The 60,948-nt window shown below is 47.9% G+C and overlaps 4 protein-coding genes across 10 annotated transcripts in view; 3 read left to right on the top strand and 1 right to left on the bottom strand.

Annotated features, from left to right (window-relative positions):
- The window catches only part of LOC121599724, a 131,053-nt gene extending 114,876 nt beyond the window's left edge, over nucleotides 1–16,177 (bottom strand). For 2 of the 7 annotated variants that reach the window (XM_041928292.1, XM_041927797.1), the window contains exons 1-2: nucleotides 16,013–16,177; nucleotides 12,685–14,168 (exon numbers count right to left, since the gene is read on the bottom strand). In XM_041928292.1, coding sequence (XP_041784226.1) covers nucleotides 12,685–14,104 — 1,420 coding nt within the window. In that variant the 5' untranslated portion in view covers nucleotides 14,105–14,168; nucleotides 16,013–16,177. The other 5 variants (XM_041927950.1, XM_041927870.1, XM_041928115.1 and 2 more) reach the window with 5 other exon arrangements.
- Nucleotides 16,178–38,910: 22,733 nt separating this feature from the next.
- LOC121593558 (CKLF-like MARVEL transmembrane domain-containing protein 4) lies at nucleotides 38,911–47,475 on the top strand. The gene is made up of 4 exons (XM_041916028.1): nucleotides 38,911–39,813; nucleotides 46,642–46,809; nucleotides 46,895–47,008; nucleotides 47,073–47,475. The coding sequence occupies exons 1-4, from the start codon at nucleotides 39,640–39,642 to the stop codon at nucleotides 47,151–47,153; spliced, it is 537 nt and encodes a 178-aa protein (XP_041771962.1). The 5' UTR covers nucleotides 38,911–39,639; the 3' UTR covers nucleotides 47,154–47,475.
- Nucleotides 47,476–51,251: 3,776 nt separating this feature from the next.
- On the top strand, nucleotides 51,252–52,285 carry LOC121590730. Its single transcript, XM_041910655.1, has 2 exons — nucleotides 51,252–51,599; nucleotides 51,670–52,285. Exons 1-2 carry the CDS (start codon nucleotides 51,411–51,413, stop codon nucleotides 52,048–52,050), a joined length of 570 nt encoding a protein of 189 aa, XP_041766589.1. The 5' UTR covers nucleotides 51,252–51,410; the 3' UTR covers nucleotides 52,051–52,285.
- A 2,841-nt stretch (nucleotides 52,286–55,126) lies between these two features.
- LOC121594897 lies at nucleotides 55,127–60,663 on the top strand. Its single transcript, XM_041918712.1, has 4 exons — nucleotides 55,127–55,364; nucleotides 58,828–59,002; nucleotides 59,107–59,415; nucleotides 59,521–60,663. The coding sequence occupies exons 2-4, from the start codon at nucleotides 58,886–58,888 to the stop codon at nucleotides 59,593–59,595; spliced, it is 501 nt and encodes a 166-aa protein (XP_041774646.1). The 5' UTR covers nucleotides 55,127–55,364; nucleotides 58,828–58,885; the 3' UTR covers nucleotides 59,596–60,663.
- Nucleotides 60,664–60,948: the final 285 nt, after the last annotated feature.

Consider the following 60,948-nt stretch of genomic DNA (forward strand, 5'->3'; position numbering starts at 1 on the left):
CACACACACGCACGCACGTGTCGGAGACGGTGGCCGAGGGCAAATTAAGTTGCGATATTTACGGCGACGTAACCGTCGGGTTTTAGGCTTCGTCATACAAAAATATGTGTACACACACTTTTGTAACCCCCCCCCCCCCCTCCTCCCCTCTAAAACGCGAGACGAAACATTGGCTTACTAGATTATGGTGCGCTGGGAAAATTATCCTCGAGCAGTGGGAAGGACGGAGCGAACGGAACCCGGAGGGAAAAGCGTTTTTTTTTTACGGTAGAGAAACTATGGAAACTATTGCCCCCCTCCCGCCGAGCAAGGAGGAACATTGGGACCACACACAAAAAAGGGGGAGAGGAGGAGGGTACCAGGAACGGGTAAGAAGTCATCCGCGCTAGAAAACAGAAGAAAACGAAACCAAAGGGAAACATTCATGATGATGATGATGGTTATTAGCAAACTTTATTTTTTGACCAGTCCATTACAACCGTTTTTTTTTTTGTTTTTTTGCTACGCTTGAGTTAGTGACACCGACCGACGCGAGGAGGGGGAGTGTAAGAAGGATCGAAACAGTTGCTCGTACACACGGACGGATAGTGGGACTCCTTTTCGGGCCCGTCCGCTGTAGTTTGAGGGGGCCAGATTGGGGCTAGGCTTAAGCGTTGCACTATTTTCCCTGCTTTGTGCAGGTTTGTTAGGGGGTGTGTGTGTGAGTGGAGGAACCAATTCTCTATTTTCTTGCTATCTACCAAAAAAAAAAAAATAAAAAAATAAAACACACACACTAAATTGACCGACAAAGCTTCGACAGGCTTATCGTTGCATCGATAGTCGCTTCTGCCTACTGACACGAGCTGTCTGTTGATCCTGTGTGTGTGTGTGTTCCCCAATGATTGGACCCGCCTGATAAGGACACCCTCTTCGGACCCCACAGCATGATCTGCCCGCTACCCTCACTGCGTATTTGGGGGTGAATTTAATTAAATTTAACGTAATTCAATGTTGACTCTTTGCACTCCTTTTAACTAACTCTCTGCTTCAGCTTCCCATCGCTTGTGCGTCAGCGATAAAACTGTCGATTGAGGTCCTTTTTGAGGGCTCCAAAAAATAACAAAATTTGACGCGAGAATTTTAAGAGTTTGTAGAAAATACAAACTTCCCCCAACAAAAAAAGGAAGCAAAAAATAGAAAACTCACACCAGAATTGTTGGTTTTGATTGCTGAAGTGGTTGATTTGTGTTGCGATTGATTTTTCACCCACACACACACACACATATATATTACACAAAAAACTCACAAACACACACACACACTGTTAAACTGAGAGAGCGATAGGCTTCGTAGCGCTGCTCCCTCCGCCTAAGGGTTGTCGTAGTGGATGGAGGTGCGGTAGCGGCGCGTGTAGTACTTGAGCGTGCGGCGGCCCCGGTACGGTGGCTCGACCGTGTTGGCCAGCTCGGACGACAGCGGCGGCTCCTCGGGCGGCTCCGGCGCCTCCTCCGGCGCCCGCTTGGCCGCCTGTCCAGCTTCCTTGCCCGGTTCGTCGCTTGTCGGCGGGCTGAGCGTGCGCCGCCCGGTCGGCGGCTTGCCGTGGCTGCTGCCGCTGCTGGTGGCCGCTGCCCGCTGCGTGTACAGCACCTGCTCGACCACGCTCGACATGGTGCGGAGGTGGCGCCGGCCGGGCGGATCGCGTCTCAGCACCACCGGCTCTTCCGCTGGCGGCGGCGGCGTCGGCTGCTCCTGCTGCTGGCCAGTGTTCTCCATCAGGTAGCGGCGTCGGAGTGCGTCCCCGGTGATCGGCACCAGCGAGCGGCGCAACCGTGCGAGAAAGTCGTGCTCGGCGCTGCTGCTTGCCCGCGGCGTCCCGCACGGCACGGAGATGGAGCGTCCGAGCGGATAGTTGCTGGCAGCGGCGGTGTTGATAGGGGCCGGACTTTGCGTCTCACCGTCCGCACCGGATGACCAGGGCGAAAGGGTGGAGAGCGTGCTGCCCGAGGACGATGCTGATGTGCTGCTGCTGCTGCTGCTGCTGCTGTTCGGTTGGACCGCGCACTGGCGTGTGCTGGTGGCCGCGGATGCTGCTGCAGTCGATGCACTCGCGCCGATCGCTGGCACGTCAATGGTGATCGCGGATGCATCGTGCGAATCTGGCCGCCGGGCGAGTGACGCGCGGAAGCGTTCGAGCGCAAGCGTGTCCGGCCCAGCGCCGTCCGCGGAAAAGCGGCGGCTGCCGGGGCGGTGCGGGACGGTGGTGGTGGCACGCTCGCAGGACGGTGCTGCTGCTGCCGCTGGAGGGAACAAAACAGCGGCGACGAGCCAAACCAAACGGGCGGGGTGGGGTGGGGGGGGGGGTGGTGAAGGGGGAACGGGTTGGTGCAAGACAGAGAAGCAGATGGTTGTTCGGCAGGAACGGGATGGAAAGAAAAAAGAGAGAGAGAGAGAGAGAGAGAGAGAAAGAAAGAGAGAGTGTGGATTCGAATCAAATAAAAAGGGACTGGTTTTGTTCACGACAACACAACGCGTGCACACACACTCACCTTGACACAAACACAAAGGATGTGGGAGAGTTGGAGTGTTTATACAAAAATTTTGAAAAACAGGAAGGGGGATGGAAAAGCTGGGAGTGCTGGGGAGGAGGGGGGGGGGGGAGGTGAACACTTTGCGATGAAGAGACTATTTTTCTAGCGGAATGCTGCACACACACACACCCACACATTGGGTGAAAAGCGACGGGAAAAGCGATGGGCGGCAGGATGAAGGAGCAATCAAAACGCTGAGCGTTCTAATAATTATAACAAATTGCTCACTCAAATACACACACACACACTGGTTAAGATTAGAAGGGGGTGGGGTGGAGGGAGTGGGGTGGAGGGGGTGTCTGCGGCTGGGAGCGACACAGCGACATTTGCATGCACACGTCGATGCGTTTCGAGCATTTCCTGCTTTTATTCGCTTGTCTAAAATTGCTGTTTTTGTGAGCAAAGCGGCGTACCATATACAATGGAGCACAGTGCAAAGGAAAAAAATTGTTTATAGTATTACATTTTTTTTCATTTTACAAATTCGTTAAACACACGGGTTTAGACATTTTGAAGTATCTTGTTTTTTTTTTTCAATGTTTTTTTTACTTAATAAAATACTTCCTTGTTTGGAGTTATCCAGCTCTTAGAATTTTCATATCTTAAAGCGAGGATTTAATTCATTCCTGTTGATTGTCTAATGAATAGGATTTGCTAGAGTTACGTTACGATGTAATTAGAAAATTGTAGATCCCAATGGGAATCGTATCACGTTTCTGTCCTGTAAGAGCCCGTACGGCTACTCTTTTTCCATTGATATTTCGTTCCCCGCATTTAAAAGCTGAATGCTAGAGATCTTTAAAATTTCAATGCAACAAAAATACAGTGATGGTCAAATAAGTAAGCTCGCCAAAATAGCATGCTAAAGGAAAAATGCTTTCTAAATTAAATATTGTACTCCTAGCTGTTATTGTTTCGTTATTTTTTTTCAACGTATTTGCACAACTTCAGCTGAATAAAATACTCAAAAGGATATTAAACATGTTAAAAAAAAATCTCGAAAATCTTTTCTATACCGGCTGCCTCTGGCCAACACTAAGATGTGGTTACGATGCTTAGAGCAAGTTACACTAACACTCCAGAAATTCTGTCCGACAAAATACTGAATACAATCTCGTCTTTGTCTCATAATTATTTAACATACACTGTATTCGACTGGTTATTTTTTCAATCCTGGAACATATTGTATCAGGAGTTTTTTTTTTCTCCATGTAATAAACTGCCTGTAGTGCAATAAACTGTAATAATAAACTGTAATAAACTGTCCTCGATCAATCAAGTTCTATGCGCATTCCAATTTGTACTGTGGTGTGTAACATTTATAGCTAAACAAAATAATTAACTCCGAAAATGGTTAGAAGCGTTAGAATCATATATGAAATTCTCAGTAATTCATATCATAATGCAACAGGATCTATCAGCGGTAGATGTAGTAGTATGGGACAATTTAACTCAAACAGTTGGCAGGTCAAGAGACTATTCGAGACACACATTAATATAGACAAGGCGAAGCTCTATTAATAATACAAACATTGATTTCCATACACAAGTTATTAAAATAAATTAATTAAAATGTTAAACATTAGAATCAGTACATTTAGCTTTTAGTAAAAACAGCTTTATTTACATGACCCAGCACCCTTAGTGTCTTCTTGGCGTAACAGTCATCTTCTAGGTGCTTCAAGTCATCTGAACTTCTCCCCTTAGCCGCTAAAGACATTACCCTATAGTGTCGTCATGCATTCAAATCCAATTGTGAAGCGTTCTCGCTTTACAATTCAAATTAGAATTTCTCCAAACACGAATAATGCAACCGGTAAACAGCGCGAAAAACATTTTGCACACCGCCACCAAAACGAGCGGCTGCCCGGGACGGGTGAAATCTTCCCACCGAGGAAGAAATGTGCGATCAAACATCCGGGCCCTTTTTCCCCGCCGTAAGAGCTATCATTAAATTCTGCCACACAAATCAAACGAAAACAATTTAGAGAAGCGCTCCTTTGCACCACCACCGCAGAAGTGTAAGCATGTGAGTTAAGATGTCTCTGCCGTCCTCGCGCTCCAGACACCGACCGCTCGGTGCCAGCGATGTAGCGAATGAATGAAAGGTTAACCTCCACCCCCCCCCCCCCCCCCATCCTCCAGTTGCTGCTTCTCTCGGCGGTACACAAATTAGCACCTACTTGCGAAAAAGATGCACCCACCCTGCCCGCACCCCCTGCTTGCAGCTCGCGCGCGCGCTAGCCCGATCGGGGATGATGCATTTCCGCGCACCCAAGCACCACCAACCATTGATGTATGTGCAGCTGGGCGGGGGTGAGGGGGTTGAGGGCAATAAAAGATATCGTTTGTACGGATTCGGTTTTGTGCGAAAAGACAACGGCGGCCATCATTGAGACCGGGTGGTGGTGTAGCGGCCCGCCCTAAGCTGTTTGCGCAGCAAGATTATGATCCGAGTGCTAATGCATTTTTGTTTTACTTTTCGTCTACAGCACTGTGTGTGTGTGTGTGTGTGTGTGTGTGTGTGTGTGTGTGTGTGTGTTTGCTAAACAACTTACTTTTAGCCCTGAGAGCCCCTTTGGTGCTTTGGAGAGTGTGTTTGTTGATTTGGAGAGATTTGGATTAAAATCGTTGACTTTTTGTACCGAAGCTGCCGCACACAGCAGGGCAAGCGTTGCCGACAAAGAATGCGAGCACGTGCTGGACTCCGTTGCTTCGTTCGCTGCAAACAGTCACCCAAATATTTGGCCACATTTTCGTGCCCTGCTCCAGCAGAGCAGCAGACTGGAAAGGAAACATCAACACAGCGGTACGACTGAGCAGATCGCGAGCCGACAGAGATCGAACAGAACGGACCTGGCGGAACATATTGAACTGTTTCGTATAGAATTTAACTGTACAGAGCTGGCTAGCCAACTTTACAGCAAACATTTCAACCGCGAACAAAAAAAAAAAACACATTTAAAAAAATTTCAACTCATAACAACTTGGGCTACGCGTTCAAGTTTTATAATTTTATTTTGCTTGGAAATATATCAATATTAAACTGGCAAGAGAGTAACCCTGTAATGGAAAATAACCTCAGAATAAAAGTAAATATTTGTTCATGGCGTACTGTTCAACGAATAACAACTCATTGCAGCAACCAACGATGTAACTGGTTACCCATAACTGGTTATTTATATCCAATTAGTTTTTACTAGTAACTCGTTACTAGTTATAGGTAACTCGTTACATTTGCTAATTATATGTTCCCTTTAAATTCACTTCGATCCAACAACCATTTACCTCGAATTAGTTGTGGATTTATTATATTATTTATCTTCCACTCTTTTGCATTCATCCCAATATGACAACCAGTTCCTAGTAACTAGTTACGTTCACTACTAACTCTTACAGGAATCTAGTAAGTTTGTCTAGGTACTCTCAAAAATTCGATGTACTCTCAATACATTTAATTTCTTCAATTCCCAGCTTTACTGTAGTGCTGCCAAACTTAAGTAGCTTTTTTTCAACTCTCTCTCTCTCGCTCTATCTCTGCGAAGGCTGCTGTCAGTTCACCATATACTAACCATCACCATCCATCAAATGTAGTGGTTTATAACGCGCTCTTCGTTAGCGCCGTATTGCCGTAACGCTAATGAATTTGTCACCAGATTCCAGGTAACGCCCCGCTGTGCCCTTCCTTGCGTTGGAGGTCTCGCTCACTCATTAAGCAAGCGCTTTTTTTGTCGAGTGCAAATCGAGGATATACAAAAAATGGCTCAAAATGGCAACAACATTGCGCCTGTGGATCGATTTCGGGACGACATTCTCGCGAGTGCTGTTCAACGCACACACTCCGCTCGCACGTGTTTGAAGTGGTGTAAGTTTTAAATCGCATCACAGCCCCCTCCCAGAACGCACAAAAAAGGGAAAAAGAAGGAGAGAGAGAGAGAGAAAGCCAACGAACGAATCATTATAATTGCTCGCACAAACACGCGGCGACAATTAAATAAAACGCAAAATAAGTGACAATCGACAGAATGCAGTAAAAAGTAATAAAACACCCAGCAGCACGGACGGATCCCTTCTCCTCCTCCCTCTCTGTCGGGTGTCATGCTACAAAAAAAAATACGCAAACCATCCCACACCCGTTCAGATGTGACGCGCTGCGTATGTGTGTATGTGTGTCAGATAGTGGATGATGATGAATTGGTCATATCAAAAGGTGTTTGCTGGTACGCAGTGTTGTTGGTTGTGTGCGCATGTTGCTCCTCGGTGCAGGGTTTTTCCGGCGTGCGGTACCGACCGTATCGAATTTCGTTCCCCCGCACACACTCAGCCACGCCGGGCGGGCGCAAGAGACGAAGGCAATTTTGAAATTAGCTATTTCAATTGCTGCCCGTCATCGTCGTCGTCCCACAACGTCCTCTCGCCACCGGATTGGACGACGCCAGACATTGGAGGCGGAACGAGTAAACTAGTGGTGGAAACTCGGAATCGGAACCACCCGTTTCCGATCCCGTGTTCGGAATCAATGCCGGAACCGATTGCGAAGCAGATCAAGGGGATGATTCCAGATCCGATTCCGGAGCTGATTCGGAGTCAGATAACGGAACTGTTTTTAGATCCAATTCCGTAGCAGATTCCGGATCCAATTTCTTAGCAGATTACGGAACTGATTCCGGATCCGATTCCGGAGCCAATTTCGGAGCCGATTTCGCTGATAATTCCGGAGCTGACCTCGATCCTGGAATCACCTCTTACATTGGACCCGGAATTGGTTCCAGAATCAGAAACAGTATTAGCTCCAGAACTGTAATTGGCTCCAATATAAGTTGTGTAAGGCATAAATTTTTGACTGTAAGTCAATCGCTTTGTTAACAAAATTTTACGTAATTTCTGAAACTGTGTGTTCTGTAATGATTGAAATTAAGTTAAGAAGTGAATAATTTTATTGACAGAATTTAAAATACAACAATTGTTTTGCCAATTTTGGGAGTTTTAATGGAGTGAATAAAATTTGCCTGTATTTTTAACTGTAAACAAAAGCTTTAGAATTTTTAAAATTTCATCATTTTTTCTCAAGAAACAATCAATATACACAGCTTTTGTGTTTTTTATGAGATGTGGAATAAAAACTGTTAAAAATCTGCTTTAATGCCTTGTAAAACTGTCATGATTCCTACAAGAGTAAAAAATTGATGACGTACAGACAAAAATAGGTGCGTTAGAGGCAAAAATTGAGGCGCACTGCCAAAAAATGGTGCCTTCGAGTGAAAATTTGGTGGCAACGACTGTAAATTTGAATTGTTTGCGGCTATCAATACAATCGTAGCATAGACGCACAGAACCCAAATACCTATTCTCGTGAAGATGCCGAAACTGACTCCAATTCCGAAACCAATTCCGGAGTCGATTCCGGAGCTAATTCCTACTTATCCAGAAACGATTCCAACAAATTACGGAGCTAGCTGGAATCGATTGTGAGGAAAATTAAATGTTTCCCATCACTAGAGCAAACGAGCTTGTGCAACGGGAGACCCACCCGCTAGGGGGACTACGCGTGTGTCAGTGCGCGGTGCGGTTTGATTATAACACTGAATTCGGTGGTTAGCTTGTATGATACGGTGTTTGTACCGTGTCACCGTCAACGATCCGGTCAAGGTTACAGTCGGCTACCGGTGGAAGAGGGTACGAGCGGCCTCCCATTGCATGTGAATATTATTTTACATGTGTTGGGAAATTGGAAAAAAAAAACATAAAGCACACAACGAGGGAGCGGAATAGGTGCAATAGATGACAGCGACGGTGCGAGTTTGTAATTACTATTCACCGGGTTGCTGTGGAACCACAATAATCGGTTTCCTTTTATACTGGGAAACAAGCACTCATTTTCACGAGTAATCGATCGGTGCTGGATGCTTTTGTGCACAGCAAATGGCAAATATCTAACATCGCAACCGGCAATGCGGGGTGTATGTGCGGTGTACCCTCAACGCCGGCATCAATTCGCGTGCACCACAGTAATCAGAATGCTTAAAATGTATTAATATCGGCCATGCAATCCCGATCGCGCTTTGATGTTGCGATTGTGTTGTAAAAAAAAATTATTGAATTGAACAGTAAGTAGGGTACCGTTTCAAAAGCAACACTATGATATTTTTCGAATTATGAATTATGATTTTATTAGTTCAACGCTGTGGTGTTGAAATACCGGGTAGCAGTGATACTACAGGTTGGCTATTGACAGAAGCTTTCAGCTGTAAATTAATAAAAAGTCCTGAACAGGACATTATTAGCCTGTGCACGATCCAACATTTTTTAATTTTACCGAATAAATATAAATTCGATTGCATGAATTCGACAAAGCCTTTCAATAATCAGTTACTATTTATTTTGTGAGTGTTTTGGCCCATTCATTTACTACAGTTAGAGCAAGTACCGTTTGATATGATATTACACAATGTAAAGACATTTTTTACGAATTTTTGTGTTCCATTCGTCATTTTCCTGCTTTAACGTGTCACAGTCGCCATTCATCGTCAAAACGGTCAAAAAATTCCATACCGACAGCAATAAAGCATAAGAAAAAAACAAGCACAAGACGAAACCTGTCGCAACGATTGCCCCAGTGACTCGGAACTGCAAGTGACGATCGATCCACTCACAGTGCGGCACGGGACACGTGAGACCGGACGCTGACAGGCAGGGCAATGTAATTGATATTTAAATTACATGTCATTTTTTACGGAGCGCCACCGCCAACGCTCCATTAGCACATCTGCTCGGTTTTTTTTGTGTCTTTGTTCGCTTTCTCTCTCTCTCTCTCTCTCTCTCTCTCTCTCTATCCCTCTATACGCTGCTTGGTCATATTTGTACGCCGCCCTCACAATTGAGTAGAGTGATTATTATTCGACAAATCGATTAAAATGTCAATCGCATCGATAAGGGGGAGTATTATTTTTTTTTACACCACAATGACCGAACCCACAAAGACGATAAAAGTCATCCCCCCCCCCCCTGGGAGGGAGTGACCTTCCCCGGTCATGAATCGATTTGCAGAAAGGATAACAACAGATGCAAACGCAACTACCAACAACCATTTCATCAACTCCCATAGCTACCTCACTGTGCTGCTGCTGCTGCTGTTGCGACCGTTGACAGCGGCTCGGAGAACAGGTTGATCGTGCAGAGGATGTGTTTGCTAGATGCTTGTTTGTCTGTTTGATGGTCGGCCCGAGCGCCCCTTTCTTTCAGCCGGCTCCCAGGTGTGCGGGTGTGTGTGCGCGTGTGGTTGGGCGCTTGCGATTAAAACGATACCCCGATTGTCACACACCTTTGCGCGAGGATTGCGGCCGGGCGGGGGGCTAGACGGGTTCAGCAATTAACGCTTCTTCATTAGCGATGCCACCACAGAACGGATGAGTAACGCACACCCACACAACTCACACAACACAAACACTGTCTCTGTGTGAGAACAAACAAAACAAACTGGGCACGGTGCGGTGATGATGATCGCACACAGAGATCAGCTTCTGTGCGAGAGCCACGATCGGGCCGATATGACTAATTGCACGCGTGCAGAAGACCCGCAGGGTTTCTTTCGCCAACTTTTGCTTCCTTCGGGAGGGGGGGGGGATTTTTTTTTCTCCAAAATTACAAATTATTCACGTGCATCGATGCACTCACACAAACACACACACACACACGAAATGGCACATGCACAATTTATTTTAAATACACACTCACAACACCACCTTCCCGTTTCACAGGACGCACGGCGGTTTCGTGCGTGCTACACGCCTGTCACGGCGCGTCGAACCCCCAGCCGGAAAGGCCCTCCTCTCCCTCCCTTCCCTTGGGCCCTGCTCGGGCTGTCCAGGAGAAAGCGCGTAACGAGGCGGCGCAGTTACCGCGGGCGCCGTAGTACAACCGAGATGCCGAGCCGGTAACGCTGGAAAGCAAACTGACAGCAGTCGGCCGGCCTGCCGATGACGAGAGCCCAACCACCACACACACACACACAAGAGCAGTGAGCGCGCGCGAAGGGCAGCCGAAGTTTGCACCACCTGCGCTTGGCTGTGTGTGTGTTTGCGTTTATATGTGTGTGTGTTTGCAACGACGACGAGGCTTGCGAGGCACTGGCCTGGCCGTTCGCTGGAGCGAGATGGGACGATGGGGCCCCGTAACCCAGCGGTCGGCAAACAGTTGAGGGGTAAATGGGCCACACTTTTGTAAATGATAGAGAGCCTGTGGGCGGGCTCGTCCGCCGGTAGCTCCTCGATAGTGGGCCTGTGAATTTTGCACTCAAATTAGTACATAGTATCAACCAAAAATACAAAACAAAAAACATAAACACAAAAACAATGATGTCAATCAATACTATTGGTGGTATTGTTGTGTTTCTGTAATAATATCATCCAAGCAAGGTTAAAGGTTGGTCATTCCTAGTATTAAAACTAATTCTTACAGCATTACGGTAGTTAGATCTCCGATTACTGCTGGTCACAACATTGTTTTTTCAAACGAAAAATTGATCTGTCAGGAGCATACATTGAAAAAGCAAAATGATCGTATCTATGGAGCATGTCTGGATGTAACAGCATTTCACTGCCTCATGATATACATACAAGCAGTCACACGATATCAAATATTCGCATTTACGCACCAACTCATAAACAGCGTACATTTATGCACATTTAGTATAGGAGATCTTTAGCCTCATACAACGACCCTGGCTAGATTAGTTTTAACACGTAGAATTACATGGTAAGGATATAGATATAGAACATACTCTATATTTTACCAGATCCATACATATTAAATGTAATAAATAAACAAATAAATAAATTTTCGTCTCCTGAGTTGGTTTGGGGAGCTTCTACGGACAACAGGAAAATTGCCATTGTTTTCCATTATTAAAAGCCATGTGAATCCTTGCGCGAAAAGACTTTGAAAAGACTTTGTTTTTTACTTTCAACAGGATTCAGCTCCAGCCCGTAAGGCTTCAATCGTTCAGGCATGGGGAGAATTTGCCTTTCTGAATGGCCTGCGTTACAAGTCAAAAAAGTGTCCCAAGCTCCTGAGACGAACTCCTGAAACCCCCTGTAATAATTTAGTCCGTCTTACGATCATCAAAGGTATAGTTAAGATTTTTTTTCATTCAGAAAGAACGGCTTCGGTCGTTTTGCTTTAATATTCAATAATTTTTATGCGAATAGTTCCCATCCGTTCTTCAACTTCAGTCAACTTCATTTTCCAGGCCAGCTTTAAGGTTGGGTCGGGCCAGACATTGCCGACCGCTGCTCTAACCCATCGCTCAGGTGACACACTCGCAGCCACCTTCGCACACAGCTAGAATTTGGCTCCGCATTAGATCATATTCGGACGTTTAGATGCGTTTGGCACTGTACGACCACGAGCCTGCCTACTCTGTGTGTATGTGTCCGTGTGTGTGTGTTGTGCGCCGGCGCGTGTCCCCCTTTTGCAACGACGAGCGAGCGAGCCCAACGAACGATGGAATCAAAACAAAACGGCTCGACAAAACACCGACTGCCATCGAGCGAGTTGCTTCCCTTTAACGCGACCAGAAAGCGTTATTCCGGCTGCACCCATGTCTTCCAAGAGAGAGGGAGGGAGAGAGCGATAGAGAGGAGGGGAAAAAGGAATGGCCCGTATGGTGTCCGCACCTGTTTCCAAAACCGCACCGATATGGCACCCCGCGGAGGGGCGACAGAGTGTGGTGGAATAACTAGGGTACTAAGCACTAACGGCACGACACGTAACGGGAGCCCGGTAACGCTTGGGTGATCAAGCGTAACGCACAACAGAGCGGCAGTGGCAGTAGGGAGCGAATTCCAATTTCTCACCACACCACTGCCGTGCTCCGCCGCACCACTGCGCGATAGAACTCGGTATCAACTACCTTCCGCAGTACGCGCCTCTGCGCGTTACACCATCTGTTCTACACGTTTTTAATTACTTTCCCTGTATCTCCCACCTCAGCAAGCATTATTACAGCACCTCGAGCACATCATTAGTCACCGAGCCATCCAGTGGTGAGTGTGTGTGTGTTTGTATGTACAAGTACGTCACTATGGTAGGCCTACCCTGAGACGACGACACTTACCGTTACTGATCGTTGCATGCGGTCCGACGTCTGGATCGCGATGGCGCGTCCTACCGCGGCGTTTCTGCGAGCCGGATCGGGACGAGCTGCCGGTCCGATGCTGTCCACGTAGCCGCGTGCCACGGTACCCCCGATCCTGCTCCCCGTCCGAGGTGGACGAGCTGGAGGCGGACCGGAGGCGATGCGGTGAGGTAACGCTACCACCCACACTAACGCTTCGCCTCGAGCGACGCCTCGGCCGGCGGGTTATCGAGCCGTTCTGGTGCTCCGTGCTCAGCCCGTTCATAACCTCCCGCACCAGCACGTCCTCCGGTGCGTCCTCGATGCGTATGCTGGGACCGAGGTCCCCGCATGCCAGCTCCTCCGTCTGCAGATCGTGCGAAAGCATCACCCGGGACAGCAAACCGTCGATGCGGCTTATCTCCCGTTCGTACCGGTTGCGGTCCAGCTCTGTTCCGCCTGGCACTGGTCGCGGCCGGTCCGTCTGCTCGTCCAGCTCCACCAGCTCCGGGGGCGATGGCACTCGCTCCCCGCCTGCCTCTCGCTGCCGACGCCGCAGGCTGCGCTGCGTGTGGAAGCTTTCCTCGCGCACCATCAGCGTGCCGATGTTGCTCCGCACCAGCTTGTAGATTTTGGGCCGAGGCGGCACTTTGCTTGCAGTCTCGGCTGGGCAGTCGTCCGCCGGCAGCTCCTCGATCGTGACGCCCTCTTCCTGCCCGGGCGATCCCGCATCGCTGGCAGGCTCGAGCAGCAGCTGCGGGACGGCGGGCAGTACATCTTCCTCCTCGGTCGAGCTGCGGCCGTAGAACTCGCTGATGCGCTCCAGAATCGAGCTGGAGCGGCTGGCGAGCGAGCGGCGAGAGCGCCGCCGTACGATCGGCGGCGCCTCCGGTGTCACTACGATGGCGTTGGCCGATTTGCTCTTCTGCAGCGAGCCGCGGGCCGACTCGTCCACCTGCGCACCCTGCAGCAGTCGGTACTGCGAGCCGCTGGTGGTGAGCTTATGGCCCAGGCCCTTGTTCTGCAGCTGGCTGAAGATGTCGGCCAGCGAATCGCCCGTGGTGGTGAGCTTCTCCCGCACCAGGGACGTGCGGGAGCGCCGGTAGCGACTCGGCGAGCTGCCACCGCTTTTCGGCGCCGTGTCCGAGCAGCCGGAGCGGATGACACAGTCGGGCCGATCGACTTCCACCATCAGCTCGCCGCTAGCGCCGTCGAACAGCTGTATCTTGGGGAAGGTAATGTTGGGCGACGAGCTGGACGTCGTCAGCTCCCAGTTCCAGCTTTTGGGCTTCTTCAGCGCCAGCCGGAGCAGATTGTCAGCGGTCAGCAGGTTGCTGTTGTGGTCGTGATTGCTGTTGTTGTTGTTCACATCGCACGCACCATCACCGTTGGCCGCGCCGTGCCGGTAGGAGGACATCATTTCGGCAGGTTCAGTTTCGGCAGGTAACACTCACAAAACACGCGTAGCCTCGCAGGGCGCATCGCTGTCGATACAAAGGTAAAACATGCACCATTGAAGTTGAAGACAGCTCTCTCAACTCAAAGAAAACCCAAACTGCATCGTGTGTGCGTCACCAAACAGCGGGCACAGCAACAATAAACACAAAACCGCGCGCCCGCCACACTCGATATGCCTCCCCGATTGTAGGTCGTTATACTGTTGCGGCCTCCGCGCAGCCGGTTCGCAATGCACACCCAGCTGGTCGCGCACGGGCCGCCGACCCGCTTGCCAAACGCCCGGCCAAAAATAGCCTGACCGGCTTTGCGTGGTCGTTGGGAGGTGGTCGTCACGCGGAAAGCGAGAGTGACGTACGGCGGCCCCTACAGCTCCGACAGCGGGCGTCATCGTTCGCCGACGTGTGCGGGTGCTCGTCTACATGTCCGGTGGCGGTGGTAGTGATCGTAAAAGATTCCACAACTCTCTGCAAGTGCATCGAGGTGAAAGGAATTGATACATCAAAGGCATTCGACGACCACGTGTTATGCGTGTCTACAAATGAGGGAGATGGCAAGGTCGAGGGTATACCCGGAGAGCGTTATTGATTGTTTATTTCGCACGCGAGAGGCGATCTTTCTTGTTGGAGCTTCACTTCATCTTCCGAGATCCGAAGGCCTGTGGACATCCTACGCTCCTCTGACAGACTTCAAAGCGTTATTGTTTGTGCTCTAAACGTCCGACACACGCCATCAATCGATCGAGCGAGATCTGCCACTCCGGCAGACGTCAGCAAGGCGGCGTTACCGACACCGGCAGGCGCATGTATATATATAACGCTGTCAGATAAACATCTAGAAGCTTGGAGTGTTTTGTTTGTTTGTTTAGGTAAACAATAGCGGAAGGCCAACCCGGGGAGGAGAGCTGAGAAAGGTGGCACAAACTCACCCTGACATCGCTGTAACACGCATATCTTCTCATATCTTAAAAAAACACAACAACAAATCGAAGAAGAGAAGAAAAAAAACCCCAGAGCGACTCTGAATATCTGACATCTTCCGAAGGTCATTCATATTTCAGAGCGCATCCTCGGTGGACCATCACCTTGGCGCGCGAAGGGTGCCACCATCTGTCACCTGGATGCGGGAGTGGGAGGGGAGGGAGGAAGATAGAGAGGCGGGGAGGTGTATGGGACTAAAAATAAACTACTAAATTATTATTTTAAAACCACCGTCTATCCGCGTTTGGGGGAGCCGGCGAGACGCGTACATGCTTTATGAACTGTCGTCATTGCCGTCAGGTAGCTCCTAGCGGGACAGTCTTGCCAGTCTTGGTGGCATAATTCACCGGGGGAGAGCAGTTTTTTTTTGGCTGATTTTATTTTTTTTGTTTCAAGGATTTTGTACCGTGCAAATCCGTTAGCAACAGTGCGCCAACTTCCTACCGTTCGCGCCACATTTCATTCATCCTGAGGCTGCAGCGCGGAAGAAGCCAGCGTGCAAAAAGCAGCTTGGTATTTGATGGTCGATTTTGCGGGTAGCGAGATGCGGCGGGAACGGAGGCAACTATTTTTACCCCAAAACAAACGGATTAAAAACGGAACGACCCACTGGGAGGCATATCGTGTTGGAGGCATTGCACGAGGTCTCGCGGCATGTCTTGAGGAAAGCCGGCAGCTGGCGGTCTGATTCACTGTGTTGCAGAGTTGATTGCTGCCATGGGGCGTGGACGATCGCATCGCAAAACCACCGAAGACTGCCGAAGACTGCCCACCCAACGAAAGATGGAGTTCGGAATGATGACAGCTGTAACGCATCAGGCGCAAGATGCTCCCCGCGTCTTAAAGAGTCACACGCGCACCGCCAGAACGAATTCGTTTTCACCACGACTCACGGGATTGCACTGGTAAAGCACGCGGCAGCAAATCGACGCGCGGAACTGCCCAACCCAATCCCGGACGCGCGGACGGAACGGTTGTCCCACCGGTCACCGTACGCGGCACGTTCGATTTTACGACTGAGCTCCGATACGTGCGGGGACCGTGTGCTCGAAAAAATTGTCCAACTCGGGGCACGGCGTGCGGCAGCGGTAGAGGAGCAGGGGGAAGCGTCCGACAGGGACAGGCTGTTCCGAGCTGCGCAAAGGCAGGCGCGCGCGTACGAACGCGCGCGCGCTCGCCTTTATGACGTGTGCGAACCGCGGATACCGCACAGATACAGCAATAAACCGTCACGCACAACATTGTAGTCGACCAGTATGGATCGAATAAATAAACGGCGTGCATTCCTGTGCGCAACCACCTACCGAGAGAGCGAGAGAGAAGGGAGAGAGAGAGAGAGAGAGAGAGAGAGAGAGAGAGAGAGAGAGAGAGAAATGTGCAGAATCCAGAGCAGTAGCGGGGATCAAGCAGAAGCGAAGGACAAGGTGATGCCACAGCACGCACACGCACCACCACCATGCTCAACCATCCTTGACGGTCAATGTGAAGTGCACATGGGAAGGGAAGGTGTTGGGCATGCATCACGCATTGCACGGCTGCATGTTTATGCAGGTCGGAATTCGGTGGGTGTATAGGGACACAAACCTGTCGGGTCTGTTTTCGCACCCAGCCTACGCCTATCTCGCAGGACTGGGAGGATGCCACTGCAAAATGCGTGCGCTGACGTCGGCGTGTGAAGAATTGGCACTGGGGGCGCAACTTGAAGTGTTGCAATGATCTCGCCAAAATAAACAACGCTACGAAGATGCAGGTTTTGGACATGTCTGGAGTTCTTGGAGGCACAGAGTTATTGCATTAGCCGATGGTGCAAGAATCGTATCTTGAAGTATTGAAATAACCTATCCAGCAAATAGCTGACGAACAATGTAACATCTCGAACATTATGGACATTATGCAGAAGCAAACTACATTGCATTGGAGACAATTTTGGAGCGAATAACTGGAGCTCTTTGAGGCGATGAATTTTACACACAAGTCGGTAAGGAAAGACACATCGTGTAGTGTGGAATTGATCGCGCCAAAACCAAAACCAACTTCTCTGCACAATTGCAACATCTGTGATAGTTTATGCGATTTTGAAGCGAATGTCTGGAGCTCTTTAAGGTCCCAAAACATTTACGCATTAGGGTAACATGGACGATTCTGTATCAAATGTCTGGAGCTCTTCGAGGCGTCAAATTAACATATTAGACAAGAATTGACTTACGAGTAACATCTTCAAGATTCGAAAGAATCGATAGAAAACAACCAACATTAAAAAAGTAATATAGGGTAGGGTAGTTAAGGCGATTCTTAAATATCTGGAGTAATTTGGAATGTTTCAATGAGTGTTACAAGATAAACAGCTCGACAAGAATGCATCATCTAGGATAGTTGGAACGATTATGGAGTACATTCCCAGAACTCTTTGAGTTTTGGGGATAGGACGCAATCTTCGAATGTTGAAATAACCTCACAATAATAAAAAAAACTCTACAAGAATTTAGCATCTAGTATACTTTAGACATTCCTGGAGAAAGTGTATGGAGCTTTTACACGCCTAGAATTGATGCTGGATTCAATTAATTGATGCTATCGTAAGTTTGGGAAATACATTGATGAGCTCATCCAATAACCAAACCTCAACCTTTAAAGTCAGGTGCACTTTAACAAGCCCAGGATACTCCCCTGGATGTCTTGCCGACCTCTAAATATGAACCACCGCATAAAGACACATCTACACAGACCATTTTCCCCGTTGCCCGCCCACGCTACCATCCAGCGGACGCAACCGCCACACCCACACACGCGAGAAAGTGATGGTGCAAGATCTGTTTAATTACGCGCACTGGTACGGCCAACTGTTGTACTTGCAGACACCGGCACCGCGGTACCCCGCACTGCCCCGCCACTGTCCAGGGAAACGGCGTGTAACATCTGTGCCGAAGCATACCCAGGGATTACTGGCTCGCTGGGTGTGGGTGTGCATCCATGTTAACCAAGGATAATGTAAGCCAACGCATCGACATTGGAACAATGGACCGTCGCAAGTCGTGCACCAACCACCAACCGGCGCTGTGGTAAGATAAAAAAAAAACGGAAAAGGAAAGTCCATTGGCAAGAGTGAAGGAACAAAAGAAGATGCAAAAAAAAACAAGAATGAGATGCTGGCAACTTCCTTCTAACAAGTCTAATTAAAATCGCACAACTTGCCCGGCCCGCCGGTGACGGTGGCGATGGTTGCTCGGTTGGTTCCACCCAGCCCATATGCGTTCCAGCAAAGCAGCGCCGGCACCACTAGCAAAAGCGGGTGGAATCAAAAACGAATACCGAAAAGGGGTTGCAGTAATCTGTTTGGCTATTTTTCTTGCGGAGTCTTTTTTTTCTTGTCTTTGCACGCGAGCCCGCAGTGGAGCTTTTGTTTTTTGCTCCTCCATGCTCGCTTTTGTGCTCCGGAAGATAAGAAATGTTGAGCCGAAGGGAGAAAAACAACGACGGGACATCGCGGTTGCATCCAGCGCAGCGAACAAACGCTTATTACGCTTACATGGTGGTAGTAACAGTGGGCCAACTTGCTGGAAATGAATTATTTCGAATATATTCATATCCAATTAATGGAGCAATGGTTGTGTAAACAGTTCCCAAGAATGTCTAATGTCCCAAAAACAAAAAAGTTTGTGATTAATCATATTCACACCAAGGCGAGCTTCACTGCCAGTTCCAAAAAAATCAAGATCTCATATGCACAAGATTAGTCGTTGCAGGTAAATCCTTCCTTCCTCAACACTGGGCACAGTGCACAAGAGCAAACGAACCAAACGGACATGTTGGTACTGGATTTAAAAGGCATCACACACACACCTAGGACCTCATTCTTCGGAGGCGGAACCTGCTCGTTAGCTCGAGACAAAGACCGTTGCTTGGCCCGTTACTTCCTGTTATCTTAACTTTCTTTTCCTTTTATGGGACAAGGAAAACAAGATTTAAATGAAGAAACTCGCTACCGGCAACATGATGGACCCGGCACACATCCGTGTCCAACTAGGGTGGATGGCAAACATGCTTGCCTTGCCCTGCTTCTTCGAACATCCGTCGAACTACACACTTTTCTAGGATAGTTTCCTAGTACTCACCCTCAGACCCCCAGACGTTCGTCGCTGGACAGTGTCCAGTGTTCGCTCGGTAAACTTTATATTGATAGTCGAACCGGCTCCAGGAAAGCGGCAGCAACATCAGCCAGAACCACAATAAACGTCAAATCAAGATGTTGGTCGAATAACGATTCGCAGCGCAAAACAAACGCCAACCCTCAGTGGTGGAGTTTCGTCGGAAATAAAGCAAACTTTCGACAGCGGGCAGCACTGTTCCCATATCTGTTTTTTTTTTATTTTAGTTCGCTGAAGATTGTGGGCGATACGCGCCCACAAATTAATTCAATCCATTTACCGCCCACCTACGGGACGGGTCTTTGCAGACAGACGACGGGCGAGGGTGTCGCTCGATTGGCTCAGGCATTGGTTAGACGGTGATGAGACAGTGTGGGAAGCATTCTTCAGGCTTTTTGATCAGAGTCCAACGTCTTCTCAACTGGTTGCATCGTTCGCGCGTGACTACTGACCAGCTGCGCTGGAAGACACTGAGGACGCTGCTGGAGTTCTGATGCGTCCAACGTCCTGGAGCCCACTGCGGAGCGAACGGCACACGAACGGCTCCAGCGAACACGGAGTACCTCCTCCGTACTGCGCTGACTCGGTCAGAGCAGCTGATCGCAAGGATATATAGAGAATTTAGACCAGGAGGTCTAAAACGCATTTTAGAGCTCAATGAGGGGCAGTTCGAATGTAGCTTTAGATCCAACACGTCTGGACCTGCTCCCGAAGTCGTCCGACGCCCCCGGAGCGTCGAGATTAAACACCAATCGAAACATTCCCCCACCCGCAGACTAGCCCGTGTGCCGGTTCAGCAACTCCTGAGTGTGCCCCTTGATGCTTCCAGTGTGCGAGTTAATCCGGTACCGATTATACTTACCGGCCAGCTGCCATCACTATAATCCGGCCCATTTCGTCCATTAGCTTCCTTGTGTGCCTTCCCATGCAATCGGCAAATCTTCCACCAACTTCGCCCGCTACATCAGCTAATTGAAAGCAGCTTTTGGGTGAGGGTCGCTGACTCATTACCGACCGCCCATTAGCCACGGACGCCTCCTTCACTCACTCCTTTCCATCCATTGCTTTGCAAGCTGTGCAATTCTTGGTGTCGTGGTTTCTGGCGGATGGAGCTAGGGCTTACACCTGAACTTACACCGGGCAACAGGTGGGTGCTCTTCCCACCCGTCACGAGCTCCAGAAGTTTTCCAGAAACCAAACTTCAACTTGCGCCAAACAGCGCTAATGCGGACGCAATGTGAGAGTGCTTGAGGTTAAACATTGAGACAGGGCTTCGGACAAAAATCTGTACGAGTAGGAGCAATTCCACGATTTTACTGGCCCAAATTCCCACCCACTTGCACACGGTTCGATGAGTTACGGCGTGTCTTTGCCGCTGAGCACCAACCGCATCCGGTCGCGCTCACATATCATCCGGGGAGTTGGGCAAACTTTCCGACACGGCCCTATCGCCATGGTTGTCCGTGGGAGATGTCGGTTGACAATGGTTGAGATGAATGATTTATCATGCTATGCTGTCTCCCCTCCCCCACCCGGAACGGAAGGCTTTTCTGGGGGTGGGTGTGTGCGAAGAGAGAAGTCCTATTTTAATGACACTTCAGGCAAACCTCGGGCAGAGGTCGTCCGCTGGGGACGCGTTTCGCGCGATGTTGAAGTTGCGCGCTGGTGGTGGTTTTCGCATCGCTCAGGAAAGGCTCTTTCAAACCCACACACACACACACCCACACACGGATACGAACAGTTATTCACAGAAACTTGCCCCAGCAAACCCAACGCTGGGACGAAATGATAAATGCCTTCGCCATAAAGCAGCGTCCTTCGCCAGTGGCGAAAGGATCATTCGGCCGGGAAAGCGTGGAAGTGGCTGTTCGAAAATCAGGCAACCACAAACGACCGATCCGGTGCCCCGGTTGCTGCTCCCTCCAAACAGGACCGTTCGGGGTTGGGAGGTTAAAGGTTTTGCGAGCGAACTTCGGCCGGAGGATGGGCAAGATTTATAAATACCAAACTTCGGTGCAGCTCCCTGCCGGGGTGCCGGATGGGCTAACGATGCGCGCCCCGGGGTTTGGGGTGATAGAAGACCCCGGCGGCCACCCAAAATGAACAGGGCCGAACCTGCCGATGGGGCTGTGGAGGTGAAAATGAGCCGCCCAATTATGGCTTATTATTTCCCTGCCGCTGCCATCGCTGCTACTGCTCCCGGTGGTGATTTTTCTTTTCACCCTGGCAATTGATAACGCGCGCCCGCCGGCAAAGGCGGGAAAGCGAACAATAAAACCCATCTCCGGCCCTCACACACACAGACAGAGGAGTAAATGTGATTGAAGGCCGCCACGGGAAAAAGCAATTTCCTTTGTTTTTGTTTGGGTCTTTCCAACAATTGGACCAGGGGCTTGGCCGCCACGGGCTCAACGAGAGGCAAACCTTGCCCCAAACCGACTCTGTAGCCGTCTGATCAATGACCACAGCAATAAACTTCTCCGATTTTTAATCATTTTATGTACTGCGGCAACTGCTTGGTTTTCGGGGGGGGGGGTTCTCGCTGGGCGGGTTTTTGCAAAATTCTGCTCCTTAATGGACGGCCGGCGTCCATTTGCATGATTGGCACCGAACGGGGGGAGAAAGAAGAGAATAAAAGCTGTCGCATAGTTCAAGACGCATTTTACGCCGCATTTAACGCGTAAAAGGGAAGTTTTTTAATAGGTCGGGAGGGGTTTTTTTCCCTCATTTCTGGTCGGGTGTGTCAAACGGAGCGTCCCGGCCGGGGTCTGTGTACGATCTGTTATGTATTTATATTAACGAAAAAAAAAATAAAACAAAAGTGTTGTATTTTAACATTTGACAAACCTTAAGACAGTTTGCAGGATTGCCATAAGATTTGATTGTGCCCCGTATTGTGCCCCGTAGGCAGCGCTCTGGCAACGGCATCGAACCAGATGATGTTTTGTTGCCTATTTTCATGATTGAAGCTCTTTAGGTACCTCTTGAGGCCTCTTGCACCTCTGATGAAACAAAATAGAAGTCTGCAGCTTATATGGAGCATGAAACACTCTCGAAATAAACGAATCGAGCAACGCTACAGCTCGACAATATCATTTTAATTGTTTCAGTTCAATGTACCGTCAAGATGACCCATAAAGAGTCTGTAGTTGCTAATGCTAATGCCCGTAGTTCGGACCCCGACTTGCGACTCTATTTTCGTGTGCCGAATATCTATCAATACGCAATTTATAGACGAAGTTGAAGAGTTTTGCATGATGTACTGTAAATATTTTCGAAAATGTGTTAGTTTTGCAACAAAAATCGTATCCACGATACAAATGTTTAATTTTGGTTTATTAGGTGCATAGGTAATGTATATATTAGGGTTGTGAAGGAGAAGAGAGAAAGAAGAGAACGAGAACGACATGTGCTACACCGCTTATCGCAATGAAACAAATGAGTGATAACAATGGCACGAGAAACTGTCGCTCTCTTGCCATGCGCTACGTGCTCACTCGAAAACTGTGACGTCAGGCAGGCGGTCAAAGTGTTAAAAACCAGAACTGTACGATTCATTCAATGCATCCTAAAGGCCGAACGACCTACGTTCATCTAATCAACGTTCATCGATTCTTTATAAATCATAATGTACTGAGTTGATAATCAAAATAACGTCCTACCCGCCGAAATAAAGAACGTCTTAGTACGCCAGGTCGTTCATTTCCCCCATACAAATATGAACGTGAACCGTATGACCAGGACATTAACGAAAAGAAAGCCTAAGCCTGGTGACAGTTTTGCATTGAAGAATTAGCAAAATAAAAATCCTTCATCTTCAGCAAAACGACAATTGTAAACTGTCAAAATTATAAATTATCATATCGGCATCACCATCAATCGTATGCCGAGGATCTTCTGTACACGGTTCATGTCATTAACGGAATTGGATATGAAGTTGTCCAATTCTACTTCTTCTTCTTTGGCACAACAACCGATATCGGTCAAGCCCTACCTGTACCCGCTGGTGAAGTGAGCTTGACTTTCAGTGACTTATTGTTACCATAGCAGGATAGTCAGTCCTACGTGTGAGAGCACGGTCTATTTGGGGCTTGAACCCATGACGGGCTTGTTATTGAGTTCTTCGAGTTGACGACTGTACCACCAGACCGGCCCAGAAGTTGTCCAATATAAGTCCTAAAAAGTGAATATTCATTTAATTCATCTATGTCATTCACAGTCTGCTCGCCTTTACTACCTCGAGATTGTCGCCGTCAACTAATACACTGCTTCCCAGATGGTCTGAGTCATCAGCACTTCGTCTTCGTCGCATTGATTCTCAATCCAATTCTTGCTGCTTCGCGTTTGAGTCGGGTATACGCCTCACACACTTTCGCTGTTGTCCAGCCGATGATGACAATGTCATCCGCGAAACCAAGAAATTGGAGAGACCGGTAAAGGATCGTGCCACGGATGTCGTTGTCCAGCCCGCGCCTCGAATGACACCCTCCAGGGCGATGTTGAAGAGCAGACAGGAGAGTCCGTCACCTTGCCTCAGACCCCTGTGAGATTCGAACGATTCAACATCGTTGGTCGTTCGACGTCGTTGCCTTAGTGATTGCAAATTAAACAATTGTAATCGCGTTTCATAGGGAGCGAAGGACTCCATACAGTACTAGCATATTCCAAAGTTGGACGAACTAGACTGCAGTAAAGAGTTCTTAAACAGGAAAGATCTCTAAACTCAGATGCAAACCCTGAGTATGAATCCCAGGGTATTATTTGCTTTAGTTAGTACTTCATCCAACTGTTGTTTGAAGTTTTACTGGCAATCAAGTGTAACCCCAAGGCCACGAATAGACGTAACACCAGGCAGAGATACATTGAGAAGCTTATAATCAAAATAATGTGGAGAACGACTCAGTACCCTACCTTGGGGAATACCCGAAGTGCAAGCATACCTCATAGAAAGTTGCGAGTTGAGTTTTACTCTAAAAAAACGATCTTTTAGATAAGAACTAAGCCAAGTTATTGTTGACACAAATCCAAGTCTTTCCAACTTAGCTAACAGGAGAGAATGTTGTATGCTGTCAAAAGCTGCTCGAAATTCGGTGTATATTAGGTCAAGTTGTACCTTTTTAAGATTTTAGAGACTAGACACATGAGGCTAGTAGAAGAAGATCTACCAGGCATAGCCCCCTATTGATTTATACTAATGGTAGAACTACATTTATTAAAAAAAAAAAACATATGGCTAAATACAAACTTCAAATGCCTTAGAAGTTGCACATGTTTGGGTAATGCCACGGTAATTTGAGATAACATGCTTGGGTCCTTTTTTGTGCACCGGAAAAAACCCATGTTAAGTTCAAACAAGCAATTGACATTACAAACCGATAGGACAGAGACATCCATTGTTCCAATGTTTGTTTCGCTTATTGGATGACTCTCAGAGCACTGCCTTAGGCACTGTCATAGAATACGCGAACAATTTGAAGAAAATAAAACCGTAAAGAGATGAAAAGCAAAATACAATTTATGACTTTGGGTCAATCAATCCCATTGGGAATTTCTTACCCAAGAGACACATACATTGCCAACTTGCACGAGTTTGACATACCTGGTCTAATGTCTTTTGCTGTTTTAAATTTTAATATCTCACTGAAGCCGACACTAGATGGAGAAAATCAATTGAAGAAGAACGACCCGAGCGGGAGGGATAGCCTTGCGTGATTAATGGTTTCGCTTTACTTCCCCGTGCCCGTCAAACCAGCAGCTCAGTAGGCTCGAAATACCGAATGCATCAGAACGAACGGCTGCGAAAGGAAAGGATTCGCCCAATGTGGATTAATCCACTCGCTGAGGGAAGTGGGAAAAAAAAACTCGTCATTCCAACTCACGTACGGCCCTATGCTGGAAAGTTTCGATCCTCGAACAAAAAATAACAAAAAAAAAGCTGCTATGACAGTTGAAGATTTCGGCTGCCAAAAGCCCAAACACCCGGAAAGATAGCGGACCAGGGACGCAGACGGGCAGGATTCCATCTTTCGCTCGCGTAATCAATGATCTTAATTTTTAAAATGACTCAACCCGAACGAAGGGGAAAAAAATCGCCTGCAAACGCGGACACAGAACCCTAAAACGATAAACTGTTGCCGACGAAATACTTAGGACTTTCCTTCCCCGGGGGAATGTTTGGATGGGTGTGTCTGTGTGTGTGTTGGTGTTGCAAAATGTTGAAGATGAGTCGCACAATTTCTGCTCGCTCGTCTGGGCACAATTTGCGGAACAAATGACTGTCACGCACTGTTCGCTCGAGATACGGCTCGAATGGGGTGGCTGAACAGTGGAGGGAGGAGTGGAGGAAATGAGGATGAATGAAACTTTTCCTTTCAAACTTTTCCGTGGGAGACGGGGGGGAGGGGGGGGGAGCGAAACTCGGCTACGAATATTGACGCCTTATCGCGCGTAGGATGTGATTATGATGAGATGAACAATTTGCGCCATCGCCACCATGGGACACTTTGCTCCGGGACATTTTCCAGGAAACCTTGGCCTTGATCCTTCCCCTTTCCATTGCCGAGCGCAGTTTGCTTTTCGCGTCCCTGCCAAGGACACACAAAAAAAAAAAAAAAAAACCAACGCAACAGGGCAAAAAGTTTGCTTCCCGGCGCGAGGGCCTCTATCTATAATTTTATTTATGTCATTTTAATCGTCTCGTCACTGTTTGGCTCCCTTCGCTCGCACAAAACAAGGGTCGACCCGCCAGCAACCTTTGCACCCTCCCCCGCGATATCCCACTGATTCGCGTGTCGCGTTGTCTTATGTTTTGTGTGTGTGTGCGGGGGAGTGGGGGATTCGATTATGGTGCTTTTATTTACATCGGTCACGGCGGGACCTTCCGGGCCGCAAATTAAATGTCGGGACGCTTCCCCTTCGTCCACGGCGGCAGGGGGGAGCCTCTTAAGAGGATTCGTTTTTGGGCGAGGGGTGAAAGAGAAAGAGAGCCGGTACGCTTGTGCCGAGAGAGGCAAAGAGCCGTTCCATACTGCTGAACCGATAATGCGCTTTACACGGCTCAACACAAACTTCATTCAATGTTTTTGATTAAAAAAAAAGGAACAAAGAAAGAAAGGAAATGCGTCGATGGTATTACACACATTAAAATACGCAATTAGGGTGATGTTGGACTGTTCAGAGCTTGTTAAGGGTAGGCTGGAGCAATGTTTGCTGAGGCTTTGTCGTGCGGTTTGCATTCCGTAGGGCGCACTTTATCATTGGTCATAGAGAGGGTATGCAATTGACAAGAGAGAGCGCCTTAAATGTATGCAATCCTGTAATTAAAAAAAAGAGTTTTTACAAGTTGATTGTAAAGCGTTTCATGTTACTGCTTATTAAGGTCGATACTAATTTAAGAAATAAACTTGTAAAAAATAATAAAAAACAGTTTATTATAAAAAAACAGTATTAAAACATGACGGGCATGTTATTGAGTCGTTCGAGTTGACGACTGTACAATGGGACCGCCCAGGTTGCTACAGAGGTTAAATTGGCCAAACTTCAGAGCAACTGCATCAAGATAGACCAACTGGAACAGTGCTGAAGTATCTGGAATGTCTGGAGTTTTAATGACGACACTAAATCTTTTCATTGTTTTCATATTTATCTACACTTCTCGTAGCTTAGAAAAACTACCAAATGCATATTTGTTACGAAAGACTTCTGTAGAAATTGAAAAATGTTTTCCACCAAATACTGGCTAGTATTTGATTATAGTTTTGAAAAATGTTCAGTACCGCTAACACCGATGATGGACAACCTAAAGATATGCAAAATATGTACAGTCTGCTCCCGAGTTACGCGATTTGTGGGTTCCCGAGGGATCCGCGTGAGTCGAATTTCGCCGCTTGCGGCCAAAATACAATTGATTGCTCGGTATTTTTCTATTCTATTTAGTAGTTTTATACACTTTATCAATTATTTGATACGATTCACCCAGAAAATTTTGACATTTTTTACTTTAAAGTGGATTGAATTTATTAGCAAAAATGCCACTTATACTGCATTGCATCTTGAAGCAAATTGTACTGATTTGACATTTGATCTGTCAAATTTAGAGTACCTGTTCGAAAAATGTCGAAACAAGGTGTTGTTTACATTTATCCCAAGGTGTATTAAAGAGCTGCCACCTATGTATAGAAGAAACACAAAAGGCTATCCGTCGGCTGAAAAATAACAAGGCAACCGGAACCGACGGAATTGCAGCTGAACTGGTCAAGAATGGAGGTGCAAGACTAGAAAACGAGATTCATCAAATCGTTACTGTTGTGGATAGACGTGCCGAGCCCTGGATTCGCCGTAGCAGTTGCGCTGCTGCTGGTCGACATCCAGGAATCGACACTGCGCTCACGCACACTAATACGCCGCACTTAGCGATGCGCGCTAAGTGTGTGCAGAGCGCACCTAACGCAGGAGTGTGTAACAGGCTACCGGTCGAGCAGGGCTCCCGGTAGGGCTCACGGTGCGGCTCGTGCGCGCGGCCCCATACATCAATATATTGTGTTTTGTATCATTTAATTCGGTTAATAAATGTGTAAAAGTCAAACATAAAAGTGGCGACGAGGATGGGATCCTCTTGCGCAAGGAGGATCCTACAGAACCCGCGGCAGCCATCGCGTTTCGTCTGGCCTTTCTGCAGCGTCAGTGCAGCGGCCATCGCGATGGCACGGTTCCCTGTGCCTTTGGATACCGCGGAACATCGGGCCGCCGCCACCGCAGACACCGTGGCCCCGGCTGCTGTCCCATCACTGGCGACCACTGCAATGGGCAGCCGGCTACACACCACCCACTGCAGCCGCATATCAAGGGCGACGGCACATTCCGCCCCGGCTCGAGCCCTGCAGCACGTCATCGGCGAAGCAGCTATCCCGCCGCAGCTCGAGCCCAGCAACACCAACAGCAACGCGCAAGTTGCTTCGGCTGCAGCACCGCAGCACGTCATCGGCGAGGTCGCATTCCCGCCGCGGCTCGAGCCCTGCAGCACGTCATCGGTGAAGCAGCAATCCCGCCGCAGCTCGAGCCCCGCATCACCAACAGCAACGCGCAAGTTGCTTCGGCTGCCGCACCTCAGCACATCATCGGCGAGGTCGCAATCCCGCCAAGGCTCGAGTCCGCCTCATCATCGGCAACCCGCAGGTTGCCTTGACTGCAGCACGGCAGCACGTCATCGGCGAGGTCGCATTCCCGCCGCGGCTCGAGCCCCGCATCACCAACGGCGACACGTAAGTCGCCTCGGCTGCAACGCAGCAGCCTCGCATCATAGGCGACGACACATTCCGCCTCACCTGCAGCAAACCCAGCACGTCCAGCCAGAGACGCCATCGCTGTGGCCGGCCATTGCTGTCGCCGGTCATGGCCCTGCCGGTGCAAGGTTTCATCGCGGCACCACCCTCACCTCCCGGCAGGCGTAGCAGCGACGCTACAACCCGAGGACGCGAACGCGGCATCATCGCCGCCGCCCGGGACAACGGTGCACCATAGCAGACGCTCCCGAGGAAAGCGAACGCGGCATCATCGCCGCCGCCCCGGGACAACAGGTCATCATCGCAGACGCGACCCCGAGGAACGCGAACGCGGCATCATCGCCGCCGCCCGGGAACATGAGCGCAGCAGCATCACGGGCCCCACTACGTACCATCGGTCGAAGGGTGTCACCACGCTGGTATTCCGTTGTGGAATATCACCCGCGTCGGTTCGACCCTTCGGTTATTAAAAGGGGGAGATGTTGTGGATAGACGTGCCGAGCCCTGGATTCGCCGTAGCAGTTGCGCTGCTGCTGGTCGACATCCAGGAATCGACACTGCGCTCACGCACACTAATACGCCGCACTTAGCGATGCGCGCTAAGTGTGTGCAGAGCGCACCTAACGCAGGAGTGTGTAACAGGCTACCGGTCGAGCAGGGCTCCCGGTAGGGCTCACGGTGCGGCTCGTGCGCGCGGCCCCATACATCAATATATTGTGTTTTGTATCATTTAATTCGGTTAATAAATGTGTAAAAGTGCAAACATAAAAGTTACTGAGGTGTGGGATAGCGAATCGATGCTTTGTGATTGGAATCTCGGCATCATCTACCCTATATACAAGAAGGGAGACAGGTTGGACTGCAACAACTACAGGGGTATTACGGTGTTGAATACCGCCTATAAAATATTCTCCCTGATCCTTCAGGATCGCCTTGTCCCGCACGTGGAAGAGATAGTAGGAAACTATCAAAGAGGATTCCGAAACGGAAAATCAACCACTGATCAGATCTTCACCATGCGGCAGATCTTGGAGAAGATGGCTGAATACAGACACGACACATACCATCTCTTCATTGACTTCAAAGCCGCATATGATAGCATAGCCAGGGTAAAACTGTATGACGCTATGAGCTCATATGGAATCCCGGCCAAACTGATAAGGCTAGTTAGAATGACTATGACCAACGTCACATGCCAGGTGAGGGTGGATGGAAAACTCTCAGGACCTTTTGCTACCACCAAAGGTCTGCGCCAGGGGGACGGGCTTGCTTGTCTCTATTCAACCTGGCGCTAGAGAGGGCCATCTGCGACTCGAGGGTGGAGACTACGGGAACCATCTTCTATAAGTCAACCCAGATCCTGGCATACGCTGATGGTATAGACATCATTGGTCTACGGGTCTCCTATGTAGCAGAAGCCTACCAAGGGATCGAGCAGGCGGCAGAGAGCCTCGGATGGCAGATAAACAAGGCAAAGACCAAACTGATGGTGGCAACATCAGCGGGCCCACCAACAAATAATCAGAATCTACGTAGGCGTGATGTACAGATAGGTGAACGCACTTTTGAAGTCGTCCCAGAATTCACCTATCTGGGGTCAAAGGTCAGCAACGACAACAGTATGGAAGCTGAGTTGCGCGCAAGGATGCTGGCGGCCAACCGGTCATTCTACAGCCTGAAAAAGCAGTTCACCTCAAAGAACCTGTCGTGACGGACGAAGCTGGGACCATATAGTACCTATATAGTTCCGGTACTCACATACGCCTCTGAGACATGGACACTGTCCAAATCTGACGAAACCCTCTTAGCCGCGTTCGAGAGAAAGATGCTCAGAAGGATACTTGGCCCAAGACCAAGGCCAAGACCGCAAAGCGGTTGTAGCGCCGGATAAGTAAGTGTGTAAGCATTAAAGAGATCTCGTGATGGAATCCACAATCGAAGTGTATGTAGTCCTGGTGGTCTCATGGCATTTTTTTTTATAACCAATTGTGAACATCACTTTTTGACAGAACAAGTGAAAACTTTTGCTCCAACGAACTTTCTGGAGGCTTGACGAATACTCAAAACACTCTTAAAATCTTCATTCAGAAGCAGAAGCGATAAAAATCAGCCTTCTAAATTCATACACCTTGGGATAAGTCCCACATATTACACCCACTTAGAAAACTGCTCGAAAACTGCTATACGATGCAAACAGCTGACAGGCTGAAATTTCAGCCTACGAACTTGAAACGGAAAGGACCCCATTGTCAGATTTTGGGGACTTTTGAGACAACTAGGCGCCCTATTTCGATCCCCCGCTCAGGGCCCCGAGATGAGCAAATCCGCCTCTGGTGTTACCGAACAAACACTATTTCAGAAATTTGGCTTATAAGGGACGAGAAGAATATATATCTTCAACATTGAGCGGAAAACAAAACAAAAACATTTAATAGACAATTAAAGTGAACTAAGGCTCCCATAGGCTTAACCAATTAGCGCCACAGTGTGTGCTTCGGTGTGTTGCGAATTGCGGTTTGCATACTGTAAGGCGCATTGCATGCAACTGGGATGTCAAAGTGCCTAGAATGTATGCAATCATCTCAACATTTTATCTCTTTTCTTTAACCTTACCACTCTATTAATCATATTGATAGCATTTCTACAAACAACACGCAATTTACAGTTTTGGGCGGCACTAGACACCCCAAAAAAAAACCACCAAAATCCGCTTACAAATATTGTTCTTGCATAATCTTATTAGACAGCAGTTTGGTTTTACGCTTGTTGCAAGCAAAAAGAAAGCAGAAAGTTTTGGATGTAAAAAAAAAAACAGAAGGAAAGGGGCCGATCACCCACCGGATAAAACCGGAACCGTTGCAATATGCAAAACGAAATTGCATAGAAAGAAAAAGCGAGGGGCCCTCCCATTTTTTTCCGCCCACCATTGGGAGGAAGCGTGTGAAAAGCGAAACCCATGCCGGCTGGTTTTGGTTTCGTATTCATTTTTGTTTTTTTTTTTCATTATACTCTACTTTAACATCATCATCCTCATTATTGCTATTAGAACTCGGCTGGTTCGGGAGGGGGATGAACGGGGTTGTTGGTTTGCCGGTTTTTATCTGCTCAGGGCTGCTCTGCTCCCCATCCCGTTCCCTCGTTTGCCTAAGATTGCAATTTTTGAGCTGAAGTTTAAATAATTTTCTTTTTCGCGCTAGAGAGTGGTGCTTGAGGGAGGCAGCTGGGTGCAGAAAGTGGCAAGATCCATCCATCTTCCGCTTCTTTCGCTGGCGCATAATAATTTCATCGTCGTTTTTTCCTTTCATTTTTTTACCGGTGCCTTTCCCCTCCCTTTATCTATGTATTATGTTTTTCTTACGATCTGCCCAAACCATAACATGCTGGTAAGGTGGGAGCTGGTGGAGCTGCCATACTTACAAGACAGTAACGGCGCGGAGCGGGACGTTTCAGGGCATGCAACTGTGAAGGCAAAAGGCGAAAGAATTTCCCGTGCCGCGCTCGGCGCAACGCAGTCGGCACCGGAAGAAAAGGTATTCAATTAAAAGTTTTATTTTTCTTCCCCTTCCCGGCCCCGGGTCGTGGCAGTCAACGTGGCTGGCTGGCGTGGCGGGGATTCTAGTTAACTCGTTACTTACTGCAGGCCGATCTAGGAGCGAGTCAAAAGCGATAACAAAATAAAAGAAAATAAAAGAACGGAAAACAACCTCAGCAAGGTTCCGCGCGACAGCTTTGGGGGCTCTTGCCCTCATCGTGGCGCAGCCAACATCGGTCCCCTTCTTGTCTCGTTAATCTTGGTAACAACCAGTGCACACACACACACACACACATGCAGACACACTCCCTCAGCTTATGGTCTCATCATTTCTGTAATAAGCGCAGACCGAAACGCTCCGAAGAAAGTTGTCACACCGCCGACACCGAACGACCTTAATCCCTGTTTCGTCTTCCAGCCACGGTCACTACCGGCGTCTCGGGCGTCTTGTAGCGAAGCATGAATGTTTAAAAAGGAGACACTGGCCTCAGCAAAAGGATCTCCCCTCACACACACACACACAGGACACGGTCACTTGCCGAGCCGCCAGTAATTGGATTGATTCAATATTCATACTCCGGAGCGCCGGTTAGCGAGCTTACGACCGATCGTATCCAGCGGGCCTTGCGCAAGGCTTTCCCGGTTTTGCCCATTCCTGACCTGAGCCGGAGAGCACTTGCGGCGGGTCGAGACACATCTCCGCACCGCCAGATACCACCATGAACGCCAGATGAATTGTCCGCGCGAGAAGGTCGAGGCCGATGGCTTCTAGTTCGCGGCGAGCTTCATCCTCCAACAAACCAACAAAGAAAAACACAAACACACACACACACACACACACAGCCAAGCAGCATACATCTTCATGCATAAACGATGAGCGACGGTACGGGATCCGTTTCGGCCGGTCCGGTTATGTGCTTGGGAAAATACCTGCCCAAGCGAAGCAATCCGGTCCATGCCCTATTGACAGCAGCAGCAGCAGGTGGCAACACTGTACCCCGAAACGCTTCATTCCACTGCCAGGGCCGAAACCCAGCAGGGCCAGCAGCCGAAAAGCCAAAGTTTGCAGCGAACTTTGCACCCCCAACGGCACAACTCACTTTAAGTGCGCCAAAAAGCGGTAACGTGATTATCGACGGTGCGCTGCTAGCACGACAAACGCCGCTGCTGCTGTGCGGTTTGCATACGCTTGCGGCGGGGGAGAGAGCGAGTGCAGGCATGCAATCTGGTACCCGCAAAGTGATCCCATTATGGTGCGGCTAAATGCTTTTCGAACGCATCCATTCGGTTCATGCAGACAGCTGGGCGGAGGTGCTAGCCTGAGTAATGTTGGGAGTAGCGGGCGAAGGACACTTTTTAGCATCTTCTTTTTTATTGTCATTTATTTGTTGGTTGCCTAAAAGTATGCAACTTGTATCACAAAATAAGCGCGATCTAAAAGCTGGCAGACAGGCGCAGGCTAAGGAGCAAATGCGCCTAAAAGTATGCAACGCACAATTCAAATCCTTCTTGCAGGGACACACTTAGTCGCATTTTAAGCTGCTGTTTGTTTTGTAATGGAGTTAACCTCGACATAAAAAATCAAATTTAGTGGAATAAAAAGAATGTTTAAAAAAATATTTACAACGAATTCCACAGCAACGATTCGAATTGTTTCATCATTATGCTCATGCATGGACAATTTATTCCAGAATGAAAGCAATGTGATACCAGCCAGTTAGCTGACAAATGCGCCCCACAGTATGCAATCTCGTGCAATAAAAGTAACAGCGGCGACAGCGCTATTGAAGCTCCGAGTGAATGTAATTAAAGCTGTGTAGCCTTAAAGTGGTGCAGCGTGACGCCCCGTTAACAATGCACCTTTAAAGTATGCAAATTGTAACGCACCTGTGCTGTCGTTCCAGAAAGTAAGCACGCAATCCATTTTCAAGAGACACGGAGTTGCTTTTTTGAAGACAGTTCCACTTGGCACATCCAAAATGTATCTTTAAAGTGATACAAATTATTTTCCAAATTAACCTTTTGTTGAGTGTGGAACGATTGCACTAAAACGCCTTAAAGTATGCAACACGCCGCAAAAAGCTATAACCATGCAGCTCCAGAACAGTGCGCCTAAAAAGTATGCAACTCGTACGGCAAAACAGCCCACATTAGAACAGGCAGACAGTCACTTTTGAAGCTGCTTTATGAGGCACATCAGCAAACAAACAAAAAAAAAAAACAAGTATGCATGCAAAAGTCACACTTACAGTAGCTGCTACTGGAATAATGAACACGGCACGCACACGCCCCTCAGCCACTCCAAATACGATAACGGGCAGCGACGCGTTTTCATTACTTCACTAGCCGCTCGTATCACTTCACTGAATGAGGTTAAAAAAGTGACTACTCTGTGCGTGTGTGTGTGTGTGTATGTATGAAAGAGAGAGAGAGAGAGAGAGAGAGAGAGAGAGAGAGCTGACTGATCCAGTGCCCTTTGCCTGAGACACCGGTTTGTCCCATTTATTGGCACGAAATTGAATGACAGGAGAGACTGCCTTTGGGGGAATGGGGGGGGGGGGGGGGGAGAGGAGTGGAATAAAAAACACACGCACAGTATCACCGAACACCGTTTCGTTTGTATGTAAATTGCGCTACGCCACAGCCCCACAGCACCCTTTCTGCTTGCGCTCGGCTTTTCGGCTTGCTGGCTCGGAAGGGCCATCGGAATTCGATATTCGGTCGGTGATGGAATTTAATTGAAATTTCCCTGTCAACCTACCCCACTTCCCCCCCCCCCCACAGCGTCTAACTTTTTCGTTGCTACCCGATGTTCCGACGCTTAGACCGCCGCGGCCGGGCCTTGGTGCGCTGCATCGGGCTGCAATTTCTAACGAAGTGCGTGCGTATTGTCGCAAAACCTCCCACTTCAGCACGGCGCACTTTGTAGCAAATAGTCGCTACCGCTCATCCCCTTTCCATCTTTCCACCATTCACACACACACACACGCGCGCGCCAATATGATTCGATTTTCCACCGATGATTTTGCTCTCGGCTCGCCAATTTTCATACATGCATTTTCATGGCTCGGTCGGCACATTGGCGATAAATCGAAAATGAGCCCATACCTTTCCCCGGGACCCCCTTGTCACCCCGGTCTTTTTCTGATGGTGGGGATGAAGGGGGATGGGGGGGATGCCATGCCGATTCGTGGAGGCAACAGTGCCGCAAACGCCGAGCTGCCTATTTATTATGCCGGGCAGATATTTTCATCAAAATCGCATAATAAATTCATACCCGACCGCGCGCCCGCATCGGGCTTCCTCCCAGGCGCAGCGGGAAATCATTGCATTGTGTCCCACCTGAGCCAACCGCATTAGGGGGAGAGAAAGAGGGGAGGGGAGTAGGGTTTTTTTGTGCAAATATATTCTCTCTCGCTCTTTTATCATAATTTCATAATTTTAATTTTATATTTTACACAACTTTTCGGCCAGGTTGCTTTCGTTCTTTTTTGTTGTTTGTGTATTGGTTTGCCCACCCTGCCCACCCTGCAACCTAGTGAGCCGTGACTCGCTAAATCTAGATTACACTAGCATTCGCTTCCACCACCATATCAACCCCTTCTGCTCCTGCTTTGCTTCGGGCTGGTGTTGCGACCCGGGAGGCGAGCGATTTTTGGAGGTTAACAAAAACACGATTTTCTTTTTTTTTTTTCTATACGCCCCAAAAAGCGAGCAAACCCAAAAACAAAGACACACCGGGGGAAGAAGAGCAGGAAGGGAAGGGAAAGGGACGGAAAACTTCCACTAAAACTGATACCAATTTTTTTTTAAATGGCTCCCATCGTTCGGTTGCATCCAAAATGGTTCAAAATTCGCTAATAATCTGTTTTCATGTTTTATTTTCCTTCCTCCCTTTCCTACTCTAGCAGGTCGCTTGATGCATATTTTTGTTTATATTTAGTTTACTTTTTTCTTCTTTTCATTTGATGGTTTTTGCTTTTCACCTTTTAAACCTGATTGGTTATTATATATCCCTTTTCCTTTGCCCCCGGTGCCACTTGTTTGTGCGGTCTGTGCATGCATTTTCCTCGCAGTGTGTTTAAGCTCTGCTAGCCGCTAGTCGCTTCCACTTGGCGGCCGGGCACAACCCGATGGACCTCGGTGCACCACCATTGTTGCACCGGTGCACCGTACCTTGTAGTTAAATATTCAAAGCACTTATGCAACACACCTCTCGTCAAGCCCTGGTTGGGTGCGTCAGGACGAGGGAAGCCACACGGAACGGGGGCAGAAAAGTCCTTTTTCTTTCCAGCGCTTTCCATTCAATATCGACCCAATCGAGGCCGGTGGAAAGGAAAAAAAGGAAAAAGGAACACCAACAAAAAAAAAAAACAATAAACCTTGCACCATCTTGCCTGCAAAAGTAAAAACCCACACCCAGGAGGGCTACTTCAGCTTCAGCTCGTTAGAATAAAACAATTGCTATTTGCCCGCACAAAACCGGACACGAACGGAAAGAGAAGACTGAGAGAGAAAGAGAAAGGGGGGGAGGGGGGGGGGTAGAAATAAAAATGAAACGAAAGTGAAACAAAACCAAACGCAAAAGTCGCGTCGAATGAACAGAAATTGAAGACCCGCGCGTCTTTCCCGTGCGCCATTTCTTTGAAAGGAAACCCCAAAGTGGGAGGGAAAGGAGTACGAGAAGGGTGAGGAAGGGAGGAATATTTTCCACTACACCTGTACTGGGTCGTCCTGGCGTCGTCTTGCGTTTTAAGTTCCTTTTTTTCCGCCCCTCTTGTCAGCATTACGCACTGAAGGTGTTTTTGCAGGGTTTCTGAACACTTCTGATATTTTTTTTTTAATTTTGAACAAAAATTAAATTTTGCTTTTTTTTCTCCCAAAATCGTTGCATTTTGTTGTAATTGAAAAATGAACTGCTTGTTAAAAAAAAATATCCTAATTCATCCTGTGAGTGACGCCCAAAGCGCTCCCTGTCGGAGCAATAGTTTTATTCACAGGACCAGTCATCGATCGCGTGAAAAGTACAATTTACAAGTACAAGTGGTATCGAAAGAGCGAGAAAGGGGATGGAAGGCATGCTAACTATAACTTTGTTCCCTTTTTGTTTTCCGTAGCGCAGTCATCCCGACCCCTTTCCCCTTTTTGAACAGGTTTTTTTTTGTTTTTGGTTTTCTTCCCAGCCTAGTTCGATTGCTAAAGTACCGTGCCGTTTACATACATTATATCGTTGTCACGGGCGTTTTTACAATTGCAAGCGAAATTACTTTTCAACTGTTTCTGATCTTTTCTTCGTGGTTTGTTTTTTTGCTGAGTGTGTTTTTCTTCGGTTTTATCAGCGACTAAAAAACAAACGGATGAAAAACTTACAAGGCTGTAGAGTGAAGGGTGGGGAAAGTAGGAGGTGGTGGAATTTTAGCCGGAAGTATGCATAAATGCGACCAACTTCGATAACATCATAAACAGCGGATCCGTGAAGCAGAAGCAAGCGGGCAAAAAGGGAAAACGAAAATCAACAAGATAAAATTGTTCTGCCCGGAGGGGCGCAAGGGAAAAGTTTTTCCCCGCGAAAATGTCACGTCTTGGGCGAGCCGGCGGGTTTTGCTGCGAGTGCTTATGGGAAAGTTTTGCCGACGCTTGGCGCGCTGCGTGGGCCGGGACCGGGCAGGGCTGTATTTAATTTGCACTGTGCAGGGTTGCTTTCGGCTCGTAAAAAAAAAAAAAAACTTTTTATACCTCATTCCCTTTTTTATATGTTTGGCTTTATTGCTTGTGAATCATTGTAAAAAAATATCTCATTGTATGAAAAACTCGTTACAAAGGAAGTTATTATATTTACAATTTGTATAAAAGTGAAATAGCTCCATGGTAATAACAAATAAATCACATTTCCCTTGAAACGCGTTTCAATAAGAAAAAAAATACTCATTTCGATGGATTGATTGGAAAGATAATTTCTAAAAAATCGTAACGGGAGGATCCATCAAATGAGATTTAACTGTTTAAAGCGATCCACAGATGGCGCTCAAGTTGCAAAGCTACTACTGTAGCGCCTTCCCAGCTGAAACTCGTAATGGGAGAGATCACATAATCCAGTTGTCATTTTCAAACTACAAAATCTTGCCCACTAATGACAATAACATGACAGCTATACAAAAGAAACCTCATAAACAATGTGAACCCATCGGGCAAATGGTTTCGTCATCAAAGTGTTTGATTAGTTTCACCAGCTTGCTTGAGAGCACCTTAATTAAGGTTGCCGCCTGGGTCACTGGCAAAGCTTACGCCGCAGCGAAGCTTTAGAGCTTATGGCTGCGTACGCATCTCCAGCCGCAGAGACGCAGCCAGCCACTCAAACGCATCAGCATCATCGGCACGTTTTTGTGCTTCGATTCGCTTACAAGCGTAAGAGAGAGAGAGAGAGAGAGAGCGAGAGAGAGAGAGAGAGAGAGAGAGAGAGAGAGAGAGAGCGTGAGACTGAGCGGAAACGATCCACAGAAGAGAGCGCAGTACAAGAGAGAGATTGAAAAAGGCAGGGTTTGAGAGGCAGATTTTCACGTCACGTAGCGTTAAAAAGTAAAAATATGTTTTTTTACTAAATATTTTTTTACACGCTTTCTATACAAACAGTCTTTACAATTTCAACCCAATAGTACATGATTAAGAGCATTCTAACAGCTGTAAATATTGCTATATAGTGCTAACCGCTAAATGCTAACACATCTGGCCGTCTGGTGAGAGCGTACGCCTACCCTAACAGCGTACGCGACCGAGAGAGAGAGAGAGAGCCAACCAACCAGCCAGACAGGTAGTTCGCGTTCGCGCCGACAGATCAGCACACCTTATTACTACCCGTAACGTCCTACCGAGCGGTTGTGTTTGGCTCTGTCAGGGTTTGGCGCTTTCTGTGTTTGTGTGTGCGTGTGTGTGGTTGTGTTTCAAACTGCAACGGATACGGAAACGTGTTGTGCAGGTTTATCGTTATCGTCGACGCGGACGCACCAATCAGCCCAGTCATCGTACACACGCAGGTGTTGGTGTGTGTAGACCTGCAATCAGTCCCAGCCTCGAGCCATCAACAATTTCCGGCCGTCCGGCGACTCTCTGCCGGCTGAAGCGAGGAACCGCGCGGCGAGCCGTCTTGCGATCGGAGCTGGCCCGCTGCTAACTTTCACCCGACCAAATTGGGCCATTTAATCCCGTACGACCGTATCAACACGCAGGCCACCGGGCGTGCCGTGCGTGACAGTATTTTCCCAAGCCCCAGGCCCCAGGGAGAGCTGTTGCCGGGCGAGTGTAGGAGGGTGCGAGCGAACCCCGATCAAGATCACGCGGGAATAGGAAGGAACTGTGTGTACGTGCTTGTGCGAGTGTGTGTGTGTGTGTGTGCATGTGTGTGTAAAGAAGGAAATCGACAACGTGCTGTGTCAAAAATAGAAACCCCCGTGCCAACCCGTTGGTGTTGTTTTTTTGACAAAACCGCGATTCTGTCAACCGGCTTCCCGCCAGCGTGAGAGTTTGAAGAGTGCATCGCTCCACCCCGCCAACAGCAAGCAGGAACAATGATGGCCGAAACGGTAGTGACGGTGGAGACACCGAACCGCACGGCCGCCAGCCCGGCCGCCACGCCGGCCCCGGGCCAGCCGCAGGCCAAACCGGAGTCCAACCTTAACTGGCTCAAGTTCAACACGCAGTACTTCATCACCATCCCGGGCATCCTGAAGATCGTACAGGTGGTAAGTAACGCTCTCTATCTGCTTTGTTTTGCGCACGGGAGGGTGTACAGGGTCCCCCGAAAGCTCAGCTCGCAACATCGACCGACCGGGCAAACGATAAGATTAGATAAACCAAAGAAGACACACAAAAAAAGGCAACCATAACGCGCGAACCTTCGGGAACCTGTGGTTGAGTTTTGGGGTTGGTTGGATGATTTTGGACGAGGTGTTGGTCGTACGGTTTTTGCCCGCCCGCTCAAACCACACCACAATGGGCGATTTTGATACAAGTATGTACAGCACCAGCTCAACCAGCAGGTTCGTCGTCTCCCTCTCCCTTCGGGGAACCAGCAACACACACACACACACACACACACACACACACACACACACACACACACACACACACACACACACACACACACACACACACACACACACACACACACACACACACACGCGCAGGCCTAAACGGAGCACCCACACGCTCCGCTGTATCTAATTGTGCTACATTGCGCTACACGACCCCGACCCTCCGCAACGAAATCGTACAGCTGTGTGACACTTGCCGTGCGCTTGTGTGTGGCCTCCCAGCGAGGCGTTGGTGGCTGCTTGAGCCACCGGTTGGCGGGCGCAATTGCGCAAATGTCTAGTCCTCGAGGTGGCCGAGTGCAACTGCTAGCCTCGTTAGCGCAGGCCACACCGGTTCTGCCGGTGAGTGGACGTGGACCGAGATTCGAGCCTGTTCTAGTTGTGGGAATGGGAAAGGTGTACGACACACACACACACACACTTGGAATGTACACACTGGTGGGCTGGAACGCATTCTCCGGCCGACTTGCAGGACACTGGAATGCCACCAGGCAGGCGGTGGGAGATGTATGTCTGGGACAGTGCGGGGCAATATGGACATGGACGTGCCTTAAAATCTTCTAGATGTCTCTATAAATCTCGCCGGGGTTCAGGAATCAAACAGCGCAACAGTTCAACCAAAAGCGGGAATCTTGCACAACTTAGCAATCAGATAATGGAATGTCTCATCCAAAGATAAGGGACTTTAGCAATCGAACTGTGGTTGTTTACGTTCAACTGTGATAATCGACGTCAACAGCTCGAAAGTGATCGCAAGCAATGTTTTCCAAAAAAATACGTAAATCATTTCGAGTAGTTTTCTTGAGGTATCCAACTGGGTACATGATGAACTAAACAAATCCAGCCGTGTAGCTACCATAATACATAGTAAAACAGTAAAACTACTAAAAAAAATCGGTTGACAGATGATTCGGTCCAGTATGATTGCGAATCTTGACGAATTGAAGGATTCTATTAACTAGCTGAACCATTTCATGAAGAGATAGAACTGTTCCAAGATATGACACGAAATCCTGAAATAGCAGCAATTATTGCACTTAGAACATAGGTAATAATAATAGTAACTGAGGCCTGTTTCTTACTTCCAAATCAATTTGAGCAGTAGTCAAATGTCACCAAAAGCAAATAATAATCCAGTAGCATTGGGCTGCGTATGACAACGACAACTTTTTTCAGTACGACATCTGTCTAAAGAAGTCGTCCCAACTGCCCTAATTGAAGCATTACCTTATGTCTTTATTTCTTTACTTCTTTGAGTCTTGCACAACACCAGTCATTGCCTACCAATATTTGAGAATTGAAAAATAAGAAATTTCATTTTTGAAGGAATTTGGGAAATGTAAGATACAGGATGTCAAACCACCAAAGAAATGAGATCTATTTGCAGCTTTTCAAGAGCTCGTTTTACTGAGCTAAAAATGGCACTAGTTGCGGTGTCCATTATGCCCCAGCTTCGTGCTGACAGCGCAACCTTTGCTATGACACTTGACGTTCCTGCTTGCTTGCGATGTCCCACTGTTTGCCTATCGATAAAATCCGGACAGAGGGGTGCCATCTTGACCTGCAGCACACCTGTAGCTTATCGGGACAACAAACTCTTCAAACTCATCATTATTGTCCGAGTATGTGTGCCTGTGTGTGTGTGTAGCTGATAGATAGTAAGGGAGACTCTGCAAGGCTCCTCCTCTAGAGGTTCCTGCAACACCTGCACACACACCCACGGGTCGTCCAGAAATTCCACCCCAGTAAAAGTTCTTTCAGTTCTGGGGATACACAAAATGGAACAAAGCAGACACACGAACACAGAGAAGATAGTTTTGCTGGCCGGTTAGAGGGAGCTCGGCTGGACATCGGCTTCCCATGGCTATCTAAAACCCATTAACCTCGTACCTCGGCTGCGTGGCCATCCCCCTTTTTCCCAAAACTGGTCGTGCAACATTCTGTCCCGTCGCCTGTCTCCTCTATCACTCTCTATCTCTCTCACTCTTTCATTTAACCCACCTTAATCGAGGAGGATCGTCTATCCGATCGATACGGGCTACGATACGACACGTCCCCACAGTATCACGTCTCTTGGGTCGCTTATTAGGCGGTGCACATGCGTGCTCGACGCTGCCGCATCTTCCATCGGATGAACCCACTTTCCCACCGTGGAGTACCTGCTGGATCTCTCCCGGAGGAGCAGCATACCAAGGTGACTCTACTTGCGATAAATTATCCCCATTCCCAACTCCAGTCCGCCTTTGCCCCGTGGCTACGTGTGCGAGACGTGAAGCGAAGCTAAGGCTTTCTCTTAGGGCTGCTCATACACTATCTCTCTCTCTCTTGCTCTGTGTTTTGAGCCCGGTTTTGTTTTGATTTCGATCTTCGCTAGCGGTCAAGCGATCGTTGCCAGTGTGTGGAGAGTACCTAAACCACTCCACGGAGCTGCCCGACGCTACTGCCGCTCATCTTGCTGGGGTTTCCGAGGCCGTAGCTTCGGATGGAATGCGTGCTCCGTGATGTAAACACCGATGATTTCAGATATTTTCCCCTTTTTTCTAGAGAACTGTTCATCAATCGTATCGCATCATCGCTGGCAGCTTGAATAAGACCGTGAAGTTGTCGCGTTGGCACTGCACAGCTCTCCAGCACTTGGGTGCCCAAGAACCTGGAATACGAAACCGCAGCTAGACAAGCTGTTTGTTTGTTTTTTTTTTGTTCCAACGAAACAGCATGCTGTAAAGTCATCACACCAACTCGCGCCCTCCCACACGAAACCGTGGCGAATAGGCGTCAAAATCGCACAAGATGTTCTAAGCTGCGGCTCCGCTTCTAAGGGCGTTCCAGAGCGGAGGTTGGGCGGCCTTGGGCGGGACTGTGGGCAATGGCACAGAACCGATGCGCAAGCCGACTCGTTCACGCTCCATAAAGCATCTCTAAAACGCGGCGAGAGCGATTTGTTTTGCAACAGCTGCTGCACAGCCAAGCACGCTTGACACACGGCAACACGGGGCTTTTGGAGCGGGGTGTGGGTCGTTTGGCCCCACCTGCGTGGAATTAATTCCATACGCTAAAGGTTAAAGAAGTTAACAGGGAGTCCATAAAAAAGAATAAGGTGGACCCAATGGAGCTTCTGGTGTACCCTCCGCTGTCTTCTCAGTATGTCTTGGGTCACATCGTACCCTGTCACCTCCCATTGCTGCCTTACGCAGCGACGCATCCGCCGTCAGCAACTCGGTCAGCTCCAGCATTCTAACGGGAAACGCCGGGTAATAGAGCCGCCGTGACCCTATTCCAGAACGGGCCCAACGCTGCTTGTGGCGTGTGCCGCAGCAACACGTCTGGATCTGGCGATCGAGAGCAAGAATCGGGGGGGGGGGGGGACTGGTGGAACGAAAAAATAAAAATGCACGGGGCCTTGCGTGTAGGGAAACAGGTTTTGTAACTTCCAACATTCTCTATCGCCCGTTTTCGCCCGTTTCTCCGTCTACGTGCATAGAGTTTAGGCCTTTACGCCTTCTAATATCTTTCTTTTTTTTGTCGTTGTTGCTACGCCGTTTTGCTTTTGAAATGTGTCACACGGGTTCTTGGGGCCTGATGGAAGACATTATGGTATGCCGATCTCCCCCAGCTCCACCAAATCATTATGAGGACACACACACAAACTCAAACATAATTGTGTGGGAAAGCGTGGAAAAGTAAGGGTCATATGAGGTTTACTATGGTATTCATACCGTACGTTCCAACCCACCAGTGCACCAATGCCTGGGAGAGATACACATGCAGCCATTTTTTTTTATTATCATTTATCTACTTCCAACCCTTTTTTGGAGCAACGCACTGTACGCGTGTGTGACCTGCCTTATCACACTTCTGTCACACACACACACAGGTGTGAGGACGGGGTGGGTGAACCAACTCCAAAATAATGAAAAAAAAAATGCCTTCCCACTTTCCACCAGGCAGGCATCGTTGCATTGCGAGCGACGGCGCAACGAAAACGGCGGACCCAAAACAAAATCGAAAACGGCTCGCCGCGTCACACAAAAAACAACTCAACGGTGACGGAAGATGCGGGAAACGTGTCAAATAAATTTTCCATTTCCCCCTATTGGCCCCTCTTGCCCCATGGATACTGAAAACCCTTTCTTGCTGCGAGCGGCACAACGCGCCAGTTTTGGTTCGGGCGACTCTTTGGGCTTAGGATCGAGCGCTCTTTCTTTATTTCTCCGTCTCGGTGGTGGTTCAGGCGACAACCTGCCCCCCTCACTCTCGGTCGGCAAAGAAAGTGGGCTAAACGGCTTGTCTTCTTCTTCTTCTTCCTCGGTTGTGGATCGCAGTAAGCGCACCCAGGCGGGAACCAGGTCGATGTACTACACTGGAACCACTGGAAACCCCGGGTGCTGCACGACGACGACACAAACACCCGCAAAACGGGTCCGGGGGGGGGGGGGGAAGGGTGGGAAGGAGGGAGAAAAACTTTCTCCCTCCACGCGGCTCTCGGGAGGGTCGTCGCCCGGCTGTGTTGAAACCGGCGTAAGCCGTCCCCAGCTGGTGTGAGTGGCTATGCCCCAAGTGTCTTTCCTGAAGTCGCGCAAGAAGTAGAGCCAGAAACTGGGGAAGACCTGTGAGGGGAAAGGGGCGGACGACATGGCAGTTTTGATAACGGTTTTCGGCAAAATGGTCTGGCCGCGAGATAAGGAAGAATGCTGGACCGCTCCAACAGTGCCCTCAATGCCTGAGCGACACCTGAGAATTCCTGGGCTGCAGCGGTTTGATTAGTTTGCCAGAAATGCCCCATAGACCTCCGTATCTGCGGGTATCAGTTCACGGTGAGATGACAACCTCCGCAAACGAAGTTGCCAGAGCTCGCAAGATAAAATCTGAGCAGAATAACTTCAACATCTAGATCACGTCTTGAGCCGTAACTCTGTAGTAAGTTCCAGCAACTCCCAAAGAGCCGTCGAACCAGCCGCAGGCGTTCGTGCATACAGTCGACTGTGAGCCGAGTTCCTCAATCACACTCAACGTAGTCCGGCACGGCTCGAAACACCAAAATCGTTCAATTCAACGTGAGAAAAACTACTCCGGAACACTGAATGTGCTAACTGAGGGCCGGCACAGTTAGTCATCCGCCAGCTAGCCCCTCCTTGCGCAACAAACGCGAGCGCACGAAACTCCCCCACAACGGGCGCTGTAATGTAATGTCTTCGCACGTTCAGTGTGGGTGGCATGAGCCGCTCGTATGTGTGCGTGTGTGTGTGTGTGTGTGTGTGTGTGTGTGTGTATGCTGCATGGTTCAGTAATAAATCCCGCTTCTAACTGCACGCGGTGCAGCCTTTTTCGGTCACGTCCAGTCCCATTTCTATCGCCAAAAGCCGTAAAAGTCGCTCCCCCGCTCGGTTCTGTTGTCTGATGGTTTGGTTCAAAATGCATCACGCACACACACACCTGTCAGTTTGCGATGTGACCTCGTCATCACTTACTATATGTTACGAGCACACACACACACACACACACACACACCTAGCACTCTGTTTGCCTTGCAATAACAACTAGGCGATGATTGATCGGGAAATGCGGGAATGCGGGAAGCGGTGTGCGCATTAAGCACAGGTCTGACACCTCATTTCCTGGAACGTTATCAGCTGGATTCCCAAAATCGGGCTTTGAGTGGTGCTGTGTGGGATACCGATTTGGTAACCGTCCGGCGTGCGACGTTGCGAAGCTGTCAACGTGAGACCCTCTATGTATTTTTTTGGTTTGCCATACCGACATAGTTAGCACCTTGTTGGGGACGCCTGGGTACGCTGGGTGTGTGTGTGTGTGTGCCCTGCCTGCTAATTAGTCATGACTGCTCCCGAACACCTGCGGACCTTGCGGACAGTAATTTATGTGTGGGGCCTGGGGACTAAGTACGCACCTCCAACCATACTACCGGACTGTACTGGCTGGAAGTATCACACTCTGGCACACTGTCGCTCACGTCCAAAGGTGTGAAGCACCTGAATTTAACTGCCGATATATGGTCGAGCCCGGGATACGGTATACTTCCGCCCCGTCGATCAGCCTGCTCATCGCCTGCTTCTTTTTATGGAGCGTGCGGTCGCCGCAACACGCTAGAGCTGACATCTTCTCCGGAGACGACCATTTTGTTTGGGGGTGGATTGGAGATTCGTGGAGGAGGTTATGGTTTTGTTTGTTTTTTTTTTCGCTAGCAACCCACCGCTGACTTCATCGTCTGGTGCATAGGCGACTCAATTGGCGAGCTGGCAGGCAATTGGAATTCGGTTGGAACAGCTCAAACGCCCTCTCCCCCCCACAGGCAATTGACTTTTGTGCGGTACCATCTGGTGACACGATGTTGGATGACCAAATAGACCTCCGAATGTCTCACCAACTTCACCTTTCACAGACCATGAATGCTGGATGCTCCAATAGAATTGTTTCATTTGTTTGTTGTGCTCTTTCTCTCTCTCTCACACACACACGCAGGTTTTCGGCATCATCTGTATGGCGTGCGCGTCCCCCGCCCTGATCGGTGGCACCCACTTCTTCCTGTTCGTGGTCGTCACCTTCTTCATCGCGACGCTGCTCTGGACGTTCGTGTACCTGCTCGGCATCCGCGAGGTCCTCAACCTGCCCATCAACTGGATACTGACGGTGAGTGCTGGCGGAGGTCACTGTATGGCGCTGTGACTCCTCACTGGTGGTCCTAACTTCGCCAATCCGCTTTGAATGTTTGCAGGAGTTGATCAACACGGGCATTGCCACCCTGCTCTACTTCATCGCGTTCATCGTGCAGCTGGCGTCCTGGTCGAATCTGTACGGGCACGGCCGTGGCTCCAACATTGCCGCTGGCGTAAGTGTTTCGGTTTTACGCGTCCTGCCACAAGCAGCTCTAAAGCAACTCCCACTCTCTGCAGGTGTTTGGTTTGTTCAACTTCCTGGCGTACACGGCCGGCACGTACTTCCTGTACGTGGAGCACCGATCGGCCGGCGTGTAAATGTAGGGACCCGCTCCCCTGCGGGTGGATGACACCTGCTTTTGCTGGCTAACAACTCCCGAGTTAACATCCGTCCCAGAAAAGAAGAGGCCACGGGATTATGGTACATACAGTGAGACCTACAGTCACAGGCCCGGGGGACACTTGATGAATAATGGCAGCAGCATCAGCAGGCAGCCAGCAAAAGCCAGCAAAACCCCGAAAGCGCCCAATTGGGGAAGTCGACCCAGTCACGCAAAACCCGTTAGGCGCTACTATACATACATAGTTTGTAGGATTATTATTATATATAGAAGCATATATATATATATATTTACGATTCTTTCTCTTGTGTATAAGATGTACCCTTACCAGACCAGAACGTGCAGTGCAGTTCGTAGCAGGGCTCGCACCTTCAAGACCGTGACAGTGCGGGTAAGCGCGTGAACCGGACGTTGTAAACAAGCCCGCAGCAGCATTTGTTTCACTTTCGCTCTGTGCTTCGGTGTTTCCTTTTTAATTACCGCGGTCAACGCCGTCCGCTTTATCTGCGTTCGGGCTTTCGCTTCGTCCGCAGGCGCACACAAAAGCACAAAACAAAACCAGACACAGACACACACACACACGCCCTTAGAGATAGTTTTCGTTTTATTTCGATCCGTATGCATGCACGCACACAGCGTTGCGTTGCGCTGGTGCGTCGTTTATTTGTTTCCAAATTTCTGTACACAATCTTTGTTTTTTTTGTCTGCCCCTGTTGCTGTCTCTTTTCTGTTCCTTTCTCTCTTGTCATCTGTCGGTGCTGTGGCAGAACCGGGATAGTACCGGCGCTTACAAGTGCTTCCGCTGATGCGCTTGTCTGCGTTTTGTATGTATCGTTTCCATTGTACGTCTTTTTTGCCCTTCTTCATCTTCCGTTTATCTCTCTCACTCTCTTTCTCTCTCGTTTTTAAAAGATTTCCATTGTTTTGCGTGTGCGGTACCGGGCGTAAACAATCAAACAAAAGTGCGCCTGTAAAACATCGGATCGGAGCGTAAGCAGGCACGCATTTTCGGTGCTGCAATCTAAACACAAAAAAAAAACGGAAACTGTACAAGTGCCGATAGGAAAGCATTATTTTATTATGATTTGGTTGCATGGACAAGAAGAAAACGAAAAAAAAACACACACACGCACGAAGAAAAGTACACTCACAAGCGTTACGATGAGTTGCCCTTATGTGTGTGTGTGTTTTTTTTATTTGTGCTTTGTTTCAGTACCCTAGCAACGCTTATTTAAAAGTATTTATCTGTTCGCTCGTTAGGTACCGATTAATTTTTGCTTAAGAAACCATTTTGTTTTTTTTTTGTTTTTTTTTTCGGGTAAGATGGCTTCACTATCACATTAACGCCGCACAGATTTAGTGAGGGAGGGAATAATCGATTTACAAAAAAAAAAACCCGTGACATTAACAAGCAGGAAATTGTAAGCCGCAATGTGAGGCATTAGCTCATCTCGCAACGCAACGCAGAAGAGCGAAACAAAAACAACAACAACAACAACAGAAACAGAAAACAATAAACTAAAACGGGCCGCAAATTACTACCGTAAGAAAACGAACGAAGCAAACCAACAAAAAAAAAGGAAAAGAAATAATAAACCTGCACCACACAGTTCTTTTACCGCAGCCCTCCGGGGTGTGAAATCGTTCGGCGGGTCGCGAAAAATGGCCGCTTCCGTGCTACGGGACCGCACGGGACAGGAAGCGGGTGTTAATCGAAAGCCGAGAGTTGAAAATGAAAGTGCCGGTTTTCGTTGTTTTTTTTTTTTTGATCGAATATGAGGTAAGTAAATCGAATGAGAAGTAAAGCAAAAAAAAATCAAGCCATGATGGGAAGGGGAAATAATGATAATGAGTCATTAATTAAAACGCACTTTGTTATGTTTTTTCCCCCCTTTCGCTCGGATAGCAGCGTTGTTGCGTCCTACTTTTTTAGTCTATCTTGAGTTTAATTTGTATTTTGAACACCTTTTGAATAGAGTTTTTTTTTTTTTTGGAGAAATTTTTGAACACCTTTTTTTTGTTTGTTTTTTTTGTTTTTTTTGTTTTTTTTTTTTTTTTTATTTTTTTTGACAGCACAAGATAAGAAATTTCACAAAAGAAGTACAAAATATGTGCAAAATAAGAGTGCAAATAAAATCTCCTTTTGCGGCGAGCAACCCTGCAAACATCCAATGCAAAACAAATCTATTTAAATCTAATATTCTTCCTTCAACGCACACGCACACTCACACACGACATTAGGCGAAAAAATCAGAACAGAAAAGTAACACTCTCCTGCAACTCCAGTATTCACCAGTTACAACCTTCAAAAAAAATCCGGTACGGAGACGAAATGATTGGAAACATATGCGTATCGTAGACAAACACACCCGATTACGGGGGAAATAGGGGAGTTGCATTGCGAAGTTTGTGGGAAAGGGGAATCGAAGGAATGCAACACCACCATTCGAGTGCGCGTCAACACATCCACACTAGTAGGAGGGGAGGGGGGAGACTAGAAAATTCCGGCACACCCTCCTTTCCAATGCATCGGCGCACGGAGAACGCATTAAATGTTCCTCCATTCCTCCGCCCTCGGAGTCCTCCCTTTCCTCACGATTCTGAACCGTTTGGAAGGGTGAGTGTGTGTGTATATGTGCCAAGTCAATAAAAAAAATATTATGTTACATTTGACGTGAGTCCCCCGTATTTGAATAAGGTTTTATTGGAGATTCTCAATCTTTTGTTTATTTTCATAATATTTCTTGTTATATTTTTTTCCATATTTTTTTTTATGCTACAAATTAAACTATTTTGTGCCAGCAATCGCTGCTGTAAGCATCCAGCTTTAAGGTAGTGCAAAACGGTACTCAATCCACTACACCCACTGCCCCTACCCGCCACCGTCAAGTACCGGAGGCCCGCTCCAAGAGCTTCGGTCCGCAAGTCGCCGGGCCGCGCCACAGCACGGGGCAACTTTTTTAATAATCGAGCGATCCGCGTTCCGCCACGGTGGATGCGCTTTGGATGACCTGTTTCATCCCCGCCCCCAAGCACCCACCCTTTTATATGCCGCTGTTCACGGCCCGGTGCGCTTCGTAGCCCCTCGCCCGGCCCCCAGCTGGATCGATCGCAACAAAACGCATCGGGCGGCGGTGGCGCGCCGGCAAACAATTTCTCAAGTGCACTCCCTTCCCGTTTATTTGTTTCGCTTCCCTGGCCGCTCTCTGTATCAACCTTAATAATGATGATGATGATGATGATGACGATTGTCACATAAACCGATGGATGGCGCTGGTTCATCGATGGATGTAGCGCCAGAAGCACCGCAAGTGCAATCAACACGCACACCATCGCGCAGCCGGTCACAATAATTATGTGACAATATGTTTATCGATTTCCAGGCGAAAGGTTTTGGCATACGGTGCAGCGTCTCGTGTGCATCTCGGAACGTGGGGCCCACCCGTTCTGCCACCCGTTGATTCATTTTTCATTTAATCACTTTGAGTACTGGTACGTGCAGCACGCACCCTGGATTGGACTGTCGAATGTAGTGTGTCATCGTGGTTGTGTGTGTGTGTTGTGTGTGTGTGTGTGGTGTGTGTGTGTGTGTGTGTGGTGTGTGTGTTGTGTGTGTGTGTGTGTGTGTGTGTTGTGTGTGTGAATTACCGTGTGCAAGTTTCGCTTATCATCCGTATCTTTCGCTTCAACAGCGTACCCAACTTCCCGTTCCCGACCCGTATGATGGGGAGCGTGATGATGGCCGGATTGGGCGATAAAAATTCCCCATTTGTTTCCCCCCACCCGAGCTAACAGTAACCGACACAAAATGACGCTCGCAAACAGCAATAGTTATTAAAGTGGCAAAAATAAAAAAAAATCGCTTTAAAAATAACGCTTTGCAATGAAATTTGCATAACTTTAGGCGAAATTAACGCAAACCCGCCTTAATGTATGCAATGCGCACAGCACAACCTGCTTCCTTGAGCATTTGAATGCAAAATTGAAGTGCATTTTGTGTGCCATTTTTTTAACCCGCCTCCAATCTTTCCCTCGATCGGAAGAAAACCCCTGTGCCAGATTGCGCCCGCGTACTGAAACGTAAACAAACCCGTCACCCGTGCGCGCGTCGTGTTTATTTTCACTGCACTCACTGTGCCTCGCTCGCTTGGTTGCCTTTGCAAACTTGTTCGACAGTGTTCACGGCAGTGCCAGTACAGGTTTCGCCGTGATCCGGAAAAGGTGAAACAGCAGGATGACGGGCATCTTTGGACAGCTCACGCCCCCGGGCGTACCCGGCCAATGGGGAGACAAGACCCCAGCGAAGGAGCCGCTAGACGCGCACACGGTTGACGTACCGGCCATCGGTACAGCGGAACGCAAGGGCTGCCTGTGCACGCTGGAGCGCACGGCCATCCGGAACCGGCTGCGCGTGGCACAGTTGGTAAGTGACGGTGCGGTGGAGTACTGCCTTTCCCTGTGTAATGGTGGCTTCTTTTGTTCGTTTTGCACAGCTACTGACGATCGGTGCGCTGGCCTTGATCCGGCCGCAGTACAACGACGGCGTACAGTGGACGACCCTGTTCGCCCTCTGCCACACGTTCGTGATTTCGTTCGTGCTGCTGTGGGACCGGCACTGCTCGGGCAGGATCGTGCGCACCCAGCTGCCCCTGCTCGACTGGCGCCGGCTGGAGCTGTGGTACACGGCGATTGCCACCGTCGCGCTGTACGGGCTCGCGTACGGCGTCCTGTTCGCGCACAAGGGCTACGGCGGCTGGTACGTGTGCAACTGGGCGTCGAGCGTGCTGACGCTGCTGACCGCGCTGGCGTACGGGGGCGAAACCTGGCTCCAGCTGCGCGACAAGTACGACGGCCGCACGGCCATCGGACAGTAAGGGGAGCAAACCTCTCTCTCTCTCTTTCTGCCCGTCCAATGCATTTGTTTGGTTTTTTTTTGCGACGCGCAGTGTGTGTGTCTGTGACTTGCAGCTTGCATCAAAGCTTGCATCGCTTCGCTTGTACCCAAGCTACCGCCATCTGGCGGGAAGCACAGTGTACTTTGCCCTTACTGCAGGGGTAGCACGCTTTGCTTTGCAATAAATATTCAAGTTTTGCGTGAAATTAGTTTTTCTTTTTTTTAAATAATACATCTCAAATAGAGGCCGCCTAGCCGGCAATAAATCGGCTCCCAAACGCCGAACTCGTGCTGGGAGAATTTTCTAACCCGCCCCAGATTCTAAATATAGCTTCCAAACCGATTCCAACACGCACCTAAACAAACGCATCGAGCGCAGTTGCAGTTCGTGGTGTATGTACTGGAGCCGAACGGTCTCGAGCAGGCCAACTACTGGAGTGGAGATAAAAATAACAAAAACGGTCTTTCGAATAGTGGGGATGGGGGCAGATCTAAGCAGAACGAAGGAAGGACAAGCAGCAGGGTAAGTGTGTTAGACTAGACGGCGCGACAGCCTGTTGCCAGGGGGGGGGGGGGGCAGCTGCCAGGCACTTGTGGAACAGGAGCAACAGTGTACGGTTATACGGTTCTTGGGGAATTGTTTTCGTTCCCTTCATCCTGCTCCCAACCCTCCAAACTCTCTTCTTGGGCAGTGACCGTGACGTTGCGAAGCACGGTGGAACACCGACTGAAGCGTAACTGTCCACTGGGCGATGGCACACCTTTTTTGTTTGTTTTTTTGTTCCGCCACACCCTTCCATCAAAACTGACCCTTTGGGAACGGTTTTTTTTATCTTTATTTTCCTCCCTTTCACAGTAAATGTTCTTCTTTCGAAATGGGGATGGTTGGTGGGCTGAGAGGAGGGTTGTAAGAAAGCAACTCCTCTCCAAATGGTGGAACACTGTTGCTTCCGTACGACCGTACGTTAGCAAATCGGAAAGGAATGTACAAACAGTGCACTGGCCATCTTGACCGCTTCAGCGTGAGTGTTTGATGCATGAGTCAGCCTGTGCCTTACATCATTCCTCATCCGAAACCGCATGATATCACCTACCGAGGGATGCATTCGCGGAAGAACAAAAAAAAACAATCCACCACTCAATTGGCTCTTGAGCGCGAGCGGCAATGACATCATCGCGATCAGGCGGCGCGCCACAGACACGTTTCTCAACAGTCAAATGCAAATCTTCAACACAGCACGATAAGGAGCCCAAGCCCTTTGCAATGCCTGCACGGTTACAACCAAAGGACGCGAGAAGACCGCCCGCTTCCCGCCCGCCAAGTGTCGCTGAGGTTTTTAGGATGACACGCGACACCGAAACGCGAAATAAACATGTTTTGGTAAACACGTACATGCCACCTCCTCGGGGGGGTATGTTTTCGTTTTCGTTCGGTTCTTTGTCCCTGCCCACGCCGCGATTGTTCGTCCGTGCGTGTCTCGTGCGCTCGTCCCCAACGGGAAGGCTCACCAATTTCACTCTCGCTTGAATGTAGCGGCCCGCTGCTACAGGGTGTAGCGGAAGATTTGATTTTTTTTTACAAAGCATCGAATTAGTAATAACATAACATCATGCTTCACATAAGAGGTTGATGTCGATATAAGAGACATATGATCCAGTTTTGTGAATAAAAAAAAAATGTCAACGCTAAAAAATGCAGAACACATCAATCGAATTTGACTGGGCGTCATCCATATTTTGCGTAACTTAAATAGAGAGGGAGGGGATGCCGTCAAATGTAATGATTTTTTACATGAGAGAGAATGTGTGTGTGTGTGTGTGTGTGTGTGTGTGTGTGTGTGTGTGTGTGTGTGTGGTGTGTGTGGGTGTGTGTGTGAATGTGTATGTGTGAGTATGTGTGTGAGTATGTGTGTGTGTGACGGAAATAGACAGACAGAGAGAGAGAGAGAGAGAGAGAGAGAGAGAGAGAGAGAGGAGAGAGAGAGAGAGAGAGAGAGGAGAGAGAGAGAGAGCGAGAGAGAAAGAGAGCTACACTTTTGTTATTTGACTCATATAATCCCAGAAGCTGCTATGTAAAACAATACTGAAAATTATCAAACACGATTCGTCTCTAACAAGATGAAAATTGTATAACAAAAATCTTGAATCGAACAAACTAAACCTAAAAAATTTTATATTTATCAGCAGCCAGTCATTGGACGGCTTTTTTCACACTGATGTGAGACTGCAACAATTGTTGCAAACTAACGATGTCAGGTTCAGATAATCAGTATCAATGAGCTTTTAGTGGTCCGGTATGACGTTACTACAATTATGTTATTGTTGCATTGTTGTGAATTTTTTAAAGTTTTGGAAAGCAAGTGACAGAGAAAAAATTATATAAATTTCATTTGTATCTCATTTTCGTGCAATGAATAAGCATAAAGTGGGAGGAGTTCATGGGGAGGGGGTGGGGGGGGGGGTATTGGATGGAGTGGTAACTATTTGTAACGTAAGTTTTTTCGAAAGGAAAGTTTCCTGTACAATTTTTTTTTGTAACAATAAAGTGGACAAAGATTCGAAAATTTGCACTTCTTGCGTAACGTACTTCATGGATGATGCCTTCCCAAAAATAACTAGCACAACCATATAGAGGTGCTCATTAGGAATATGTGTGTGTGTGTGTGTGTGTGCATGCGCGCGCGCGCGCGTGTGTGTGTATGTGTGTGCATGTGTGTGTGTGTGTATGTGTGTGTGCATGCGTGTATGTGTGTGTGCATGTGTGTGTGCATGTGTGTGTGTGCGTGTGTGTGTGGTGTGTGTGTGTGTGTGTGTGTGGTGTGTGTGGTGTGTGTGTGTGGTGTGTGTGTGTGTGTGTGCATGCGTGTATGTGTGTGTGCATGCGTGTGTGTGTGTGCGCGGGTGTGGTGTGTGTGTGTGTGTATGTGTGTGTGATTTGTTCTCTGAAAAACATTAAAAATTATTTATTCTGTTGAAAAAAAACCCTCTTCTCCACCCTGTGCCACGATGCCGAGGCGTACTGTACGCACGACTTCCTACGGTAGACCGAAACCGGCACCGCTCGCAGTCAACAGTGTACGCTCCAGCCGTGAGGAACAGCTTCGCTTTCAGTTCGATTAAAGCAGCCCCCCTCCCCTCCTCCACTTTCGTTCGTGTTCGCGTGTGCTATTCTGTGTGCAAGTGCAAGTGACCCTTATCCACGCGTTCTCCTCCCGACCCTCACCCTCGCCGATCAACCTCGAAACGGTAGACGCTATCAATCAAAAGGCCGGAACAGCACCACACGTAGCCCAGGTAGCCTCAGCAGTAGATTGGACTTGTTCGTACATTACCTGGACTGGTCGGTTCGTGCAACCTGTTGACAAATGGCGTGCTGTATTTAGCATTCTTGCACGCAGTGTGACCCACATTTTTGGTGCAAGATTTTCCAACCCAACTCCAACAACTGAAACAAAACGGGCCGCGATGATGTCAGCCACGGTGTGGTTGAGTTTTATTTTTAAACTTCCCGCCCCGTGTTTGTTGTGCCAGTGACGGGTAGTGCTCCATAGGGGGGGCGGGTGGCGAGTTCAGGCAACTCCCCGATGGAAGCAAATGGAGCACAGCGTGTTGGGTGGTGCTAAGTTCGAGCGATGGAGTTAGAATTAGAATCACCGGGGACGGGGAAAACACTTACTCATGCTGAAGAAAAACAGTTTTCGAGGAACAGATGGTGGCACAGGAAAGAGAATAACTCCACAATCACTCACACACACACACAAAAAAACATCGTTCCATTGTTGGCATGACAAACGAACGCCACCCTTGACACGATTGTCCTAAAAAGGCGATCCCTTGCAGAGCGGGTGCGTACACGCGCGCACCACTTGCCGATCGAAGCGATCTCCCTCTTTTTTTCTCCCTCTCTCCATCTCCTCATCGTTTCCTTTGAAGAATGGATATTAAAGGCAAAGGTTTTGGAGGACTTCCACTTCGCACCAGCCACTGGCTGGACGATCCAGATGACCCTGGCAGAGCGGAGGTTGTTTCCGGCGGTCCGCTGTAGCGCTGACATCACCACCGGCACCATGCGTCATCGCGGGCTGCAAGTGTGTAATACACCGTCCGCGAGCAGCGATGCACAAGCCGGCACTTTCAAACTCTTATCGAGCAATCTTCGCGCAACAGGTGACGCCGCGCCCTTATCAACAGAAGCCAAGCGAGATTGCGCACAGCTTCGATACAAATTTGCAACGCTTCAAGCATCGGACGTGGCGCGTGGCCAATAGGGCGGGTTTCGATTAGAGGTTTGTCTTGCCTGACCTAAATAGCGCCCGAAACGCATCACGAAACGCATCGTGACATCACGCTCGCTCTCTGCGCAACTCCGCGATGGGGCTGTGGCTGATGTTTTTTTTTTTTTTTTGTTGCTCCCTCTGTTCACAGTGTGGTAGGGGAAAGGGCATGGGAAGCGAGATGTTGGAAGGAAAACGACACAGATTGCCCATTTGATTCTACCCCCAAAATATATCATCACGGTTGTTTGTGGTTGGTTGGTGCGCATTGAACACCCACGCGCATTGCGCTCATTCATAGCCACGTTCGTGTGTGTGTGCCACGGTAGATGATGCATTCCGTTGCCGTGAGGTTGGGTGGTTTACCCCTACAGGGCGCTATATATTTATTCGACCAGCGATTTCCCATTCTGTAGGGTTCGAGTTGGGGAGACAGAACACACAAAAAAAAGATGAGTTTCGTTGTTGTTGCTGTTGTTCATTTTCCAACTCCGAGGGTTGTAGGGCCTGTGCTACATTGCATTTGGGAAAAAAGACGAACAAGCGTTTTACGCGTTTTCAGGCATATTTTGGAATTTTTTTAGTTTTTAGCTGTGTAACATATTTTGAATTGGCATTGAAGGTTCCTTTTAATAGATTTACAAACGATTTTCGGTTATTTCAATTTTTTATTTATTTATTTGTATTTGTTAAGTGATTGGCCATCATTTCGGCCTAATAATTAAACTATCTTAGTTGTCTAGGACAGCAATAAATAACATAAAGCATCACAGTACATTGTAACATCAGCACAAAACAAATAACAAAAAGTATCACAGCAAAACATACAGGCTAACATAAGGAATTCCAGTCAAAAGAGTCATAGTGTGCATTAAATCTGATAGCCATCGCAGTCATAGGTTTATTATCAACTCTTAGTAGCCTATAGTGTCTTAAATCCAATTTAAATTCAATTTTAATTCTAATATTATTCTATTATACCAATCGAGTTGGTAGTTGTAATGTTAATTCCATCAAACATTTTTACCAGCTTCTTTTTGACTTACTTTTGTAACTTGAGGCAAGGTTATTCATTTTGACTGCTTATTACAGAGTTTTTAAGGAGATATCATAGCTGTGGAACACTTTATTGACTCCTTCTTCCGAGAAAAGAACTTAAAGTGATGGGAATTGGACTCTACAGTACCCTTGTTGGACAAATCCAATAGGAATTTCGAAGGAGCCTGTCTAAAAAGGGTGCCATAGAATCCAATTTCCATCATATGAAGCTCAATTAGAATGTAAAAGAGTCTAGGAAGTGCCCCACAACTACGAAACCCTTAGAAAACCCTGTAAAGCAGTGATCCACTTCAATTCATTTCCTTGTACGTTAACTTAGTATATAGAGTTGCCTACGGCTGATTGTTGCTGTTTTTTTTAAGGATTTATAGAGATGTTTCCCAAACAGTTTGAATTCCTTTTTTTATTTTTTTCTTGTTTTGAAAATATCTTACTGTGTTTGGTTATCGTCCATACATTTACAAATTATTTTATTCATGACTTGATATTAGGCGTGTGCAATTATTAAAGCGTGTGATAAAGTTTAAAAAAATCTGAGAGAGTATATGACTTTTTGATGCTTAAAATAAAAAATTATAACTTAAAACATTGTAGATATAGCATTGATTTTTTTTTGTTGAAAAACAAAACCTTTGTTTGTTATAAAAAAAAACCTGACCGATTCAGCAGACAGCTGATTCAGATGCTTTTCAACAGTTCCCATTCAGAAACAATAACCAATTTGATTTGAGAGAGCTTTTGGATTATTATTATTATTATTATTATCATTATTATTATTATTATTATTATTATTATTATTATTATTATTAGTAGTAGTAGTAGTAGCAGTAGTAGTAGTAGTAGTAGTAGTAGTAGTAGTAGTAGTAGTAGTAGTAGTAGTAGTAGTAGTAGTAGTAGCAGTAGTAGTAGTAGTAGTAGTAGTAGTAGTAGTAGAAGTAGCAGTAGCAGTAGTATTAGTAGTAGTAATAATAGAGGATAGATAGTTTGATTAAAATGCTGTCCTTACGTGTAAGCGTGAATAAAAGTACAAAACAAAGGCATGTAATATTAACCTTAGGCTACCAGATACTGCTTTAATGCACTAATGAAAAGCTAATCATTGGCTTCAGGCTCAGGCTGTTCTTAGCTTTCAGAACATTTCTCTGTGCTTCGTCGTGTATAGTTTCAGACCTACATAACCGACATTGCACATAAAAATAGGTTGATTTTTAAACAATCGAATGAAAACGCTTCAGACATAAGAACGAAACGCTTAAAATACTAGGCGCCTCATCGGCGCCACTCGAGTTGAAAGTGTTTCGTGAATGTGATGTTACTATTAAATTCTATTCACCCTCTACTTTTAGTGCACTTTTTAACAACCATCCTTCCTTTCCAATTACGATATTTTCACGTTCATCTTTCCCTTCTCCGCTCGTTCGCAGCTTACCTTAGCGAAGACACCAACCAGCCCAGCAGCTTAGCTCGATTGATTGCCGCAAGATGTCGCACTCGGTCGTAATAACGCGTACAACAACCACCACGACGAGCACGTCCCATCTCGTGCTCAACACGGGCTACCTCCGCACAACGCCCGGCCTGCTGAAGCTCGCCCAGCTGGTACACCTTACTGCCAATCAGACAAAAAACTCCCCAAAAAAAAACAAAACTCCTTCTACAGTGACACTGTTTTCTGTTTGTCTCTCCCCAACCCACCGATCCAGATCATCGGCGCCGTCAATGTCGGGCTGGTGGCGTACTACATCCGGCGCTATCCGACCTCCGGTCTGCCGGCCAGCGCCGAGTTCTTCTTCCTGCTGATGGCGGTCGCCTTCCTGGTCGGGACGTTCTGTCTGCTCGCCTCCTGTCTCGTGTCGCTCAGCACCGGCGGCATCATCTCGAAGACGATCTACGAGCTGGTGTACCATACGATCGCGTTCCTGCTCTACCTGATCGCCTCGATCATGCTGCTGGTGGACGTCACCAACGGGCGCTACTACCACACGATCAAGGATGCGTACATGGCGGCGGCGGTAAGAAGCGCGCGCCCTCGGGCGGGAGCGCACAACTGAGCGACACTCTTTTCAAGCTCTTGCGCTCATTCTCTCTCTCTCTCTCTCTCCGTTTCCCGCTCACAGATCCTTGGATTGATCGTGTCCGCTCTCTACCTCTTCAGCGCTCTGCTCGCTCAGCGCTCCTACCGCGGCATCTAAACCGTGCGGGACCGAGCGCCGTCTGCCGTCTTCCAGCCACACCTCCGTTCCGGTCCACCGGCTGCCGCTGTGTTTGTGTTCCGCTCTCTCAGAGCGACCAACAAAAAAAAACATGTGCTCATGTGTTCGCTACGGTAGACGCTTCCTTGTTCCGTGTTCCCTCAATGTGTGTGTGTATACATGTGTGTGTTTGTATTTATCTATGTGTGTGCCTTTCCCTTCGACTCAGTTGTGTCGTTGGTCGCATTTCAAGCCACGTATTTCTCTCCCCCTGCTCCTTGTTTGTTGACTTCGCGCTGTAATCTCACCGAAATGCTGCCCGAAGGGCTTGCTACCTAGATCGCTGTTTCAATGTCCAATATGTATGTGTGTGTGTGTGTTTACTACCACTGACAAGCAAGTTTACTTACTGTATGGGTATGAGAAAAAGCAAAAAGCATCGGAAGAAAAACGGAACAAAAATCCCCAAACAATTCGGAAATGTGCTGGGAAGGATTTTTTAACAAAATGCCATATACTCGTTTTTTACAGTAACATCAGTATGATCCATTTTTTGAAACGGTTTTTTTATACCACCAGTGGCTAAGATAAAGACATGCATTTCCTACACAGTTTAACACCACAACAAGTTGTTCTTTTTTACAACAAAAAATAAATTAAATAAGATATTTACAATCATAATCCAGTCCATAAAAACAGCAAGCGATAGGGAAACGTTTCTGCTCCTACCCAAAAGGGCACAGTAGGCATTAAAGTAGGCGCATCTACCTAAGTTGAGATTACTTACTCAGTCATCGTCCAATGGGTTTTTTGAAATTTTTTAAAATACTACTTTATACAACGTTGCAAAAATAGGAATTCACATCTATTCAACACGCCTTGTTGTTCTTCTGCAATTGTTCTCATCGGTACTCGTGTCTTATAATCATGTAAGCAAACTTATTGTTCTTGATTGTTTTGTTTTTTTACTCGTATCTATGTTAGATAAGTTTTTTTTGTTTAAGCGTTTGGTACGCGATTACGAAGATAATAAAATAAACTAAAATTTGTTTTTTTCTTCTACTTTTACTTATTATTAGTTCGAGTTTCTTATGTTACAATTCATGTGAAGATCAAACCGTTTTATTGTTTAGCCTGATGTGCGGGATTCTTTTTGTCCGCCAAGTGTTTTTCATACCATTTAAGAGTGAAAATGAAATAAAAAAAAAATCACAATAATTGCTTTTCGATCTATTTTTAACCAACTACGGCATAAGTAAAGCATATCCTTTAAAGTAAAGGTTTAAAACGGGTTGTTTCTGCTGTTTTTCAATGTATTTTTTCGTTTTTTGACATAAATATCGTCTTGTTTAC

Source organism: Anopheles merus, chromosome X (assembly GCF_017562075.2).
Source record: "Anopheles merus strain MAF chromosome X, AmerM5.1, whole genome shotgun sequence".
Classification (NCBI taxonomy): Eukaryota; Metazoa; Arthropoda; class Insecta; order Diptera; family Culicidae; genus Anopheles; species Anopheles merus.

Excerpts from the sequence above, each read along its gene's own strand:
- LOC121593558 (XM_041916028.1), top strand. The coding sequence starts at position 39,640 with ATGATGGCCGAAACGGTAGTGACGGTGGAGACACCGAACCGCACGGCC. Across the intron at positions 46,810-46,894 it reads CCATCAACTGGATACTGACG|GAGTTGATCAACACGGGCAT; the intron begins GTGAGTGCTGGC and ends GAATGTTTGCAG. Across the intron at positions 47,009-47,072 it reads GCTCCAACATTGCCGCTGGC|GTGTTTGGTTTGTTCAACTT; the intron begins GTAAGTGTTTCG and ends CACTCTCTGCAG.
- LOC121590730 (XM_041910655.1), top strand. The coding sequence starts at position 51,411 with ATGACGGGCATCTTTGGACAGCTCACGCCCCCGGGCGTACCCGGCCAA. Across the intron at positions 51,600-51,669 it reads GGCTGCGCGTGGCACAGTTG|CTACTGACGATCGGTGCGCT; the intron begins GTAAGTGACGGT and ends CGTTTTGCACAG.
- LOC121594897 (XM_041918712.1), top strand. The coding sequence starts at position 58,886 with ATGTCGCACTCGGTCGTAATAACGCGTACAACAACCACCACGACGAGC. Across the intron at positions 59,003-59,106 it reads TGCTGAAGCTCGCCCAGCTG|ATCATCGGCGCCGTCAATGT; the intron begins GTACACCTTACT and ends CCACCGATCCAG. Across the intron at positions 59,416-59,520 it reads ATGCGTACATGGCGGCGGCG|ATCCTTGGATTGATCGTGTC; the intron begins GTAAGAAGCGCG and ends TCCCGCTCACAG.